Genomic DNA, 72,089 nt, shown 5'->3' on the forward strand with positions numbered 1-72,089 from the left:
AGCTATCAAGTTCTCGAAAAGTATTTAAAGAATAGTTCTCAAATATAGCATAGAAAACTCTTTAGGATACCTTCCTTACCTTCAGTATCCCTTTCAGTATATTTAGGAATACTAACGCATGTACTTTGACAATCTTAGGTATTTAAAGCATAGTACATTAAACTTCATACGACCTTAGCTTTAACCCTAACGCATGCTTCATACTTTGCAAAATAAGTTGGCTTAAATCATGTTGAACTAGCTTGTAAAACTATTAGCATGTGTTAGATATGGGAAACATACTTGGAAAACTCATACATTAGTAACATCTTGCGTTGATAAACATTCATAAGCATTAGTAATTCCAAACTATCCTTCTAGCCTAGAAGAAGATATGACTACCTTTATCCTTAGTTGAGAGTGAACTATCAGATCTAACTCTCAATGCCAACCTTAATCAGGGAGAACCCTTTTGCTCAATCCCTCGACGTCGTATTACCTACATGCACGTGGTTATAACTGAGTACCGTGATACCTTAGGTACTTGACTAGGATACCTTTTCATTGGCCTTCAGTATCCGTCATATAACTAGTCATAAACATTTAGTTGAAAGGATACCTTCTCATTATCCTTCAGTATCCGTCATATAACTAGTCATAAACATTTAGTTGAAAGGATACCTTCTCATTGTCCTTCAGTATCCGTCATATAACTAGTCATAAACATTTAGTTGAAAGGATACCTTCTCATTGTCCTTCAATATCCGTCATATAACTAGTCATATACATTTAGTTGAACACTAAAGCTTAGTGCTCAAATAATCATACTAGTTCATCATAAAAATGGAGTTACTTAAACATACTGAAAGTATTTATACAATATAACATATCTAAATCATGTCAATTCCATGGAAAACATGCTTTACTTAACATAAGAAACAGTTTCACAAATATGTTGCTAACTCAATTCTAAACATTTTTGTAGAAAGAAGTTTCTTCAAAAGAGGTCTGAATTTTGAGTTATGAATTTTTAAAGTGTAATAGAGAATCTGTGCATAAGCAGATAGCTGCTTGGGAGGAACAAGCAAACAACTCACCGTGGAGATTATAGCGAGATTTTGTGATGAGGATCTTGCTAATGAGAATTTCTGTGTTTTCCCTTTTCAGGTAGTGGTCAGTTTTCTCAAAGTTGATCCTGTTGCTGCTTGCCACCGAAAGACTCGGCTTATCAAAAGACTTAGGTTGATGATCTGTTTATGTACACATGTTTTGAGAGGGACTAGGGCTTCTATAGGAATGTTTGGGGTACCTGTGAATATATATTTTTTTATCTTATAAAAGTAGTCTTGGTTGTATGCATGTATTTATGTAACCTTTGTAGAACCTTAAGAGAGGTTAGCTGTTTGCGTATATTACTAATCAGATGAATAGGTTAGTATTTAGATTAGAAGGCTTGGGTGGTGAATGCTGGCAGTAGGGCTAGTAACTACCATGGTCATATCCTCTTCCAGAATAAAAGGGTAATCTGAGAGGGGGTTGTGACAATTATAGATTGTAGTTTTTATAGTCTGTGAGTTATGTAGTCTTTAGGTTATAATCGTCTATGTTTGAAGGGTAGACTATTTTAGTTTGGATAGGAATTAGGAAATATTGTAACAAATAGGGAAAGAGGGGATGAATAGGAAATTGTAAACACCGTAACAAAGAGAGATTTGAAATAGTAATACTCAATAGTTAATTATAGGTTATAATAGTTGGAATACCATCTATTTTAATTGGAGTCCTAAATATGGAATGAGTTGTAATAGCCCACTCCACCCAAAGTGGCCCAAACATCCCTTATATAATAAGGCCATATGTACACCGGTTGAAAAATAATCCATCAATCGTAATCTAAAAAGTGGGCCTTAATTAATTATTTTTTTTATTGTTTACTATTGAAAGTACGATTTTAACCTAGGGGTATTTTTGTAATTATCTTCAGCCCTAGGGTTCTCTATTGTCTATTTATTCGCCCTATTCTCTTGTATTTAGTGTATCAATTTAATAATAAGAAAACGTTTGTATCATGGTTTTTCTCCCTATTTTAGGGTTTTCATGTAAACTGTGTGTTGATCTCTATTTTCGTCTTGTCTCTTTTATATTTCATCATGGTATTAGAGCTTGGTGACGAAACCCTAATCATCATCGACGAGAACCAACCACAGCCATCTTCATCAGCCCCCGAAGGAACCGAAGGAGCTCCAATCGTGGACATGAAAGTTGTCATCCAAGCAGCTGTGAAAGAATATCTCCAAGCCGCCCTACCGTAGCTAATCCCAGCCGCCGTCGACAGATGAAAGATTCCAGACCAAAGCCTTCTTCGATGTTCAGAGACGTCCGATCCAGCCGTTGTAGGGAGTAACGACCTCATTCCAGACCGAGGGCTCGTTCCAAGGTCAGAAACGCGCGATCTAGTCACTGCAGGGAAAAACAATGTCGTTCCAGACTGAGAGTCGCTCGACAGACGCGGGATCGTGCCGAGCCACGTCGATGGGATGGCGCCGAACCCTTCATTTGCGCTGGTAATGCCGCACGACCCGATCCTTCATTCCTATTTTGCCCAATCGCAGCTGACCCGAGCGCCAATTCGAGATATTCAACCTCAGCGACTCAATTCGATGATCCGACCCAACCGGTTCGTGACTTCTTCCGCCGGCGGCTCGATTCCAGCATACACAACTAGTTCTTCCCACATTCAGCTGTCGGTCGAAGCTTCGTTTCCAGTCGCGTCAAATCATGGTGGTTCGGCCCAATGCCCTGATGATATCCGATGATGGTTGACATATCTCTAAATGCAGATTTCAGATTTGGAAACGACTCTTGGCACAAATCCTCAACCCATCACCACAGAGAATCCGGTAAATTCGTTCTCTATTTTTCCCAATGCAACTTACTTATCTGGCTCTATGGGAAATTCTTCAGGATTTCTGGTAGGAGAAAAATTAAATGGCTAAAATTATTTCTCTTGGTCCCAATCGATCAAAATGGCCCTAGAGGGACGACACAAATTCGGGTATTTGACAGGAGAAATTTCGAAACCTATCTCGGGTGATCCTCAAGAAAGAATCTGGAAAGGGGAGGACTCTTTATTACGCTCTGTCCTCATCAACAGTATGGAGCCACAGATTGGTCGACCTTTACTGTATGCAACAACTGCTAGAGATATCTAGAAGGTAGCACGGGACTTGTACTCAAAGCGACAGAATGCATCTCAGTTGTACACACTACACAAGCAGGTCTATGAGTGCAAACAAGGGACCATGTATGTCACATCCTACTTTAATAAACTGTTAGTGTATTGGCAAGAGATGGACCTTTGCCAAGAGATTGTATGGAACTGTGCACAAGATGAAGCTCAATACTTGAAACTTGTAAAGGTGACCGGGTGTATATTTTCCTGGCGGGATTGAACCCCAAATTTGATAGTGTTCGGAGTCACATATTGGGTCAACGACCTATACCATCCTTCAGAGAAGTTTGTTCAGAGGTACGACTGGAAGAGGATTGATCGCATGCTATAAACAATCCTGTTGTTGTTTCCACTGATGCATCAACCTTTGTTACAAAGGCATCTAGTGTCGATGGTGATAAAAAGCCCACTCTTGTGTGTGGCATTGTAAGAAGTCATGGCATAAGAAGGACCAGTGTTGGAAATTGCATAGGAGACCCCCAAACAGTAGGTGGCAACAGTCACATGACAAATCAAATTCTGGGTGTGCCCTCGTAAGTGACTCAGTTAATGAGAATACATAACATCAGCCCTTTGCCGACAATAAGAACAATTTGACTGCGGTCGGGGTGAGTGCGATTGCACAATCAAGTACTTTTCCCTCTTTTGGCCTTATTAGCATTAATGGCAAGAAACCTTGGATTATAGATTCAGGCGCCACAAATCACCTCACCAGTTCTTCAAATATGTTTATTTCATACTGTTCGAGTGTGGGGAATGAACGTATTAGAATTGCAGACGGATCATTTGCCCCGGTTGCAGGGAAAGGACATACCTACCCGTTTGATGGTTTAGTACTATGTAATACTCTACATGTGCCTAAAATTTCATATAATCTTTTATCAGTCAGTAAAATTATGAGAGATCTGAATTGCAAGGCCATTTTCTCACCAGATTTTGTTGTGTTTCAAGACCAGAAGTCGGGGATGACAATTGGCATTGTCCGACATGATAAGGAGCTCTACTACTTTCTGACGATGCTTTTTCTAGGGAGGATCATAGAACTGGTTTTAGAACTGGTTTTATGTCTTTAAATTTTTCTACATCCGAAAATGACTTTATGTTATGGCATTATCGTTTAGGACATCCAAACTTTCAATATATGAAATATTTGTTTCCGCATTTATTCTGCAATGTGAATTTAGCCTCTTTAAATTGTAATATGTGTATTCGTGCCAAACAAAGTCGTGTTACTTTTCGTTCTCAATCTTATAAGCCGTCCATTTGCTTCTCCCTAATTCATAGTGCGTCTGAGGACCCTCACCTACTACTACCTCCACTAGCAAATGTTGGTTTGTCACCTTCATAGACGACCACACCCACCTTACTTGGGTTTTCTTACTTACTGATAAGACTGAGGTTTCTTCTGTTTTTCAACCAATTTTATAAAACTGTTGAAACCCAGTTCCATGCAAGGATTGGAATTTTGAGGAGTGATAATGAGCGAGAATTCTTTAACACTTCTTTTCGAGAATTTCTTATATTTAAGGGGATTGTCTACCAGAGCTCATGTGCTTATACTCCCCAACAGAATGGAGTAGTCGAGCGTAAAAATCATCATTTGGTGGAAGTCGCCCGGTCCTTAACGTTGTCTGCCACTCTTCCGTCTTATCTGTGGGGGATGTCATTCTTACTGTCGCCCACCTCATTAATCGCATACCCTCTCGTCTCCTTGACTTTCATAATTCCTTAGACCTATTCAAAGAATCTTATCCAAACGCTTGATTTTCGATGTTCCCCTTCGGGTCTCCAGCTGCATTGTGTTTGTCCACTCCTATGGCCCAAATCGCACAAAATTCACACAATGTGCTCAGAAATGTGTCTTTGTTGGGTACCCTCTCCACCAACGTGGGTATAAATGCTATCATCCGTCTTCTCGAAAGTATTTTGTCTCCATGGATATTACCTTTCTTAAGGATCATCCATTCTTTCTCGTTAGTTCCCTTCAGGGGGAGAGCTTGAGTGAAGAGACTAATTGGTCTTCTTATGCTATTCCTTTAGAACCCACCCTGATTCCATCTCCCAGTCCTGAAAATGCCTGTCTGGTCCTTCCTACCAACCAGATTCCATGGATAACCTATTATAGGAAGAATCTTAGGAAGGAAAGAGTGCCACCTATTGAATAGCCGGCTTCGGTCCATGAATCAGACCCTGCATCAGGTCCAGATACGTATATTTCTAAAACTAATGATGTTGATATATGTATGGAGACTGACAAGTGCAGAGAGGATAAGGATGAAGGAGGTGGCAATACCGAAAATGTGACAGATAAGAAGACAACTGAGAACGATAACAGTAGAGAAAAAATACCAGCAATTAGAGAGGAAATGGAAGGTATTATTGGAATTCCTGATATACAGATGACTGATCATGCTGAGAAACCTGGAAAGTTGGGAAATCATGATACCTCTCTTGATCTTCCTATAGCATTGAGGAAAGGTACTTGTTCATGCACGAGGTATTCTATGCACAGCTACATGACATATAGTAATCTGTCTCCAGAATTTAAAGCTCTCACTACCAGCTTGAACACTATCATGATCCAAAACAGTATTCGTGAAGCAATAGAAAGTCCTGAATGGAAAATGGTTATTATGGAAGAAATGAGGGTTCTTGAGAAAAATGGAACTTGGGAACAAGTGTCTTTACCTGAAGGGCACAAGTCAGTTGGATGCAAATGGGTGTTCACCATAAAGTATAAATAAGATGGGATGATTGATCGATATAAGGCCAGACTAGTTGCTAAAGGCTTCATTCAAACCTTCAGAGTTGATTACTCTGAAACATTCTCTCCCATGACCAAACTGAACACTATTCAGGTATTGCTATCTATTGCTGTGAACAAAGATTGGCCACTTCACCAGTTGGATGTTAAGAATGCATTCCTAAACAGGGAACTTGAAGAGAAAGTCTATATGAGCCCCCCTCCTGGGTTCGAGAGTTAGTTCAAGCATAGGGTATGTAGACTGAGGAAGTCATTATATAGGTTGAAACAGTCTCCAAGGACTTGGTTTGACAAGTTCACTAAAGCACATGGATATAAACAAGGACACTCAGATCATACACTGTTTATAAAAAGGTCAGGCTCCAGGAAGATTGCAGTCCTTATAGTGTATGTTGATGATATTGTTCTGTCTGGCGATGATGAGGGTGAAATTATGAGGCTTAAAACAAAAATGGCAGAAGAGTTTGAGATTAAATACCTCGGTAAGTTGAGATATTTCCTTAGAATGGAAGTGGCCTGATCAAAAGAAGGTATTTCAGTGTTGCAATGGAAATATACATTGGACTTACGCAAAGAAACATGCATGACTAGGTGTAAACCAGCTAACACACCCGTAGAGTATAATGCAAAACTTGGTGTTACAAACAACAAAATTCCTATTAACAAGGAAAGGTATCAGAAGTTGGTTGGGAAGTTGATCTACCTGTCCCATACAAGACCAGATATTTTGTATGCAGTGAGCGACGTAAGCCAATTTATGCAAGCTCTCTATAAGGAACATATGAGCGGTTGAACGTATTCTTCGGTACTTAAAGGGGACTCCTAGTAAGGGCCTGATGTTCAGAAAGTCCAAAAAAAGGGCTATCGAAGCATATACCGATTCTGATTGGGCAGACTCTATTATTGATAGAAAGTCAACCTTCGGATACTGCACTTTTGTTTGGGGTAATCTTGTCACCTAGCGAAGTAAGAAACAGGGAGTTGTTGCCAGAAGTAGCGCTGAGGCTAAATACAGGGCAATGAGCTTAGGAATATGTGAAGAAATTTGGCTGAAGAAAGTATTGTCTGATCTTCACCAAGACAGTGAGCTTCCAATAAAATTGTTTTGTGATAATAAGCAGCAATAAGCATAGCAAACAATCCAGTCCAACATGACAGAACCAAATATGTAGAGATTGATAGACACTTCATCAAAGAGAGACTGGATAGTGGAAGCATTTGCATCCCCTATATTCCCTCAAACTAACAGGTGGTAGATGTTCTCACAAATGGGTTACTTAGACCAAACTTTGATTACTGTATCAGCAAGTTGAGTCTTATTGATATTTATGAACTAACTTGAGGGGGAATATTGAAAGCAGGGTTTTAACCTAGGGGTATTTTTGTAATTATCTTCAACCCTAGAGTTCTCTACTGTCTGTTTATTCACCATGTTCCCTTGTATTCAGTGTATCAATTTAATAATTAGAAAAAATCTGTATCGTGGTTTTTCTCCCTGATCTAGGGTCTCCACGTAAATTGTGTGTTGGTCTTTATTTTCATCTTGTCTCTTTTATATTTCATCATTTACTTGTTTTCCATAATCATATGAGATGTAAGGTCCGCCTTTAAATTTGTAATCAAATCATGTAATTTGATTGAGAAATAAAAGGTGTTTAATCTGATTGAGGTTGAAAATTATGTGGGATCCACCACCTTTATCATTACTGTTATCGTTACAGATATTGTTATTGTAAAGTATGAAAATCATGAATTTCCCACATTTAAACCTTTATTGTTACTGTTACAGTTACAGTTAGGGTCAAACAATAATGGTAACAGTAAAATATGACAGATTTATAATTTTAAGTAAGCGTGATCAAATGCAATCAATTGTGTTTGCGATTCAGGCCAATTACAATGAAATCTCATTTCGATTACACCATTTTTTATTACGGTTTGGTAAATATGGTCTAAGTGTGTTTACTCAAAGGAAGAAAAAAAAGTGTTTTTACTTAACAATATTGAATGCCAAAAGCATCTCAGACTGAAGTTTATTGGGATATGTTGATGATTATAATCGTTGATTATGCATGTGGCAGGGTATCTGGCATGGAATGTCCGTTGAAACAAAGCTACCTAGAAATGAGATTCCGAATTCATTTAGTTGTACAACAGGCTGCTCTCTCATGCTTCAATTGCCATTGGATGTGAAGAAACATGTTTTAGGGACAATTCTTTGTGTTGTTTACAGTATGAAGAATTGTAGCGGCTATTTCGATGTTCAGATTTAATGTATCGAGGGCAAACCGCCCCAATGTCACTACCAATCCCCTCTATGAAATAATATATTTTTTCATACATGGAGGGGTTTATGGGTCGGGACACAAGGGTCCTGATACTATTCAGGTGCCTCCAGCGTCGACTTGACTTCAGAAATGATAATAGACATTGACACTTCACAACTTTGAGTTCTAGATTTCGATAGGTCCTCACAATATATCTTTTATGTGGTGAATCAGATCACTTGTACATTTCATATGTTCCACAAACCTTAACATCCGACTTGGAAAAAGTATTGAGAGAAGATACAAGCTATTTTGATATCACAGTTCTTCAATTTGAATTAGAACACCATGAGGATGAACAATCATGGGTGGAAAAATTTGGAATTCAGTTCATATTTGATGACCAAATATCCTTGGGGCAGATCTATCAAGGGGTAGGAGGACACATACCCCTCAAATAGTGAGGTTTTACATTTATGTATATTGTTTTTCGTTTAAGTATAAAATATTTGTAGTCTTAATTTAAATATATTTCATTCCTTTTATGGTTTCTTGTTGCTTCAGCTATTTGAAGAGCACCTTGGTTGACAGTAGATCAACGATCCACGCAAGGGCTTTGATAACTAATACAGATTAACTAATGGGTCTTTTTAAATATAGACAATAAAATGCTCCAGCCCATCAAAAACCCAGGTGAAATTCTCATAAGCCCATGTGACCCAGTAGAAAAGAATGGCCCATGACCCAATTCTTCAAAAGATGGGCCCGATTATTATCCATTGACACGACCCAATCGAAAAGAAGGCCCAGTGCGAAACAAAAGAAAAGAAACGAGCGCTCCTTCATCTTCCCAACGTTCTTTTTCTTCTCCATTTCCATTGCCACTACTTCTTCTTCACTTTCATTTCGTTTCTTTTTCTTCTGCTGTGTTTCTTCTTCTTCTGCCGACAGATTACGGTAATATCAATTCTATTTTTTCTTTTTCCATTCATTATCCATTCTTGTTTTCTTTTCTCCTTTTATTCTTCTGATAGACAACAATAAATCTGTTAGTGGATGATACCACCCTACCACCATTTATTAACCTAAATTCTTTCAACAGATGAAAAGCAACGAAAAAAGCAACAAAAGAACTATGATAAAAGGCGAATCCTCAAGCAAAGGAAAAAAGAATAAAAACTGAAAAGAAGGAGAAGTTTAAACCAAAACCAAAGGTATAATCCTTAATCGTAAACCTGCGATAATAGACAATGATAGACCACTACCATTGTCTACCAGTGATAGTCAATAATAGTATTATATCTCTCTCTATCATTATATATATGTTTTGACTATAGATATGTTTCTATAATACCTTTTATACCTACTCGATGATATATAAAGGTTAATAAAGAGTAGTATATCAAGGTAAGGAAATGATAGTAGTCTATCACTGCTTATCATCACTAATAAACAATGATAAACAATTATCATTGTCTATAAAAAATATTTGATAGATAAATACAAATTTAGTTTTATTGTTGATAGATAGTTTTTGATATATACTTGTTATATAATGTTATTGCTAGAAAATAGTTGCTAATATATAATTGTTTATCAAGAGTGTTCTATCAAAGCAGTGTTAGAAGTTTATCACTGTTTATCAGTGATAGACATTGATAATACTATCACTATCTATCACTGATAGACAATGATAATGTTCGATCATGGTCTATTTTTGAAAGTGTGATACAGTACCATTTATACTCTATTTATATTTTTGTTGTTTTTATTGCTCAGATAGATCAGTTTCACTAGTCCGACAATGATAGACAACGTTCATAGACCAAGTGCTAGACTTCTATTACTATCTATCAGTGATAAACTACTATTAATGTCTATCAACATATAATAATTTTGTTGATAGTTTTGTTGCTAGTTGTTAATATTTTTCTTGTTTTCACAAAGATGTTAATTAAAATGATAGTAATAGACAATAGATGACCAAATGATAGACCAAGTGATAGGACATCACTAATATCACTAATAGACATGATAGAAGTGGTTTCACGATCAAAAGAAAACTACTTTGTCAATTAAAACAATTCTGACTCATTAGGTTGAGAATATATTATGGAAACAACATGAAAATAAATAAGTTTCATGGTAAGAGTTCCCTTTCTTTTTGTTTGTTTTTAGATATATAAAATTGATAGGAGAAAGATAGACACTAATAGCTATCATTGTCTATATGTGATAGACACTGATAATAGTTTACCATTGCCTATCAAAGATAGACAGTGATAGACTACGATTAGTATCTATCTTTGGAACATTTGTAAATACTGGTTTCTTTTTCCATTTTTATAAAGTTGATCCCATTAACAACGTTGAGTAAAAAGTAATGAATGGTGATAAACAATTATTCATAGTGAAGCTTAACTTGGGATTTTGCAACTATCGAGTATGAGATTTCAATGAAATTCCATGTGCTTGTTGTTCTTCAGATGCTTAACGTGGATACTTATTCTTATGTATTTGATTATTATTATTCAAGAATGTTATCATCAACATATAAGGATTTCAATGAAATTCCATGTGCTGATGTGCTTGTTGTTCTTTGGATACTTAACATGGATACTTATTCTTATGTATCTGATTATTATTATTCAAGAATGTCGTCATCAATGTATAAGGGTTGTGTTCGATGTAGTGGAGTTCATTGAGATTGGAGGGATGTAGATGATGACATTATAACATTACCTCCTATTTTTAAACGTTCGGCAGGAAGACCTAAAAAGCAAAAGATCCTATCTATAGGTGAAGCTAAAAGCAGTTCATCAAGATGTAGTCGTTGTCATCACAAAAGTCGCGATTCTAGGACTTGCAAACTTTATCAAATTAATCAATGATGTAATCACAATAGTTGCATTTTTTTCCTTGTATTGCCAAATGGATTGATATTAGAATTTAGGAAAGTTATTTTTTTCCTTGATTGGTTCTATTATTGAGGATTTTTTTAAATAATGTTATTTTAATAATTATTAAGAAAAATAGGGTTGAGTGGAAAATATTGTAAAAAATAGGTGTTGTAATCGTGAACCCGGTACACAATTACCACTGAATCGTGTACCGGGTACATGATTACCCGTGACCTGGCATGCACAGACTGCCATATGGGCAGTCATGCAGGGTTGACCAAGTAATCGTTGACGGGGTCCACGATTAGACTTAGTGATCCTTAAACCTGTCCCCTTCCTCTTCTTCCTCCCATCCGAAACGTTTTCTTCCTCCCATCTGAAATGTTTTCTTCCTCTCACTACCACTGGTCGCTATCTTGCCGCTGTCCGCCTCTCCCTCTGCCGCCACCGTGAGCCGATCTACCCTTTGTCGCCATCCGCCTTAGGTAAAACTTTTTCTTTATTTTTTTCTAATATATGAATTTTTTGTATTTGGGCTTTTATAGATTTGTTTATTTGGGTTGATTTATAGATTTATTTATATGATTTTATATAATATTTATAAATTTGTATATTTGGGCTGATTTATGTATAGATTTGTTTATATGATGTATGTATACTTTATAAATAGATTTATGTATGATTTGGACTGATTTGTTTATATGATTTGAGTTGATTTATGTATACTTTATAGATTTGAGCTGATTTAAATGTATTAGATTTGGGTTGATTATTTTTTTTTTTGTAATTAGGCGGTTGAATTTTTGTAATTGAATCGTTGAATTTTTTGTATTAGATTTAAATGTATTAGATTTGGGTGATTTAAATGTTAATAGACTGAAATTGTAATTTAATCTCTAAAAAAATTTATAATTTAATCAAACTTGATGATTTCACTTATGACCAATAACCGACAAGTGTCAAAAAAAGCCCATGCAAACACCTTGATATCATAATGAACAAATATTATATCAATCATGCAAGAGTTAATACTATTAAATTATATGTCATAAAAATAAGTGTTTGAATAACGCATTTTATTATGAGACAACATAAACAAGGTGTTTGGGTTTAGGAGGACAAAAACGTAAATGCGATGTCTAGAAAATAAGTGGGCCAAGGATTAAAGGATTAAAGCTTCTAACCTTTGTTAGAAATTTATCATATTTTTAATAGAGTGAGCTCTAATTAAATTCATGTTGATTTTGATGTTATCTTTTTAGTACAACAATTAGTAATCCGAACTAAAAGAAAATTAAAGTACAAAGGTTTTTCAATCTTTGAAAAGAAGATTTGGGCTGATTTAAATATTTGGATTTCTTTAAAAAGAAGAAACAACTTTTTTTCGTATTAACATATTTTTTTGTCAACTATAACAGCTGAAAAAAAATATGAATGAATATGCGTCTTGAAGATTTAGTTATTCTTGAACCTGGATATTGACGTTGAGATGATAGAAGTGGGGAACAAGATCTTGAATTGGTACCATCAGGTATTTTCACCTAAATAGATTGGGAAATTACTAATTCGACAGGTGAACGAGGGTCAACTTTGGAGGAAAGGAGTATATGTGTTGATAATTCTAGTTTACTATGGAATGTTATTTAATACTAAAGAAGACTTATAACTTGCTGTAAAAAAATACTATGTGACAGAACACTATGAGATTATTGTAGTGGAATCAAATCAAGATATCTGGTATGTGAGATGCAAACCGTGGAACTCATGAGATGTTCGAAATCACCAAACTTGAGGGGGAACACTCATGTTTATATTCTGGATTGACACGGGATCATTCATAGCTTGATTCAAATTTTATGAGTATCAAAATCCAAAATTTGGTTAGAGCTGATCTTGGAGTACCTGTGGCCCTACTCCAAGAAGTAATAAAAAAACATGGCTATAATATTAATTATATACGGGTGTGGCAAGCAAACAGAAAACATTGATTGTTGTTTGATGATTGGGAGAAATCGTATTCAGAACTTCCGTATTGGTTGAGTGCTCTGGTTCATTACAATCCAGGAACACGATCAGATTGGTATTTCCTTCCTACTAATGTGCCAGGTACGACTATTTTTGGTCGAGTTTTCTGGTCCTTCAATCCTGTAAGAGAAAGGTTCAAATATTGTAGACCATTAATCCAGATCATTGGAACTCATCTCTACGGAAAGTATAAGGGAAAATTATTGACCACCTTATATATTGATGCAAACGGGCATATATTTCCCCTTGCTTTTTCTATGTTGAAGGTGAAAATTTGTCTAATTGGTCATGATTTTTGTGGATATTGCGTGAATATGTTACCCAAAAAATGGTATTTGCTTGATTTCTGATAGACATAAGGACATTCTTGTTGCAATTAATAATGAGAAAATTGGTTGGAGTGAACCTAGAGTGTACCATCGATATTGTCTTCGCCATGTTGCTTGTAATTTCAATACGAAATACAAATCAAAGCAACTAAAAGATTTGGTGTATATGGCAGAAAATCAACACCAAAGACGCAAATTCATTCGGTGCATGAAAGAGTTGAAACAACTGAACCCTGAATGCCTTGAATATTTTTCTGATATTGACTTGGAAAAATGGACCCAATCACATGACAGTGGGTACCACTATGGGTGGATGACAAATGTATGAATGGTGTTTTCAAAGGTGCTAGAATGTTACCAATTATTTCTTTGGTTAGGCTAACATTCTATTGCACAATACTATATTTTGAATGTCGAAGACAAGAGACTAGTGAAGCATTCGACCGTGGGGACATGTACACAGAATATGCCATGAGAAAGCTTAAGAGGTGGGAAAAACGAGCATCTGCACACACAGTGACATCTATTGACAGGGAAACTCAAATTGGTATAAGTATGATTTCTCCTTATAAAGACAACATACATAAGTTTCGAGCTTCAAAGAAGGAATTTGTTCTTATAATAAGTGGCAGTAATTCAAGATTCCATGTTCTAATGTAATTGCAGTTTGTAATTACATGTGTTTGACATACATACCTCTTATTGATGAGTGCTACAAGTTATCCCATTTCAAGCGATGTTATGAAAGACGCTTCCATCTAATAAAACACCCAGATTATTGGCCAGAATTATCATTTATAGAAGTTCGATCGAATGCAAACTTACTAAGAGAACAGAGTAGGCCAAAAAGTACGTGCATTCATAATGAAATGGATTGGAAAGAGACAAGTCAAAAAGTTCGATGTACAATTTGCAAGGGAGAATGACATAACAAATGTACTTATCCACAACGTACATTATTCCTCTTCGAGCCATTGGATTTTTTATGTAATTGTATTTTTTTATACAATTGTAATTTATATGTACTTGTGTTTTTAACGTAATTGTATTTTTTATGTAATTATATATTTTATGTACATGTGTTTTTATGTAATTGTATTTTTAATATAATTGTATTTTTTTTATATAAATGTAATTTTTTATGAACTTGTGTTTTTAATGTAATTATATTTTTTTTATAATTGTATTTTTTATTTACTTGTGTTTTTAATTTGATTTTGTTATTTAATGTAATTTGAACTTCTTAGGTAATGGAGCCCGGTCCTTCTAATCCTGTACAACTATATCAACAAAATACCCATCGTTCACAATCAATATGGAATAGTTCTTATATGGATAGTTTTGGGCTGTCGGAGAAGGGAGATATCTACCCAACATACTATCCCATTTGATCCACGTATTATTCTCTACGTTGAACAAACTAGTTTTCTTGGGGTTGCACAGATCGGATTTATCCAACTTGATTGGCACCTCATTACTGCTTTAGTTGAGCGTTGGAGACCAGAAACCCACACATTTCACCTACCTTGTGGGGAATGTACGATTACGTTGCAAGATGTTGCCATTCAGTATAATTGGAAAACTGTTTGTGACGAGCTCTTGGGCGTTCTACCAGATGATCTGAAAGACTCAAGATTGAGTATCCTGTGGTTGGCGTCCCAGTTTCCAAAATTACCTCCCGATGCCGACGACATCAGCATACGTAGGTATGCACGAGCATACATTATGCAGCTTATTGGAGGATTTTTGTTCGCTGACAAGTCGAACACTCTGGTACGTACTCGTAGGGTGGTGCCTATCTTGTATGGCTTTATAGATAACTTTGTCGGACTACTAAAGTACAAGCGTTGGAAATAGTGGGACCGCTATACTACTACAGGTTTGGGCTTATGATAGATTTCCAATTATAGCACCACAAGTCCAATTACAGGCCCCAGACCACTTAGTGCCAAGTATTATTTCATTTATATATTTATTTCGTTATCATTTTATGTAAGAATATAAATTAACTGTATTTTTTATTATTTTAGATGGAATGGTGTATTAGCTGCCTTTGAACAGTCAGTAAATATGTTGCTAGTATAACAAAAAATATTTGACTGATGCACAATCAAGGTAACAAATGTATACAATAAATTAATATTTAAAACATTTGGTTAAATTAATTGGGTGTATAATTATCTTCTTTTTTTGCCAGATTAATTGGACGCCATACACGCAAGATATTTGGTCATTATTACCTGATTACTGCCGTGATAGTCAAGACATCTAGTTGACCGTTAGCCATCTTTTATGCTTCCATATAGTAGAGTGGAATCATCCAGATCGTGTGTTGAGACAGGTCGGTCTACGACAAACGATACATTCATTGTGTTATACACTCCCAGAACTACACCAGATTGTTTTGAGAGATAAGCATGACCAAGACTTACATCGAATTCACGGAATATATATCCTACTGGCATGCACGACATGATAGTTGTGCACTGGGAGAAATAACAAATACACCACTCGTATCAAATGACTACTTTTCCTGGTACGATTCAACCACGATGGGGTTTTATCACACCTGACGATGCTTAGATTTAGAATCAGGCATTTCCCAAATATATGATATGAATATTATTTAATATTAATTTTATCATCTTACATAATAATCTTATCAAAGAATACAACAATATTCAGTACAACACGATTTACCAGAGTTGGGTTCAATGTGTTACCAAACATTGGTCAACATAGAAACTATTATTCAACAAACAAGATGACTCAATGTTGCTGACACTGATCGAAGAGGTATTCGTCGTAGACGACAATGGCAACAGGGCGAAGCTAATTTAGAGGCATAGGAAGACAATCCATGTGGAGTAAGGGCTAGGGGGTGTGGAGTAAGGGTTAGGGGGTCGTCTTTAAATCTCATGTAAACTTCTATTTTCAAATTAAAGAACTAATTGTAAATCTTCCTTAGTATCATTAGATTTTTTTTTAAAATTTATTTGTAGAGAGATATACTACTTAGTGAAGTCACAATTTTTTTTTATTGGTTAAAATTGAGGATTAGAGAAATGAGGATTACTTAAAAATTAGAAAATAAACCGTTAAATTGATTAAAAAAAAGATTATATAATTCACAATTAAATATATAATTAATTAAATAAAAAAGTAATCGTGGACCCGGTTCACGATTATGTGAATCGTGGACCCAGTCCATGAGTACGTAGTTGACCAGTCCACCGTCTTACTGACGTGCTGACTAGATTAAACTTAATCGTGGATCGGCTACACTATTTTCCTTCCTCACCAAATCTACCTTATTTTTGTCATTACTTTTCATTCCTACCTATTTTTAAAAATTCTTTCACATATACCCCATGTTTGTCATTATTTAAAAAATCAACTATATTTTTTTAACTTTCTCCATTATTAAGTTTGTAAATGAATAAAACAATATCTTTATATCAATAAAATTCTTGAATGTCTTTGTTTAGATTTGTCTTTTAATCGAAACATATGAACCACAAGAAAAATACCACACACACTTTACAAAGGTAAAAAAGTTCGTGGGGTCCTACAAAAACTCATCATAGACTAAAAGTTGAAGACTTTGCCATGCTTTTATTCGAAAGTACAGGGTATCTTATTCTTACTTCTGTATTACAGATTACGATCAGAAGTGAACCATACATATCGTAGAAGTAAATGAATACGATAATGGTGTGTGAGTTGTGAGTTGTAGGTAAAAATCTGCAAAATTTCCCTCAAGGAGAAACGAAAGCAAAGAAAATAAGAAGACTCGAAGTCTAGTTTTGTTTTGTAGTGATTTCCGCATAGCATTTTAGTACAAGCCAAGCGATTTTGGTAGCAAAATTCTGATGGATTATTCTTCAATCCTTTCTTGGACATATGATGTGTTTCTGAGTTTCAGAGGTGAGGATACTCGCAATTCATTTACGGGTCACCTCTATGACGCTCTGGTGCGGGCTGGAATCAGTACCTTCCGGGACACAGAGGAGCTGAATAGAGGAATGGAAATTTCGCAACAACTTTGCGAAGCAATCGACGGGTCCAGGTTTTTTCTTGTGGTTTTTTCTAAAAATTATGCATCTTCTAGTTGGTGTTTAGACGAGCTTGTTCGAATTATGAGTTGTATGGAGAGCCATAAAGGGCAGATGGTTTGGCCAGTGTTCTATCATGTGGATCCTTCCCAAGTGAGAAAGCAAAAAGGTGTTTTTGGAGAAGCATTCACTTCACATGAACTAAGATTCAATCAACACTTGGAGAAGGTAGAGAAATGGAGAGAAGCTTTAACTAAAGCGGCCAACTTATCTGGATGGCATTTGGATAATAGGTAACCATAATAAAAAATTTAAGCTGATGAGTAAACGACATGACATTCTAGTAGATGAATAAATTAAATTTTAACGTTTTTAAGTTGATATTAGGAAACAACATTTTTTGTGATATTATATTCATTAAATAAGATAATGACATTTTTGTTCAATATCACTCATTTATCCCAACCAGCTTACGGTGATGGGGTATGATAAATTTAATATTGTATCAACACTCTGCAATTTTGTCACTTTGTACTATTTTGATGTAGGTGTGAGTCCACTCTTGTGAAAGAAATTGTTGAAGAGTTATGGACTAAGCTTAACCACACACTCTTAACGGTTGCCAAGAATCCAGTTGGGATTAGTTCTCATATTGAAAAACTAAAGTCCACATTAGATATAGAGTCCAATGATGTTCGGATGATTGGAATTTATGGGCTTGGTGGAATAGGAAAGACAACCATTGCAAAAGCTATTTATAATTGTATTGCACATCGCTTTGAAGCGTGCACTTTTCTTCCTAATATAAAAGAAAAATGCAAATTCTCAAGGGATGATGAGTTAACTCAATTGCAAGAATCACTCCTTGAAGACATCTTGTTGATTAAAATCCATAGGTCGATAAAATTTTCTGACTAAGGAAGTAATATGTTGAGGGATAGACTAAGAAACAAGAAGGTGCTTGTTGTTCTTGACGATGTGGATCATTCAAACCAATTAGAAAAACTTACAGGACATTTGAGTTGGTTTGGTTCGGGAAGTAGGATCATCATAACAACTAGAGATTTGCATCTTTTAAATAAACACAACATTAAGTGGACCTACAAGGTTGATGAATTAAATCATAGAGAAGCACTTGAGCTATTTTGTTGGAATGCATTTAACAATCCTGTTCCTGATGTGAGTTTTGAAGAGCTTTCAAATGTTGCCGTTAAACATGCAGATGGACTTCCTCTTGCTCTTGAGGTGGTGGGTGCTTCTCTATGCAATTGTAGTAAACTTGAATGGGAAAGCCAATTGAAGAAGTTGAAAAAGATTCCAAATCAGGATGTTCACAATAAACTTAAACTAAGTTTTGATGGACTTGGAGAACTTGAGAAGGCAATTTTTCTAGATATTGCATGCTTCTTTAGAGGGTATAGCACAGAAGATGTGAACTCTTTTTTCGATGCTTGTGATTTCTACCCTCATTATGGAGTTGGAGTGCTTATTAAGAAATCTCTTATATATATCCATGAGAATAAATTCGAAATGCATGACTTGATTCAACTAATGGGTAGAGAGATCGTTCGTCAAGAATCTCCTTCAGATCCCGGAAGACGTAGTAGATTGTGGTATTACGAGGATGTCCTTCAAGTGCTACAAGAAAATGAGGTATGATCCATTCCTAACCTCTCACTGATCTACACATAAAAAATTGGCACATGACATTACAAGAAAATATATAAGAATATATCTTTCCATCTCTTTGTATATTTTAAAATGTGTATGCTTTTCAATTATCTTTGTATGTTTTAAAAAGTGTATGCTTTTCAATTATAATAAGAGCAGTTGCAAATATAGCGGTCAAGCTCAAAGTATTGATAGTACAATATAAAAGAATTTGCGAATATAATAAAATTTAGATTTAACTTAGATCCCAAATACCTGAAGAGATTTCTAATGATGTGATGGCGTACAACGTAAAATGATCTAAAATATAATTCAAGCACAACATTTCATACAGAATAAAAAAAAAATAATGTATGACCATGAGATTTATATCTACAATTAATGAGCTTTAGCTTGTTAGATATATATTAAGTGGCTTCTTGTGTTTTCAGGGAACACAAAAAGTTGAAGGGATAGTTTTAGAAATGCCCGATGAAAAAGAAGAAGCATGGTTGCATGCTAAAGCCTTTTCAAGAATGAAAAAATTGAGGTTGCTTATAATACATAATAATGTCAATGTTATTGGGGCTCCTCGATGCCTTTCTAACGAGTTAAGATGGCTTGAATGTCGTCGTTCTTCATCTTCTCTGGTACCATCCACTTTTCATCCAAAAAAACTTGTTGTTTTGGACATCTCACGTTATCCTATTAAGCAACTGGGAGCCAAACTCAAGGTATGCCATTAGTACTTTCGTTATCTGACGATCCGAAAGATTAGAGACATCTCTATAACATTAGAGAGGTGACTCTGATATGTAATTTGATATTGTTCTCTTTAATAATAAAACTGCTATCTCTCTTTGTTTGTGGATATAGTTAACACATCGTTAGTGAATCATGTAAATCTGTGTGTTGATAATCTATTTGTTTATATCTTCTGTTAATATTTATTTGTCAATTTCTTAACAGTTACTAGACTAAAAGTTAAAAGTATTTCTAACTAGGTGGATTTGAAATAAAGCCACGATCATTTTAGAGTGGTTGGAGTCCATAACAAAAGAAAAAATGTTGGTTTTTGTTAAGGATTATTTAGTCTTATGGTTTGATTTGTTTGTTTGACAGGGTTTTGAAAGTATAAGGCAGTTAAGTTTAGAAAATTGCGAGACGTTAACCGAAGTTGGCGATATATCGTTAATGCCGAATCTTATCAGATTAGAAATCATAAACTGCTTTAACCTCGAGTGTTTTTCGAATGTCGGTCTGAAATCGAAGACTCTTCAGTTCCTTCATCTTAAATCTTGCTGCAAGCTGAAAAAGTTCCCTGATATTGTCGAAGAAATGGAATGCCTTGATACACTTAGATTAGAAGAAACAGGTGTAACAGAGCTACCTACATCAATTGAAAAACTTAGTGGTGGTCTTCGCCATCTAGACTTGGGCTTATGTGAGGACTTGGAGCACCTTCCAAGTAGTATCTATGACCTTAAAATGCTTAGTGCTCTTAAATTGAGTAACTGCCTCAAGCTACAGCCAATTCCACAACCTTCAAACGCCATTATTAATCAAAATTTGAGCAGTAGTACAATTGTTGGCAATTCTATGTGGTCTATGGATTTTGAGAATAGTAACATTTTGGAATTGGATTTCATTATGGGCTTCAACTGCTTCGACTCGTTGAACCATTTGTACTTGAGTGGGAGCAACATCAAGAGACTCCCTAGAGGGATGAACAAGTTTAAGAATCTTCGATCCATCGACTGTAGTAATTGCAAACTTCTTCAGCATATTTCAGATGTTCCACCATTTCTCAAAACATTGGATGCAACTGGGTGTGATTCCTTGGAAAAGATTGATGCTACAAGATTTTTTAACATAGATAAGCTATCTAAAAATGCTTACTACTTATGCCAAGACTGGACAGAAGTATTCTTTTATCAGGTTTGTTTTTAGTTTCTTCCATCATATACTTTTGCCCTCATTAACTATGACTTTTCAATCTCAACATTTTGTATTGTGTTATATATATCTCTATTAATACTTTGCGCGTGATTGCTATATAAAATGATGATTTCACTTAACAAGGTTAAGTCCCAGTTCTCAAAAAAAAAAAAAAAAAACATTGAGGTCCGGAAAGGATCTCAAACTGAGGTTTAATGGGTGAATAGGTTGTTGAATGCTTTATTTTGCATGTGGCAGGGCATCTGCAATGAGATGATGGTTGAAACAAAGCTACCTGGAAATGAGATTCCGAATTCATTTAGTGGTAGCAAAGGCTGCTCTGATCTCTTGCTTCAATTGCCATTAGATGTGAAGAAACATGTTGTAGGGATAATGTTTTGTGTGGTTTACAATATGAAGAATTCTAATGGCTTCTTCGAGGTTCGAATTAACTGTACGACTGTCGAAAGCATCTATCCCTTTTGTGGTGAATCAGATGAGATGTGCATAACTTATGTTCCTCGAGAAATACCATTCGAATTGGATAGGGTATTGAGAGAAGATACAAGTCATTTTGATGTTACAGTTCTTCAGTTTAGAAGAGACTATGTTGATGATGATCAACGTGAATCATGGGTGGAAAAATTTGGAATTCGTTTGATATTTGATGATCAAATATCTTTTTCTACTGCAAATGAGAGTTGGAGTTAAAGACGGCGTAAGAATGAACTGCATTATTCTTTCATGTATTCTCTTTTCTTTTCTTGGGTAAGTAATGGACTTATTCTAATAGTTCTTTGACTAAATTTTATGGTCGTCTTTATTGTTGCAAATTGAAAAAGCGGTAGGATGACTCGTCACTTGAAATAAAGATATTAAACGAAAAACACTGACAAGCTCCGCAACAACAAAATACAAACAACAAAAAAACAAGTAAAGGTACATAGAAGTTGTTAACTCAGTTCGGCGATAGACCACCTATGTGTGGGGGGTAGAGTACCCAGAAAAGATAACTCACTAATATTAAAGAGTCAAACAAACTTACCTGTAATTCAATAGTAACTCATGTAGAGCCCAACTCACAAGTCACCTAGGCTTCCCTAGATGTGAGACTCCCTGAATACTTAGGCTCCCTCTAAGTATGATAATATTAGTGTTGAATATTTTGGCTTCGGACAGTATGTGAGATACCTCTTCGCTTGATTATCTTCTTTATGACTCAGTCAACTCTCTTCAATGAGGAATCTTAGGTTCTCTCTAAGATGGAGAAATCCTTCTTGAGAATGAAGTCTTAGGTTCCCCCAAAAATCGAGAATGCCTTCTCTTCAGCAATGCCTTAGGCTTCCTTAAGATAGAAGTTATCTTCAAGTTCTTGAATTATTCAAGCAATGAATTTGCACACGGAATACAATGAGCAAAGATCAAAACACCATGTTGCATAATTCAGACACTTAGAACAAAAACACTTTCTCTAATAAACAAATGTGGCAAGCCTAAATGAAAGGCACTATTCTCCTTTTAAAAATCATGGTCAAGTAAGGAAATAATTTCCATAAATATTTCCATTTCACACGAAATAAGTTGCACAATAAATAAGGAAAATATCGGGCAATATACATCTGCTGACAATTTCTAGAGTAGGAAAGAAAAATATTCCGCATATAATTTCAAGATTAGGAAAGAAAATATTATGCAAGAAAGAATATTATTTGAGACAGATGTTAAGATTTTATTTGTGACAATAGCAAGAACCACCATGTTAACTCTCAAAAAGAGCTAATATTCCTAGCTTAATTCGGGCTCGTTAGTGGATTTTATGTGTTTATTTTCCTATTTTATAGGTATCGAGCGATCAAGAGGTAGAATTAATCATTTGGTGAAGAACGGAGTTAATTTGAAGCAATTTGGAGTTAATTTGATAATCTGGGCTTTGAAGGAGTTGAAAAGACCAAAATGCCATCGATTCCATCAAGTTTGATGCAGCCATCAAGCACCATCGAGTACCATCGAGTAACAGGCTGTTGAGTAATTAAGAAAATGCTATTGAGTGATCGAGGATCGAGTATCGAGCCGTCGAGCATCGAGTAGCGAGTTTCTGGCAATGGATGCAGCGTTGCAACGCCACTCCAAGCGTCGCGACGCTCTGAGGTTGAATCAACGCCAGTGTCCCAACGCATCTCAATGCTCTAACCTAGCACTTGTGGACATAATGCCTAGCGTTGCAACGCTACGATCTTTGACGGACATGGAGCGGAGCGCGCGTGCGAGTGAGCGTTGCAACGCCATTCCAAGCATTGTAATACTACGATAAATCCTATAAATACCTCTCTTCGGCCCTAGGCCAAAATATGCTAAATTTTAGGGGGTTTAGGCCGACTCTTGGAGCTGAATGAATGGAGGCCAAAGTTAGGCTTCCTTCTTCTTCTATTCCCTTTAATTTTTAGTGTCCATAGGTTAGATTTATTTTATTTTCAGATTACGAATATGTATTGGATTGTATGTCATTGGTTTGTCCATGAATCAATGAGGTAATCTTTCGATTAGTTCTTGGATTAAGAATTCTTTGTATTTTGCTGAATTTTAGTTCAATTTTTATGCTTTAATCTAGAATTATGTTTTTCTTAAATCTTGTTTAATTTACATTTGCTTTTACGTGTGGATTGACGCCCCTATCATGAATGCACGTCTTAGCTAGTTAAATTCAAGCTTGCACGCATCCTTGTATCGTCTATGCTTTGAATTTACCCTCGTAGTACAGACTAGATAAGCATGCTTAGGTTTTTTTATTAGGCTATCCATGAATCTTTGCATGACACGTTTAATCTAGATTTAAGGAACAAATTGATTATTTGAACACGACTTTCCTGACACTTAATCAATATAGTTGAATCCTGAACCTTAATGCATGTGTTTCTAGTTCTTTATGGCCGCTGAGGACCCAATTGCATCTAGGAGCATGTAGGTTAGTTAGGGCACGACTTTCCAGCCTCAACTATTAGGACGCTTGATCGATTCAGATTAATTGATTTTCGAGATTATAGAGATTAGTTAATTCGCATCGATTGAGTAGCTATGCATGCATAATTCGAATATATGATATGCTGGTTGAAAACAATGATTTATTTTACATTAAATGGCTACTTGATCCTAGAACTAAATGAATCCATTACCGTTTCATATATCCATCACATTTTACTTTTTTTACTTGCATGCTTAATTTCAAAACCACAAACCAAAATCCTCGTTTTTACTTTTTTCCACGGTCAAAACTAACGCAAAATAAATTAATTCTTCGGTTCTTTGTGGTTTTACCCCGCACTTACCATTGTTGCTACGTTTTAGTAGTAATAGGAGTAGTTCGAGTATTATAATTTTTTTTTGTTTCGATTCGAATGACATCGACCCCCGAGTCTGAGCACACCACAAGCTGCCTCAGGAAAAATATAGTATTAGGGGTTAATGTCCTAAATTTCATGGATTTTGTAGTTTGAAAATTATTTGTACACGAATTATTATTTAATAGGATAAAGTGTTATTTTGCATTAACCCAAATCCAATAAACTAAGATCGTAGGTTATTTAATGTAGCTTAAACATGTATATGGTGACATACAAGTAGGTCATGTTTAAGTAAAAACTTCAATGATCTATAGTATATGGATAAGTTTGGGTACCTTATCCTGGTGACACTACGAATACGACCCACTTTGTAATTGTTTCAATTGTTATAAAGTGTTATAAATGATCTGATCCTGATCTTGATCGTTCATGCGGAGACATGTGCGTGGGGGTATCATATACAAAGAGTTTGTATAAGATCGAATCACGAAATGATTAATCACTCTTTATAACATCGTTACTTGAAGAGACTTACATTTCACTAGGATGACCATAGGTAATTTGACCATAATCCTGAGTGAGTTGTGAACTCCCACCTATAAGGGCGATCTTTTGACTTGCGTGGGTGAGAGTGGCTAGATTCGTCGACTCGATATGGCTACCATTTTGGGGTTCATCCAAGTGAGGAGCTGGGAACACAACTATACAAGATGAAATTCACTTCTTCCTGGTCATAGATTAAGTAGATGAATTACTCTCTTAAGGGCTAATTTCGAGTCTTGAACAATAAGACATCTCACCCTTGTTGGGTTGTATGTCCTAAAACTTACAGTTTGTAAAATTAAATATATTCTATTTGCAATAAAGATATTATTGAGATATTATTCAATAAAATTGTTATTTAATATGTAAATTGCACTTATAAAGCCTAAATCCAATAAACTAACAAACCCCTAGCTATAGTATGAATACTTGAACCTTATGTAGAGACATAAAAGAGAATCAAGTTTGAGTAAATGGCCAAAATGGTCTATAAGTATAGGGATAGGGTTGGGTACCTTATCTTGGGAACACTATGGATGCAACACATTTTATATTTGATACAAATGATGTGATCTTGAAATCATTCATGTGAAAACATGCGAGTGGGGCCATCTTATACAAAACATGTTTGCATCAAACCGGACCATCAAATAGTCACTTTTTTTTTTAATAACGTCGTTTACTATTAAAACTGACTATTTCAATCTGATGACCTAAGGTAACTCGATCTTAGTCTTGAACAAGGGGCCCTACCCTCTCTATGACTGGGAGTGACTCATTTTATTGGTAGGACCATAAACTAATTGTTCTAGTGGATCAGTGGAGATTTAAGGAGCAAGATGTATTACACGGGTAAAACGGTAATTTTGATCCAGCTGTTAACACGAACAACCTGTGAAGGATCGACTTACTGATCATGGTTAAGTCAAGTGGACAAAAATAGAAGAGTATAGCTATGGACTTTAGTAGAGTAACCCGGTAATTAACGAATGATGATTAATTTGGTTTAAAGAGTTTATCCAATTAATCTCGGATCGTCGGAGCTCATGATTTGTAGGTTCATTAGGTCCCCTTACTAGCTCACAAACAGATTAAACCTTAGAATAACGTGATGAGAAAATTTGAAATGTTCAATTTCGAATTAATAGAATTGGTAATTATATATGATATAATTAAAATTTTAATTAACAAATTAAAAGAAATTAGAGAAATGGATAATATTTAAATATGATTTAAATATTAATTACATGAACAGAGATTCATGTATTAAGAATTGATGGTTTAGTAATCTAATATTTGATATTAAATTATTTTAATTAATTATCCAAAAATTAATTAATTATTTAAAATTAATTTTATTTACAATTACTTATTTGAATTGATTTTATATGAAATTAATATAAAGAAAATTGATTGATTTTAAATCAAATAATTAAATTTAAAGAAAATCAATTTTAAATTAGAAAATGGGAGAAAGTGGGGTTTTTCCCACTTCTTCCACTTCCTCTTCCAGCTGCCAATTCCATTATCTATGAAGGTTTTGGTGTCAATCTAGTAATGTAATTTGATTGCATGTAAAAGTGGAAGAAACGTTGGTTTTTCCAAGCTGAAGAGATAAGCCATGCAATCTGATTTTGAGAAGAGAGAAATGTTCTCTCTTGTTTTTCACCAAACACCAAAATATTCTCGTGAAATCTCACTTAATACAATCTCATTTTGGGTTTCACCACAAAATCTAAGGTTCTAGAGGATAGTAAGGAAGATCAAGTAGTGATCTACAACCAGTTAGAGTGGAGAATTCAAGCTGGAATTGAAGATTTGAAGAGATCATCAAAGGTATATTTCAGAAACCCTATTTTTTAATATGAACATGCTTGCTTGATGATTAAAATTGATGAAATTAGAGTGCTTAAGATCCAAATTACTTCCACTTCTGGATTGTCAACTCCATCAATTAGTATCAGAGTTTGATTTAAGCACTCAATTCACGTTAATTTTAGCTTTTGTGGGTGTTTTTTCATGAGTTACATGAAATGGGTTTTGAAATGGATCTATTATGGTTTTGGCATTAGATTTCTCATCAATTACGTTGTAATTTTCGTAATTGGCTTATTGTTTATGGGTCTTCATGTGTGATCAAGAGTCTATAAATTTGCTAGAGTCAATAAAGTTGCAATTAAATTGTAATTGGATAAGATCTGAAGCATCCTCAGTAGCAGAAAGCAGTAGATGAGGCTTCTGCTTCACAGCGTTGCAACGCTGTTCTTCATCCAACCCAAAAAAGGAGGGAAAACCCTGTGTATTGCAACGTTGGGGTTGAAGCGTTGCAACGCTGTTCATCCCATCCTAGAACACACATGAGCGAAAGGATCGACGGTTTATCTTGTCTGATTCAACTGATTCAAGCCGTGGAGTTTCGGTTCAGCCAGTTTTAGACTGGTTTAACCCAAATTTCTTCCTTGGAGGTCCGGTTCGGGTGATTTGGAGCCGGTTCGATTGGTTCAGGCAACTCAAGATTTGTTTTAAGTTTTTTTTTTTTTTTTGTAATAATTTTTGGTTTTTACTTGATTAGGATGCCAAAACAGTCTATTTCAGTTTATGTTTAATTATTTATGCATTTTGATGTATGTTTAATGAAATTAAATCTTGTATGTGCATAAAGTATGCCATGTAGATTTAAAATCCCACCATAGGAAGCATGTATCATGCATTGAAAGTATGTTATAAAATGTTATAATATATAGTATACATGATTTAGGGTTTCATATATTTAATATAAGTTGTTATATTAAATTGTGCAATGCTTCATGTATGTTATGATATGTCTATAGTTTTATAAAGTGTTATAAAATGAATTAGACATTTAAAATCTATAACGAAGATAAGATGCATCCTCACTTAGGGTTAACAAATGAAAACTTGTTTTAATAGTTAAAATAGGTTGTTATCTTGTAAAATCTGGTTACAAACTCAACCAGACTATAATCCTGTCTAAGGGTGGAGGTACTTAAGTTGACGGTTTACGAAACGCTTGCTACCTTGGGATTTAGCTGATTTTTAGCATTTTTAACTCGACTTTATGAGCATGCGTGAGCGATGCGAGGTAATAAAATAGATTTATTACTTAGACATCATAGGTTAAATCCAAATATAATCATTATACTTAGATATTCACCTAGACTTAGGATGTTTTAGCCGGAATATACCTAAGTAAAGAATATACCCAGAACAAACAGAACACTTCAGTGGAAAATAAACAAATATCTATGATATGTTGTTTTTTAGCTCCCACTCCTAAGAGTTCACACCGTGAGATTCATGCTCGCTTCATGTCATTAAAAGATGTGATTAGACAACTTGCTATTAAAAATATTGTTTTTGAGTAGGAGATCCGCGACCTCAAGGAGAGCTTTAGTCTTCAGACTGAGGTTGGAACTGCTCTTCAGAGTTTGAGAGACTCAGTCACTCAATCTTCTGATTCAGTTGAGAAAGGATGAGAATCCTTATTACACACATCTTATGACATCACCGAGGCAAGCAACGATGAGGTAACCTATGTCGACATTAAAGATGAGTTAGAGGATAACATGTCATGTTTAAAACCAGTTTGTGAGGACTGTGGAGAATTTGAGCCTAAACCCGTCGATTTCCAAGTGATGGAGTTAGAGTTTGAAAAATCTCACCCTGTTCTGTCGTCTGGTATATCCTATATTTTTTAGTTTTGTTCTTTTTGTTCTCAAGAGTCAGTTGAGTCAGAGTCTGTATTTTCAGTTGAGCCAGTCCTTGAATCTGTTGATTTTTCTTTTTTTTTTTTTTTCTCTTTCCAAACAAAATTAAAAATCCAAAATTTGAACTACCTAGTTCTCTTCAAAAGATGAAGAGTCTTATAGTCTTACTAGGCTATATAGACTCATCCAAGAAGGGACTAGAGAAATACGAAATTTTTCTTTGTGTCTTGACAGGGGACAGGTCACATCGAGTAATCAACGTTAAAAATTTGTCTTTCTTAGAGGGAGCCAGGTGAAAAAATTTATTGCTTTCTTTATTTGTTTTCTAGATTAGCCTTCTTTTTGTTTTTTGTTTTGTAGGGACAACCTAGAGGAGAAGAGCATCTTTTTGAGAGGTGAGCCCAACTACCACCATCTTGTGCGCAACTATGATTTCAGAGGAGGTTTCCTGTTCCCTTGATTTTTTTTAAACTATATTTGAGATATATTAGGAACAATGTATCATTTTAAAGTTGGGGGTGGGGTACCTGTTGGATTTTTTTTTTTCTTTTTTTATTTTTAGCTTGGGGTTCTTAAGCATTGTGCTTGAACTATGCTATGTGCTTTAGTTGCTTTGCCAGCTTGTTTGCTCTGTGGTTATCATGATAGTTTATGACGCTCTCTTCTAGTGATAAAATTTGCATTAAAGAACGTTAAGAAAGCATGATCATGATTTTAGCCCAATTTTAAGAATTTTTTCTTGTCTCTCATGCATCTTGAAGTCATTGTTTTGCGAAACTAAAGTCTTGCGTGCTTAGAATTAGATTATCTAGTTTGTACTTCTATTGTCACCCCGAAAGGTCCACATTTGACTTAGGAGTAATCGCACTTGTTTTAGAGCAAAACTAGACAAAGTGGATAAATTAGGGCCTACAGTGAATTAAAAAATATAATCTGTTGAAAAAATATAAAAAATACAAAAAATACAAAAAGAGGCATAAGCCAGTGTGCTTGAAAAAAAAAGTATGTGTGCATGGATAGAGGTGAAAAGAGCTACCTTCGCTGTGTCTAGTTAGGGCATGCGAGTAAAGAGTGATAGGTTCCTGGCGGTAGGGTGTGAAAGCTAGCCCTCTAGGTAAAATGAATGCCCATTATGTTTTTTTTTTTTTTTTGTGTGTGTGTGTGTTTAGGCACCCTTGTCTTAATGTTGCCCTCACTTTGCAAGTTTGGTATGTCTGGGGTTGATAATCGAGCCAGTGTAGGGAAAAAACGGGATGAGGATTTTATAAAACTTTTTCGGACCGTGAAAGTTTAACTAGCAAAACTCTAGGCTTGCTCATGCATGAATAGATTAAGAACCGTTCTTAAACTTGTGCTTCATTGATTGATCATAATTAATTTTCGTTCTTAATTTCAAATTTCATTCAAATTGGCTGTTGAGATTGGAGTAACAACCTTGCGAATTAAGTTAGCATATCTTTAATTATTTTATATTCTATTTGATTGTGTGTTTCTACCTTGCTCGGGACGAGCAAGAATTAAGTTGGGGTGTTTGATAGCTCTCAAAAAGAGCTATTATTCTTAGTATAATTTGGGCTAGTTATTGAATTTTATGTGTTTATTTTTCCATTTTGTAGATACCGAGCAATCAAGGGATAAAATTGTCGATTTGGTGAAGAACGGGGTTAATTTAGAGCAATTTGAAGTTTATTTAAGCATTCGGGCTTCAAAAGAGTCAAAAAGACCAAAATGCCCCTACTTCAGCGTTGCAATGCTCATCTTATACGAAGTCCTGACGCTCGACTGACGCTGAAAGGCAATAGCCTGGTGTGTAGGGGAACGTTGCAACGGTACTCGCTTCGAGTTGGTAGCGACGCCAACGTTGCAACGTTTTTTCCTGACGCTTGTGGCTTTTCGGTCGAGCGTTGCAACGCTGCGGAGATTTCTGTAAATACTGCCCTTTGTATTTAAATCGAAATAGGCCAAATTTTGGGGGTTGAATTGATGGAGGTCGATGTTAAGCTTCAATCTTCTTCTTTTCCCTTCAAATTTTAGTATCTTTATGTTAGTTTTTCTTTTTGTTTTGGGTTGTAATCAACAGATTGGACCTGTATCTCAGATTTATCTATGAATTAAGAGGTAAATCCTATCTAATTTCTTTGAGCAAGAGCCCTATGTTTTATTTCTTGAAGGATTTTTAGTTAATTTAACTAAATTGCTGTGAACTCTTTGGGATAATTTGATTGAATGTTAATAGAATTTTTATAAATTATCTTACAAATTAGTTTATTGAAATTCTTGTTTGCAAAATCGTCATAGCCTATGCATATATTGATTGATTTAGTTGTGCATATTAGGATCACGTGTGTAAAGTCTAGACATTTTCTGACCAAATGCATGTATGCCCTAATATAATCTTTTCCAAATAAATCATACTATAAGATATGGCTTTTCCGACTTGTAGTATATCTCAACAATTGAACCCTTTTGTAATGCAATTCAATTTTAACTTGTATGTCACTAAGAAGGAACACTTGTAAATTGAATTAGGGTTAATTTGGTTTAATATCAAATTTGGCTAATTGGACTGTTAGATTTTCTAATAGGTTGAGGGGTTGACAGATTCAGTGTAATTAATTGATGCCTAATGAAAGAAATTACATAGGAAAATCTCTCGTGCTCTAGAAATTAGATAGACTCCTATTCCATTTTACATTTACCCTTCTATTTTAATTTTACACATATATCTCTTCCACACAAAATCCCCCATTTACCGCTCTAGTTGGAAAATTAACTTAACGAAAAAAAATCATGCTTCCCTATAGATTGACTCAGACTTACCATTATTGCTATGTTTTAGTAGTAATAGGAGTAGTTTGATATTTACAAATTTTCTATTAGTCAAGTTTGAGGCTTCTTAACGACGTAGGTCTCGGGCCTGTCAATGACAAACTATTTGTATCGACAAATGCAACATTCTTAGAGGAAGACCAGATAGATAATCATCAACCCCGCAGTAAGCTAGTATTAAGTGAAATGACCACAGAAGCTACAGACAAATCAACAAGAGTTGTTGATAAAGCTGGTACGTCACATCCTTCTAAAGAGTTGAGAGTGTCTTGACGTAGTGGGAGGATTGTTCAACAACCTGATCGTTACATGGGTTTGATAGAAACTTAGGTTGTCATACGAAAAAAAGTCATGGACCTTGAAATTGTTTTGATGGTTTTGAAATTGTATATAAAAAAAGGATGAATATGACTTGAATTCAATTATGAAAAAGGGAGATTTAAATATGATCTCATGTCTAATTTTAAGGAGATATTGCCTAATATGCAAATATAATTTGAACTTAATCATTCAATGTTTAAGGTAAATCGGATTCTACACCTATGTGACCTTCTATGAAGTATCTTTATAAGGTTAAGTCATTAAACCTATATTTAAAACACAATCCTTTGATTTTATAGGTCTCGTCCTATGTCTAGGGTTTGCGAGGTCTTATATGTAGGCTCCTTTATTTGGTTCCAAACCTAATCTAATCCTTTTAGTATTAGACAAGATCCTATGTTTATGGTCGAAAGTGAGGTCTTATATGTAGGCTCCTCTCCTATATTGTTTTTATTTGTTTCAAATCTAATCTAACCCTTTTAATATTAGACAAGATTTTGAGTATATTAATTTAGGTGATCAATTTAAACTAATAATCAATCTATAAATCAATAATAGCAAACTTAGAATTGAAAAATTAAATTCTAATTAGGCTTCTAGTCCTATATTATTGGAAATCACATATTTTAATCCCCACAATTAAATTAGTTCATGATTATAACGATAAAACACAAAATTAAATTAGAGCAGATGGACACAATGTTAAATAAAAAAGGGAATTTGGACACAATGTTAAATAAAAAAAAGGGAATTTATAAGGAAGGTATTGACAATAAAATCTAAATGGAAAAATTGCAAAGAAACAATTTTAATGATACAAACTTAAAAGAAGGAAAGTATAATGAATAATTAGAAATATTAGTAAGGAAAGGGCACAAAACGTCAACCAAAACAGTAAATTAAGGTGTTGGAAATTAGTCGAAGCTAAAAAAAAAATGTTTTTTAAATATAAAAAAATATATCAAAATATTTACAAAATATACCAAAACTATTTTAATCTAAAAAGAAAATAAAGAAATAACAAAATGAAACTAAAAATATTTTATTACGATAAAATCTGTAAAATGAAATGGAATACAAACACTAAGCTAGTAGAAACATAAAATTAAAATTAAAACAAGACTTATAAGTAAAAGTTCTAGAAAACCAAATACAAGAAAGAAAGAGAGGAACATGAAGAATAAAGCTTCGGATCTAACTCAATCTTACTCGGTTCAACCATTTTCATAGGAGAATTGGGTCGGTACAAGTACAGCGGCGTAGGGCTTCAAGAAATTGACTAAAAACAGTAAAATACTCCGTACAGGTGTAGAATTTTTATGTATTTTTTTTTGGAGGAAAAATAGATGAAGGGTTGGCAAAATTCCAGTGGGGTCGATTCCCCACCCCGATCGGAATGGGAAATTCTTGGTTTAATCCCGGTCAAATCGGAAATTTTTTTCGGGGTCCCGTCCGGGGACGGGGTGGGGACAGGATGGTATCCTCGCCCCGACCCCGATTTTATATAGTTATATTTTTAATATTTTATAAATATATATTTAAAAATAATATATATATAATATTATAAAATTTATTATGTATGTTTATAATGTATATTATAGACTTATAGTGTTTGAAGCCCATATTGATTATATAAATTCAAAATTTAGCCCAAAAGTCAAGTTCAAACTTAAAAAATTAAAAGAAAAAAAATAGAAAATTCCTGAGGGATCTAATAGGGTCCGGCGGGGATATGAGTAGGGGAATCCCCGTGGGAAACAGGGAATGGGGCCCTGCGGGGACCTATTTCCCTGACGGGAATCCCCTCGGAGATGGGGGGAATTTCTCTCACGGGGTTGGGGACGGGGATCCTCCCTCGCCCCAGCCCGACCCTGTTGCCAACCCTAATTCTCATCGGGAAGAATTGATCGTTTGGAGAACTTTTGTTCCATTTTTAAATTTGACTTCAACGAAATTTCTGCAAAATACACCAAAATTGAGAATTTCTTGCCAAATTCAACTTTTTTTTTTCCAACTAAGATTAAAAATGCCATTTATGAATTATTTGTTATTTTAAACTTTATTTTTCTATGAAAAATACTAAATGTATGAAATTTATATAAAAATCCTTAGGTTTACAAGGTAATAATTCTAAAAAATGAGAATGTATATGTTTTTTCATAAATAATTATTCAACCACTAATAAAATCATTAAATGCATAATACTTACATTAAAACCACACTTGGGGCTTTGGCTTTTTCTATAAAATTCCAGCCATAGCATTCATATTTGACTGAAGGGAGAATAGGCGGCATATTGTCTTTTTTTTTTTTTATTTTTTTTTTAAAATTTTTGGTAATAAAAAAAAGTAAAAACCGGATAATTTCATTTAATTATAAAAAAGTTATCTTTAATTATAACAAGTTATTATATAATGAATAATATAATGGAGACATTTTAAATATAAAAAAATATTTAAAAATATTTACATTTCATAGCAAAAAGTTCTAAAAGTATAAAGCACTTTTGGAACTTTGGAAATTTTTTGGTATAAAATGTAAATATTTTTGGGATTTTTTCTATTTATAAGAATTTTCCTAATATCAATATAATCATAGTTAGAAAATCAAAATACTATCTCATCAGATCAAAATTTCAACATAGGGCTCATTAAGTTATTCAGAGATTGGTAGCTATTTGAACCTAGATCTTGGGATCTCTAGTCAATTTGAATGGTTCCCTCTCCGGTTAACTTTTTAAAATTTAGTCTCATTCTTCTTGATAAACTTTCAACCAACTCTTTAATTAGACATTTTGTAAGTAGATCCACAATATTATTTTTTGACATTACAAAGTCTCAATTGTGATAATTTCACTAGAAAATAATTCTCTAATTATATCATGTCTTTGTCATATATGTCGAGCCTTATTATTATTCTCTAAAAAGGTACAAGTTGTATTTGCACTGTAGGATCATCATTCAAATTTTTGTAGCCAATTTAAATATATCCCAATCTCTTTCAAAAATGTTTTTCAAAGCTTTAAAGTTGGATTGTACATTTTGGGAATAGCCATTTCTCCTAAATATCCCACAATAACATCACATTTTAAGAAGGTTTCAACCTTCCCATAATTCACAAGGAATTTTTTGTGTTTTCGTATATGAAATTCTATAGAAAAAGATAATTAACCTTCAAATGATGAGACTTGGCCTAAAAATAGACTACTTGAATTGCAAAATGCAAAAGATTAAATGGAGGGTTTGTTTGTTTTAAGAACTAGAAACTAAGTAAAAAGAAAAGAATTGATATAGAAAATTTATTGATGAGAGAAATAAGAGAGATTGTGAGATAAGATTCAATTGAAATGAAATCTTGGAGATTTTATGTAAACTAGGCAATTCTATCATTGACTTAACAAAGAATCATGCAATTAGATTATTCGATGATTCATTAAAAATAAATTTCTAATGCCCTAATTACCTAATTTCACAATTAACCATAATTTAGGTCTTAATTGCTTCCCAAAGACATTTCATAATTAATTCCTAAATTGCATTAAACTCATGGGTTTTCTTAACTATTTTAATCTTGAAATCAAAAGACTGAAAGTTCAAGATTGATTGCATAAATGTTCTGAATTAATAGATTCTTTAAAGAAAAGAGGAAAATAAGTCCACATTTTCTATCAAGACTACTAATTCTTGCAACCATAGTTACAATTTTGTTATAGAACAATGTAATTTTTGCATATAAAAATTAATTAATTTGAGTCGTCAATTTAATCTTAATCAATTTTATTTTAAATCTCATAAAAAACATTCAAAAGAAAGTAATTGCATGAAAGTAAATTCAAGGAAAAGTCTTAAGAAAATGTCAATCCATAATTCCCCAAAAAAAAGAATTACCTAATCATGGATGGCGAAATTCTTCAAGCAATCCATTGATAGTTGCATATTGATACAAAGTCTGAATACAAATAAAATGAATCTCATAGAAAATTACAAGAATCGCTCTTGAAAATTTGAAGTCTCTCTCTAAAAAGTGAGTTTTTTTTCTCCTCTTCTAAATTTCTCTCTAAAAATGATATATTCTATCTTCAAAATGATCTCTAATATGTTTTGCTGAAATACTGAATCAAAATTTATAGCAATAGCAAAGCATCGTGAGGCTCGGGGATGAATCGCATAAAAATCCAGAAAAAAGAATGAACACATCGAGTTTTTGCAGTTTAAAAAGCGAGCTTCTTGACTTATACTCGATCCTCGATGCACGATGATGCTTTACTTGATGCTGGACGTTGGATGGCCTTTACTTGATAGCTTTTACTCGATGAAAAATGAATAAGAGGAAAATCAATGATACTCGATGACTCGATACTTGATTACTTGATGATGTTCACTGGCATTTACTCGATGGTATGAAATATAGAATACTTGATGCTTGATAGCCTTTTTGGCACAATTTTCTTGCAATGATTCCTAAACGCTTCGGGGACCGTTTTACCTACAAAATTAGCATTTAAAGCAAATAATCAACACAATTTTGGAGAAATTAACATAGAAAATATACATCATTTGAAGACCTAACGACTCCATTTTTCAAATATAAATTTCATTACTATGACATACTCTATATTAGATATACCGGTTTTCTTTGACGATTCTCAAAGATTTTCACCAAATCCACCACTACAGACATTATATAGTATATTATCTATTCTATTTAAAATCTAGTTTTTGCATAAATAATTTGCATTTTTCTATGCCTTAAGCTTTTCTATGCCTAAACTTTTCTTGAAAACTCACTGTTCCATCATCTTCGAGAACTTCATGTTTTCTCTTTTGATGTTGGACAGAGAAATTGGTAAAATGAGAATGGATAAGAAAGATTTAAAGAATTGATATACTTTACCAACAATATTTCATAAATGTCCTAAACTTTGTTTATATCTGGTATATTAGTTATTTGATATACTTTATATTTAGTATATCGGTGGACTAATATACCAAAACTAATATACCAAATATAAACTATATATGTTATACAATGGATATAGCAAATTTATCATTCATAAACCATATTTATCAGTCAATAAGTGCTTGTTTGTTTACTGTTATTCGTGGAATGAATTTCAATATTCTTATTCGTCTATTATAGAATATTATATTTGTTGTACATAATAATTCACTTATAATGGTTCAATTAGTTATGTTAGTAACCATTTTGAATGAATGTTGATAAGCTATTGGTATGCCAATGTTACATTTGAAATTGAATTTTGAACATGTGCCGATATATAATTGATATACTTGAACCAATGTGTAGTTTTAAAAAGTACTGATATACAATGATGTACCAACGTTTTTTTTTAACTTGAAATGACTTCATTTCAAGTTGATGTTAATATAATACGAATGCACCAACGTTATACTTAAGATTTTAATTATAATAAATGTTGATATTGTTGAGAATGTTTTAAAACTCCCAGTTCGTAAATGTTGAAAACATATCATATTTATCAATAAAAGTATTTATTGAGTATTTTATTTAGTAAATTGTTATTGATATTGTATTCTGTTATAAAAATCCAATAAGCAAATCCATGGCTATGATATGAATACTTTAACTTTATGTGGAGACATAAAAGTGGATCAAGTTTTTAGTATATAACCAAAATAGTCTATAAGTATATGGATAAGATTGGGTACCTCATCCTGGTGACACTATTGAATGCGACCCATTTTGTATATTGATACAAATGATGTGATCCCAAAATCATTCATGTGGAGACATACGAGTGAGAACATGCAACAAGCTTTCATAAGACCGGTCCTCGAATTAGTCACTTTTCTTTATAACAATCGTTTAATGTTAAAATTGACTATTTCAAATTCAATGATTTAGGGTAACACGATCTTAATTCTGAGCTAACTACGAACTCCTGTTTATTCGAGATTATCCTTTGATCTGCATAGGTGAGAGTAGTCCAATAGCACTGCTCAATAAGCCTCCCAAGACTAGATAGACAGGTAGGGACATAGTCCTGCAAGATGGAATTCACTCCTACCCAACTTTGGGTTAGCAGATAGGTTATTCTCTTAAGTACTGATTCCTGGTCTTGAACAATGGGTGCATGCCCTCTCATGATGGAGAGTGCCATGGTTTATTAGTTGAACTATAAACCAAATTATTCAATAGAGAATCAGTGGGAGCTTAAGGAGCAAGATGTATTTATATAGGTAAAACGGTAATTTTTGACCTAGTTGTAAATACGAAAAGCATGTGAAAGATTGACTTACTAATTAAGGTTAAACTGGACATAAATATATCTATAATGAGGAGAGTGTAAGTATCGAGCTATAGTGGTGTGTCTCGGTAGTTAACGAATATCGATTAGTTTGGTCTAAAGAATTTAGCCAATTAATCTCAAATCATCGGAGCACATGATCTGTAGGTATTTAAGGTCCCTCTACTAGCTCGTAAAATTGTAGCTTGGATTAGTGAATTGAGCACTTTTGAAATGTTTAAATTCAAAATTAGAATTTTAATTAATTGTATTTAATATAATTAAAACGTTTAATTTTGTTGTAATTAAACAAAATTGGAGAGTTCAAAAATATTTAAATAATGATTTAAATATTTGATGAGGTGAAATATAAAATTTAATATTTGATATCAAATTAAATTGGTTAAATTACTTTAATTAATTATCCAATTTAATAAAATTTTGAAATTTGTGTTCAATGTTGTCTATTTGATTAATTGAAATTTTGGATTTCGTGAGAATTCAAAATTATAAAACTTAATTTTAAAATTGAATTTGAAAATCAATTTTTATATAAATTAAGTTTTATTTAATTTAATCAAATTTTAAAATATTAAAATTAAAAAGTGGAAAAATCCAAAATTTGGATTTTCCCACTCACTAATCCACCTCATACCACTTCAATTTCAATGGAAATCAAAGTGGCATCATCTTTGCAAATCTGAATTGCATGGTCTTGCACAATAAATTGAAGTAATTGATTTCAATTTGACTCTCATGCAAGCTTAAAAGTTGGAGAAATTCTGTTGGTTTTTCTACTCACAAAACCCTCTCCCTTATCAACCAATTCACGTAAATTTAAAGATTCCACCTCTCAATCCGATTTAGAGGATAATAGAGAAGGTCTTTGTGGTGGTTTGCTGTGAATTTGAAGATCCAATTTGTAGAGAGAAGCATGATTTTCAGTGATTCATCAAAGGTATTGGATTTCAGAAACCATTCTTTTGAAAATTGTTTTAATGCATGCTCTTATACTCAAATTAAATGCAATTAGAGTGTTTATTCATTCTGATTCCTTCCACTGCATGTTAGTTTACTCTATCAGATATACTACTAATGTACTAATGATATGCTTTAGATTAGTTTTTTATGAGCTTTCATACAGTATTGAAAAACTAATTTGTACTTTAAATGAATTTTTAATAAGTGTTTAACTATAACAACTAATGCACAAATAATATATATACTTGAAATTGAATTTTGAATGAGTCTTGAAATACTACTGATGCACCAATAAAAAAAAAAAAGATTAGATCATAATTGATATACTATTGATACACTGTTACAATTTAAATAAAATTTGAAGGAGTGTACATAAATTACTGATACACACCAATCACTTAATATTGCATTTCTAGCTCATTATGATATATCATTAATATACTAATGATCTTCTTGCAATTCATTTTGAATTAGTATTAATATACAATTGAAATGCCAATGTTAAACTTTAAGTATTATTCTAAATGATAAACTTCATATTTCGTATATCAACAATATCATTGATATTTTTTTCTTTCTAAATCAGGTATATCAATCATATAGTATACAAAATATGAAATATTTTGTAATACAATTGATATACAAAATTAAATATAGCTTATATAATACTAAAATCATTTAAAATTGTTGAAAATAATACAGATTAACTAATATAATTTATATTTGGTATCATCATTTGGCAAAATTAATACATTTAAGATATACCATCAACATTAAAATTGAACTAATCGAATGAAAACAACTTTATATCAACACGAAAAAAAATAAAAATATATATTTATCATAATCAAACAAACAACATTGACCATAACATAATTAAAGTCATGATATAAAATTGTATAAATATTATTCTTTAAATAAAGTATATCGATTTATTTATATGTCAAATATGATGTATATCAATTGACTGATATACCAAAACATTAAGTATATCAGATATATCTCTTGATACATAAAGGATGGTAAAATTATAAAAGTAAAAAATGGGAATCGGGTTTAATTCTTTTTTGCAGTTTAGAAAACTATTACTATATTTGTAAATATCCTTTAAGTTTTTTTTGTTACCCATTGTAATTTTCCTTATTAGAATTTTTGTATCTCCACCCTTCTACCCAAAAGGGTATGTTTTTTGTTATCAGTTTTATGAATCATGTTTTCTTATAATATCACAATTGAAAGAGTTATATCTAATACATATATGAAATATACAATTCCATAGTTTCTATTAATATACTTTAAAACGGAAGGATACATATATCATCTCATAGTCCACTTTATAATCCATCGAAAAAAACTGTTGTACACAAGAAATGAAAATATATTTAATATATTACAATGGTACATGATAACTAGTCTTATAAGTTTTAAAATACAATGGTACATGAGAATATATATTATACTTGATGTTGGATGTTTTATTATGTACTTCGTTTTATTCGACATATTTTTTTATTTATATTATCTCACTACTGGTGATGGAAATCTTCAAATGTTGAAACTTTCCTTAGTGGTTGTGTTTGAAAAGAAGCGGTTTTCGAAGAAAGAACACTTTACCACACGTGTTCTATTATTTTTTTCATATATGGTTTTTCGTACTTCCTTTTTTTGGGAAAAAAAAAGTCATTAGAATTATGCAATGGGGTAAAGGACTTTCGGCCTGATTTATATGTAATATCTCTACTGATTAAGCTATTTATGAAAGGGTTTCTACGTAGAAGACCTAAAAATAAGGGTTATATTACATTAATGTCTTGAATAATTCATTTTTTTGCAAAAACGGTTTATTGAACTTTGCATATATTCTCTTCTCCATGTATATTCCCTCTCCCCCATTCATATATTTCCTCTCCCCAATAATACATTTCATATATTCTCTTCTCCAAATGATTCACGTTCATTTCTTCCTCCTTTCTCTCTTTTCTCCTTCCCCTTCCCTTTCTTTTCTCCACCCAACGGTGTGAGTTGCAGGCAGGAGACGGACGACATGGGGCGAGTAGATACGACGATGAGAGACAACCGACGTAAGGTGAATTGACGATGCGGTATGAGATGACATGAATGGAGTGGGATGAATCGACGACGTAGAGGCACGAGGTGAAACAATGACGACGGGACACACATATACAGTCGACGAGACAAGCAAATCTGGTCCACAACGATGGTATGAGTAAATCGGATCGACGATGCGGGGAGAGAGATTCATGGCGACCATGGCTGAAGAAGAAGAGATGAAGATGGAGAGTTATGTGTTATTGAAGGAACCTTATAAAAATTGAATATATAAATAAATAAACTAAATAAACAATGGAATATATAACATTAAAACAAATAATACTCAAAATAAACAGGGATAAATATCACATAATATTAAAAAGCAAACATGAAAAATTAAGAGACACTAGAAACCGTGAAATAGAAAATAAAATAATACATTTTCTCTTTCCGTTTGAAAATGAAAAAAATTATATTAAATGTATTTTCTCTCTCCAAATAAAAATTGAAAAAAATCATATTAAATTCAGTTTCGCCTACTTAATAAATGTATTTATCTCTTCATCATTAATGAAACTTCGAAAATAAAAAAATAAAGATGGATCATTAATAAAAAAAACCACAATTAACACAATTAATAGAATAACATACGAAAGTAGGAAAAAAAAAGGAAAATGTCAAATTTGTCAAAAAAAAAAAAAAAAAAAAAAAAAACCCACTAAAGCTATTTAAAAAAATATATGGCCAAAGATGGATTTTTATATAAAAATCCCTTCTGAAATTGTGGGTTTAGGACATTCTTGTAATTGAGTCTATTTAATTAGATTATTAAGGTATAAATCATAGTAAATTGAATTATTGAAGAAGTTAAGTGATATGGGCATGATGTACAAGTGAGCTACGTGCAGATATTAGGGGTGTTTAAAAAATTCAATGATACGAAAAAACCTATCAACCCAATCCAACCTATACGGTTTGAGTTGGGTTCATTGGTTCATGGGTTCACCTAATATAACCCAAACCAACCCGAATTTATTATTAATTTTAAAATATATTATTTTGTTACTTATAACACAATTATTTATACATATATTGATTTTAATTTTATTTAATTCCAATATTTTTTTAATAATTTATTCTTCAATAACTCTTAAAAGTAGTTTCTTTGCACTTTAGAAAGAAAATTTGAACTATATAAATGGAATTGAGTAGTTAATCTTAATTCAATATATGAAAATAATTAAATTAGATTTTTACATATTTACGTTTTGCTTCTTTTTAGAACAAAATTTTAAATAAATGACTCGATTAACTCGAACCAACCTAACCCAAATATTTCTTGGATTGTGTTCATTTTTTAATAAGAGTTATTTGGATTGAAGGTTAGGTCTAAAAAGTCTTTCAACCCAACCTAACTCAACCCATGAACACCCCTAGTAGACATATTATCCTTTTATTTTATTTGGGGTTGGCTGCTGCATTTGAAATAAAAAAGCCCAACATATACAATATTATTGTCAACCGTAGCCTCATATAAAAAGAACACGTTGCAAATATAGCAATCAGATTCAAGGTGTTACTAAAAATAATATAATATAAAAAAAGTACAGATATAACAAAATTTAGATCCAGCTCTAAGTGTGATAGACCTATTGTCGGTAGGAGTGACAGACCATCTCACTTGTAGAAGTCTACCAGCGGTATAGTCTAAGACTTTGCTATATTTGCAATTTTTTAAATATTGCTATATACTTAATTATTATCTCTAAAAATGCTACTAATTACAATCACCCAATAGAAATAATTAGATACATCAATATCAATACACACCCAATTGTCAAATTAAAAATTAGTTCATGAATATGTAGATGCAAAATTCAAAGCTTCAATTTGCACATGATTTGAGTGCTGTCTTAATCATTACCAATTTCGTAGAACCTCCCCAAAACAAGAAGTCCTCTTTGAGCAATTCTTTGAAGAAGACTCGATCAAGTCTTCCACTCCTTCCTCGTTGTGATGATTTCTGGGTGCTATATATGAGCCCCGCATAGCACAAGAATTGGTGGTATTATATTGGTTGCAAAATTGTGATGGATTCTTCAATCTTTTCTTGGTCATATGATGTGTTTCTAAGTTTTAGAGGTGAGGATACTCGCAAGTCATTTACGGGTCATCTCTATGAAGCTTTGGTGCAGGTTGGAATCAATACCTTTAGAGACACCGAGGAGCTTAAGAGAGGAACAGAAATTTCACAAGAACTTTGTGAAGCAATCAAGGGGTCAAGGTTTTTTCTTGTAGTTTTTTCCGAAAATTATGCATCTTCTAGTTGGTGTTTGGATGAGGTTGTTCAAATTATGAACTGTGTGGAGAGTGGTAAAGGGCAGATGGTTTGGCCAGTGTTTTATCATGTGGATCCTTCTCAAGTTAGAAAACAAAAAGGTACTTTTGGAGAACCATTCATTTTACAGAAAGAGAGATTCAAGGAAGACTTGAAAAGGGTAGAGAGATGGAGAGAAGCTCTAACTAAAGTCGCCAATTTATCGGGGACGCATTTGGATAACAGGTAACATTATTAGATAAAATGGGATCCTCAACATGCGAATTCTTTAATATGATTTATCGTTGATAAACCTTGAGATCTAAATTTTGGTGTATTTACAAACTATTTTACATTGTGTGCTATATTTGTTAATACTTTGAGTCTGATTACTGTACTTGCAACAACCACGATAAAAATTGTGAGATCCTTTCATTTTTTTCAATAACATTGTAATTTTCTGTTCTTTATTACCCTTTTATATATCCCACTATCTATTCTGATTTTGATGTAGGTCGTCTGACGAGCCTACTATTATAAAGGAAATTGTTCAAGAGATATGGATTAAGCTTAACAAGACACTCTTAATAGTTGCCAAGAATCCAGTTGGGATTGGTTCTCATATTGAAAAACTAAAGTCCACATTAGATATAGAGTCCAATGATGTTCGGATGATTGGAATTTATGGGCTTGGTGGAATAGGAAAGACAACCATTGCAAAAGCTATTTATAATTGTATTGCACATCGCTTTGAAGCGTGCACTTTTCTTCCTAATATAAAAGAAAAATGCAAATTCTCAAGGGATGATGAGTTAACTCAATTGCAAGAATCACTCCTTGAAGACATCTTGTTGATTAAAATCCATAGGTCGATAAAATTTTCTGACAAAGGAAGTAATATGTTGAGGGATAGACTAAGAAACAAGAAGGTGCTTGTTGTTCTTGACGATGTGGATCATTCAAACCAATTAGAAAAACTTACAGGACATTTGAGTTGGTTTGGTTCGGGAAGTAGGATCATCATAACAACTAGAGATTTGCATCTTTTAAATAAACACAACATTAAGTGGACCTACAAGGTTGATGAATTAAATCATAGAGAAGCACTTGAGCTATTTTGTTGGAATGCATTTAACAATCCTGTTCCTGATGTGAGTTTTGAAGAGCTTTCAAATGTTGCCGTTAAACATGCAGATGGACTTCCTCTTGCTCTTGAGGTGGTGGGTGCTTCTCTATGCAATTGTAGTAAACTTGAATGGGAAAGCCAATTGAAGAAGTTGAAAAAGATTCCAAATCAGGATGTTCACAATAAACTTAAACTAAGTTTTGATGGACTTGGAGAACTTGAGAAGGCAATTTTTCTAGATATTGCATGCTTCTTTAGAGGGTATAGCACAGAAGATGTGAACTCTTTTTTCGATGTTTGTGATTTCTACCCTCATTATGGAATTGGAGTGCTTATTAAGAAATCTCTTATATATATTGATCGCGATACATTCGAAATGCATGACTTGATTCAACTAATGGGTAGAGAGATCGTTCGTCAAGAATCTCCTTCAGATCCTGGAAGACGTAGTAGATTGTGGTATCACCAAGATGTCCTTCAAATACTACAAGAAAATGAGGTATGATCTATTCCTAGCCTCTCACTGAGATCTATAGAAAAATTGTGACATGACATTACAGAACATTGATAAGTTTAAAAACAAAATGTGTATTAAGAATATATCTTCGCCCATCTTTTTACGAGAGTGTTTATAGTTAATAAGGTTTAGGAAATCTAAAAGATGTATGGTTGTGAAGATGAAGTTTTTTGATAAATGTGTAAAAGAGAAAAAGAAGGGAAGATGAAGTTTCTAGATAAATACGTAAAACTTCAATAGCGAACACTATTAAAATTAGTGAAGTTTAGTTATTTAACACTAATTTATAAAGTCAATGGGCGAAACACCTATGGTATGTTTAAAAAGGTCTATGCTTTCCATTTATATATAATACTATCAATAACTTCAAGTGTAAGACGCATATACGTTATCGATAATTAAAGAAGTTTTGATTCTTTAGCTATATATATATATATATATGTATATATATTGAGTGCGTTCTTTTGTGTTTTTCAGGGAACAAAAAAGGTTGAAGGGATAGTTCTAGAAATCCCCAAAGCAGAAGAAGAAGTGTGGTTGCATGCTAAAGCCTTTTCAAGAATGAAAAAATTGAGATCGCTTATAATACGTAATAATGTCAATGTTATTGGGACTCCTCGATACCTTTCTAACGAATTAAGATGGTTTGAATGTCGTCGTTCTTCATCCTCTCTGGTACCATCTACCTTTCATCCAACAAAACTTGTTTTATTGGGTACCTCACATTATCCTATTCAGCAACTCAGACATAATCTCAAGGTATGCCATTATTGCTTTCATCTCTTCATTTATGAACTGTGTAACTATATCTATATTACTCAGTAATTATCGATAATTCAGTAATTACAAAGTTAATAGTAATAAGTAACACTTTTAAGATTAATAATTAAGTATATAACAACAATTTTGAAGTATTATAAATTTAGTAAAATTTATTAGTGATAAATTCTATCGCTAAGCTAGTAGACTCTTATTAGTAATAGACTCTATCACTTATAGACTCCTATTAGAGATATGATCTATTGTTGATACACTCTGAGAGCTTAATATAAATTTTGTTATATTTGCAAATTATTTTACATTGTGCTATATTAGCTAATACTTTAGTCTGATTGCTATATTTGTAATCACCTCTAATAACAATAGCAATACTACTAAGTTTTGAGAGTTACATCATGCTATATTTGTTAATACTTTGAGTCTGATTGCTATATTTACAATCACCCCTAATAACATAGCAATACAGCTAAGTTTTGAAAGGTTTCGATAAGTGTATTAATTGGTTCAAAATGTTGGAAAAAACCTCTAGTTTTACACCATGGACAAGTAAAAAGTTAATTAAAAATTCAAAACAAAACAAAAACAAAAACGATTGGAATGCCTTAAATCCATTATCTAACTCTCTAAATGATCAAGTATGAGGTCTCCCTGATGGATCAGCAAATTGGGGTCAGGGGCAATGTCCCAAATACTTGTTTGACAGTATTTTAGAAGTATAAAGCAGTTAAAGTTTAGAAAATTGTGAAACGTTGACCGAAGTTGGCGATATATCGTTAATGCCAAATCTGATCAGATTAGAAATCATGAACTGCTTTAACCTTGAGTCTTTTTCGAATGTGGGTCTGAAATCAAAGACTCTTCAGCAGCTTCATCTTAAATCTTGCTGCAACCTGAAGAAGTTCCCTGACATTGTTGAAGAAATGGAATACCTTCGAATACTTAGTTTACAAGAAACTGGTGTAACAGAGCTACCTAAATCAATGGAAAAACTAAGTGGTCTTCGGCATCTAGACTTGAGGTTGTGTGAGGACTTAGTGCATCTTCCAAGTAGCATCTATGTGCTTAAAATGCTTTCAGCTATTACATTGACTAAGTGCTTCAAGCTACAGCAATTTCCACAGCCTTTAAACTCCATTAATTCTAGTTTATATGGAGATGATCATGGTATTCAAGATTTGAGCATTTATCTTGACCGTTTTATTTGGTCTTTCAATTTTGAGAATAGTAGCATTTTGGAATTGGATTTCATCATGGCTTTCAATTGCTTCCACTCGTTGAACCATTTGTACTTAAGTGGGAGAAACATCAAGAGACTCCCTACAGGGATGAGCAAATTTAAGCATCTTCGATCCATCCATTGTAATAATTCCAAATTTCTTGAACATATTTCAGATATTCCACCACGTATCGAAACATTAGATGCAACTGGGTGTGATTCCTTGTCAAGGTTTGATGCTAAAAGATTTTTTGACATAGACAAACTCTTTACAGATGCTTACTACTTATGCCAAAATTAGACAGAAGTATTCTTTTATCAGATTAGTTTTTAATTTCTTCCCTCACTAAACCATGACTTTTCAATCTCAACGTTTTGGTATAATATTTTATGAACATATATGCATATTGTTAAAAAAGAGAACAGGGAAGAGAAAAACAACAGGATTACGTGGAAACCCTAGTGTAGGGAGAAAAACCACGATATAAAGTCTTTTTCTTATTTGTTTTAAAACTGATACTCTAAATACACAGAGACTCATTGTATAAATAGACAGTAAGGAACCCTAGGGGTCTTACACAATTACATAAATGCCCTTAGGTTAAAAAACTTATTTCCAACACTCCCCCTCAAGTTGGTGCATAGATATCAACAAGCCCCAACTTGCTTACACAATAATTAAAAATTTTATCTCAATAACCCTTTTGTAAGTACATTAGCAACTTGTTGACTCGAAGGAATATAAGGGATGCATATGTTTCCACTGTCCAACCTCTCCTTAATATAGTGTCTATCTATCTCCACATGTTTAGTTCTGTCATGTTAAACTGGGTTGTTTGAAATACTGATGGCGGCTTTATTATTACAAAATAATTTCATTGGAAGCTCATTATCTTGCTGGAGATCTGATAATACTTTCTTCAACCAAATTTCTTCACAAATCCCTAGATTCATGGCCCGATACTCTGCCTCAGCACTACTTCTAGCAACAACTCCTTGTTTTTTACTTCTCCAGGTGACTAGATTTCCCCAGACAAACGTACAATGTCCAGACATAGATCTTCTATCAATAACAGACCCTGTCCAGTCAGAATCAGTGTAAGCTTCAACAAATTGTTTATCAGTTTTCCTGAAAATTAGGCCTTTACCAGGAGTTCCTTTCAGATACCGAAGAATACGTTCAACTGCTATCATATGATTCTCACAAGGAGCTTGCATGAACTGACTCACAACACTTACTGCATAAGAAATATCTGGTCTTGTGTGAGACAAGTATATCAACTTCCCAACTAACCGCTGACACCTTTCTTTATTGACAGGAATTCCATCATTCTTATTACTGATTTTCACAATGTATTCTACTGGCGTGTCAACAGGTTTACACCCAGTCATACCTGTTTCCTTTAGCAAGTCCAGTGTATACTTTCGTTGAGCAACTAATATACCCTCTTTTGAGCAAGCCACTTTCATTCCCAGAAAGTATCTTAGTTTCCTGAGGTCTTTAATTTCAAACTCTCTAGCCATCTCTATTTTTAGTCTTGTGACTTCTACATCATCATCCCCAGATAAAACAATATCATCAACATAGACAATAATAACACTATTTTCCCTGATGTTGATCTTCTTACAAAAAGAGTGTGATCGGAATGTCCTTGAACATATCTCTGTGCTTTACAAACGTCGTGAACCTGTCAAACCAGGTCCTTGGAGACTGTTTCAATCCGTATAGTGATTTCCTTAATCTACACACTTTATTTTTAAATTGACTCTCAAACCCAGGAGGGGAACTCATATAGACTTCCTCCTCAAGTTTCCCGTACAAAAATGCATTTTTAACATCAAGCTGGTGTAGGGGCCAATCTTTATTCACAACTATTGACAGAAGCACTCGGATCATAGGACATAAATAACTTTAAGGAACTTGTAAGATGATCAGTAGCCCCTGAATCCACAATCCAAGGTTTCTTACCATTCAAACTAATTAGGCTGAAAGAAGGAAAATTACCTGACTGTGCAATTGCACTCACCCCAACTGTTTTTACCGTCACTAGGAGATTTCTTCTGAGTTTGGTCATCTACTGAATCACTTGCCAGGGCATAATTAGATTTGTCATGAGACTGTCGTCGCCTGCTATTTGGGGGCTTCCCGTGTAATTTCCAACATTGATCCTTTGTATGCCAAAGCTTTTAACAATGTTCACAAACGGGAGGAGGTTTTTTATCACCATCAGTATTAGACGGCTTGGCAAGGAAAACGGCTGCGTCAGTAGTTGAGGTGGTATTATTCATGGCATACGACTGATCTTCTTCCAGCCGTATTTCATAACAGACTTCTCAAAGTGAACGAATCGGGCGCTGGCCCAAGATCTGACTACAAAACCCATCAAACTTTGGATTTAATCCAGCCAAAAACACATAAACACAATCTGCTTCCTCAATCTTCAAATATTAGGCCCCATCCTGTGGACAATTCCAGACAATTTCTCTACACAAGTCCATTTCTTGCCATAGCATCAACAATTTGTTAAAATAAGAGGTAACATCCATAGACCCTTGTTTGGATTCATGAACCTGTTTATGGAGTGTATATAACCGAGAAGTATTCTATCGTTTAGAATATAGATCTTGTGTCGCCTCCCAGATATCCTTTACTGTGGTAGCATATAATAGCGGTCTTCTTATCTAGGGTTCCATACTGTTCACCAAGACAGGCCGTAGCAATGAATCTTCTCCTTTCCAAATTTGTTCTTGTGGATCACCTGGGGCCGACTTTGGAATTTTCCTTGTCAAATATCCAAACTTGTGGCACCCTTCCAAGGCCATCCGGATCGATTGAGACCAAGAAAAATAGTTCTGGCCATTTAATTTTTCTCTGACGATAAATCCTGCAGTATTACCAACCAACCAGATAAGTAGGAAACGTTAGGCACAATAGGTAATGAGTTTACCGGATTTTCTGAATAAATCGGTTGAGGATTTGCACTGAACATTGTTTCCAATCAGAAATCTGCTATTGCAGGTAAGCCAACCGCTGTCTCACATCGTTTGGGTAACGAACTGAACCACAATTGAATGGAACAGGTGCTGGTTGCTCGAGACCTCGGCTGTTGGATGTCAAAAAATCATCGGGTCTGCTGTTGAAGGAAACTGGATCACCGGGTCAGGCTGGATGGGCTGAAAATGGATTAGTTGGTGCAAAAAACTGGACAGATGAGTTTTCGGGTCGGGCATGGGTTGGATTGGATCGGGTCAGGCATGGGTCGAAATTAAGGGCTAAGCTTTCGAGTCAGGTCAGGCGTGGGTCGAATCGCTGGTCGAAATTGAGGGCTCTGTTCTTGGGTCGGGCCTGACGTGGATCGGATCGGATCGGGTCGGAATTAAAATCTCCGACTGGTCTGCTTGGGTTCAACTAGAACCAGTCCGGTTTACTCCAAACCGGTACTAAACCTAATCAGATCACACTTCTGCTCTTCGCCCCTGATACTTCTCCCTCTACCCTGATCATGACCGCCGGTGATCAACCCCTCCTCGTGGCCAGTTTATGCTTCACGTCTGAGACCGCCGGTGACTCTACCATGATCGTGATAGCTCTGATCGACGGTCAACCCCTCCTCGCGGTCAGTTTGTTCTTCACGTCTGAGACCGCCGGTGACTCTACCATGATCGTGATAGCTCTGATCGACGGTCAACCCCTCCTCGCGGTCAGTTTGTTCTTCACGTCTGAGACCGTCGGCGACTCTGCCATGATCGTGATAGCTCCGATCATGAATCAATGGTTCTTCGCGGCCGGCTCTAGCTCCAATCGGATTCTGACTGGTTTCGGAATGGTGATACCCGGTTGGCTGAGGGCGATTTTCCAAGGATTGTACCTGAACGCCAGATATTTATTCCGGTAGGGCATCCTGAAAAGATTCCTTTACGGCTGCTCGGATTGCGGTTCTCATGTCAAAACTTGAAGACCCATCAATAGAGGAGGATTGAGGTCGATTCTCTTTCATAACGGCTAGGTTTTCGTCACCGTGCTCTGATACCATGTTAAAAAAGAGAATAGGGAAGAGAAAAACAACAGGATTATGTGGAAACCCTAGTGTAGGGAGAAAAACCACGATATAAAGTCTTTTTCTTATTTGTTTTAAAACTGATACTTTAAATACATAGGGACTCATTGTATAAATAGACAGTAGGGAATCCTAGGGGTCTTACACAATTACATAAATGCCCTTAGGTTAAAAACCCTATTTCCAACACATATATGTTTTTCCCCTTATATGTCCCATTTCTTATATATAACGTTGAGGATTCCATATTGAAAAAATCAAAGGGATCTCACACTCTTTAAAAGATAGATGGGTTATTCCTCACATTACCAATTGATTTTGAGATATAACTCCATATTATCTCTAGTAAATAAGGGGAATTGAGGAAGTGAGGAGAGAATCAAAATTTCCATTCTTCTTAACCTTTTTTTTAATTAAAATGATGGGGAAAATTACATTTAAACACTTGATGGGAGTGTGGTCAGTGGAAGCATGTATACATAATAAAGGAGTAGAGAATTAGACACTGAGAGGTAGATAAAAATTTTGCATCTGCAAATATTTTGGGTTTGATTATTATATATTGCAACTATTTTATATATAGTTGGTGTTTATTTTTAAAAAAAAAAATGAAAAAAGAAAAAAAAGTGTGATTTTACTTAACAATACTAAGTGCCAAAAGCATCTCAAACTGAAGTCTATTGGGTGAATGTATATGTAGTTGAATATAATCCTTGATTATGCATGTGGCAGGGTATCTACAATGGCATCTTGTTCAATTACAGCTACCTGGAAATGAGATTCCTAATTCATTTAGCGGTAGCAGAGGCGGCTCTCTCTCGCTTCAATTGCCATTGGATGTGAAGAAACATGTTGTAGGGATAATGTTTTGTGTTGTTTACAATATGAAGAACTGTAGCGGCTATTTCCGTTTTCAGATTAACTGTATCGATGTCCACGGGACATATCCTTTGTCTGGTGAATCAGATCATTTGTACATTTCTTATGTTGAGAAAATCTCAACAATGGGTGGTTTGGATAGAGTATTGAGAGAAGATACAAGTCATTTTGATGTTACAGTTCTTCAATTTAGAACAGACCATGACGATGATGATCAACGGCCATCACGGGTGGAAATATTCGAAATTCGTTTGATATTTGATGATCAAACATCTTTTTCTACTACAAATGAGTGTTTGGAACTAATGAGGGTGTAAGAAAGAACTGCATTATTCTTTCATGTCTTCTTTCTTTTTTCTTTTATTGGGTAAATAATGGACTTATTCTAATAGTTCATTGATGAAATTCTATGGTCGCCTGTATTATTTCAAATTATTGTCCACCCTGTTTGGTGTTAGATTTACTTAGTTTGTTTGGATTTTTCATATACAAAATCTCTTGTTTATCTTCTCCTAATATTCAAAAATCTTTCTTGTATATATTCTTGTGTCCACCCTTCTATAAAATGGATATTAACATTTCACATAAAACATTGAATGAAATCTTTTTGAAAATCAAAATTGCTTGAAACTTATCTTTACATAAAACATTGAATGAAATCGGATGAAAAGTAAAAGAAGAGAAAGAGAAGAGAGACACACAACAGTTTACGTGGAAAACCCTATAACAAGGAGAAAAACCTACGATATAGAGTGTTTCTTATTAATTTTTTGATACAAACAATACAGGGAGACTACACATATAAATAGAACAGTAGGAAACCTTAGGGCACTGGTAAAAGACAAAAAGCCCCTAAGAGAAACTCCCCTATTTTAAACACTCCCCTCAAGTTGGGGCATAGAATCAGTAAGACTAAACTTGCTAACACAAAAATCAAAATTTTATCTGAGAAGATCTTTTGTGAGAACATTTGTGATTTGTTGACTGGAGGGAATGTAGGTAATACAAACTTTGCCACTGTCTAACCTTTCTCTGATGAAATGTATATCAATTTCCACATGTTTTGTTCTGTCATGCTACATTGGATTGTTTGCGATGCTTATTGTGGCTTTATTGTCACAATAGAGTTTCAACAGGAGATTATTGTCTTGATTGAGATTCGTTAGAACCTTTTTCAACAAGATCTCTTCACATATTCCTAGACTTATGGCCCTGTACTATGCCTCCACACTACTTATGGAAACAACCCCTTGTTTCTTACTCCTCCAAGTAACGAGATTATCCCACATGAAGGTACAATACCTAGATGTTGACATTCTGTCCATAACAGAACTTGCCTAATCAGCGTTCGTGTAAGCCTCAATGGACCATTTATCAAACTTCCTGAACATCAATCCCTTACCGGGAGTAGTTTTCGAATATCTCAGGATGCGTTCCACAGCCTTCATATGTTCTCCTTAAGAAGCTTGCATAAACTGACTGACTGCACTGACAGCGTAAGAATGTCTGGTGTGATATGAAATAGATAGATCAATCTCCCAACAAGACGCTGATATCTTTCCTTATTATCTGGGACACTGTTATTCAAGTTATTGAGTTTAGCATTAACCTTTATAGGGGTATCAACTGGTTTACAACCCGTCATACCTGTCTCCTTAAGCAGGTCAAGAATGTATTTCCTTTGAGAAACTGAAATCCCTTCTTTCGACCGAGCCACTTCCATTCCAAGGAAATACCTCAATTTTCCAAGGTCTTTAATTTTGAATTCCTCTTTAGCCTGAAAATCTCTATGGCATCATCACCAAATACACTACTACAAAAATAGTGTTTCTTCACGTTTTTCTTTTCTTGACATTTTAAAAAATGTCAAGAAAGCCAATGTCAAGAATGTCGATTTCTTGATGTTTTAAAAACGTCAAGAAAAGTGATACTTGACATTTAAAAAATGTCAAGAAACACTGACACTTGACATGTTTGAAATGTCAAGAATATGAGCATTCTTGACAAAGAAAAAAGTCGAGAAATTTGCTTGTGATTTTTTTAAAAAAAAATGTAATGTTGACGTTTTTACCTATAATTGCTCTTGTATTTTGATCAAACAACCACATTTGATATATATATAACATACATTCACCAATCAAATAAACAATACACGCATTTTCAATCTTATATATCAACCAAATTTCCACTAATATCTCTTTATAAAAACTTCACTTTGTGAATGTTACAACTTCATAAAGTATTTCTAAGTTAAAAGAATATGGAAAACCTCATATGAACAATTCCAACATTATAATCAACCGCATATGAACAATTTCAAAAGTATAACAACTATCAATCCCCATATGAACACATTTCCTATTGTACAATCAACAACCCCATCCCCTCTAAGAACAATTAAAAAAAAAATACACCTATCAATCTCCTAGTCAAATCTCACTCACTATGCTCCTGCCTCCACAAGAATAATGTAGTCCACCTTGAACTCGTTGCTTTGAGCACCTACATCAATGAAATAATATACAAAAACTACAACATATAGATTGAAACAACTTAAAATTACTAAACTGAAGCACCACAACCTATAAAGTGCAAATGAATCACTTGCCAGGGCACAATTAGATTTGTCATGAGACTGTCGTCGCCTGCTATTTGGGGGCTTCCCGTGTAATTTCCAACATTGATCCTTTGTATGCCAAAGCTTTTTACAATGTTCACAAACGGGAGGAGGTTTTTTATCACCATCAGTATTGGACGGCTTGGCAAAGAAAGCGGCTTCATCAGTAGTTGAGGTGGTATTATTCATGGCACACGACTGATCTTCTTCCAGCCGTATTTTAGAACAGACTTCTCGAAGTGAACGAATCAGGCGCTGGCCCAAGATTCGACTACGAAACCCATCAAACTTTGGATTTAATCCAGCCAAAAACACATAAACACAATCTGCTTTCTCAATTTTCAAATATTGGGCCCTATCCTGTGGACAATTCCAGACAATTTCTCTACACAAGTCCATTTCTTGCCACAACATCAACAGTTTGTTAAAATAAGAGGTAACATCCATAGATCCTTGTTTGGATTCATGAACCTGTTTATGGAGTGTATATAACCGAGAAGTATTCTATCGTTTAGAATATAGATCTTGTGCCGCCTCCCAGATATCCTTTGTTGTGCCAGCATATAATAGTGGTCTTCCTATCTGGGGTTCCATACTGTTCACCAAGACAGGCCATAGCAATGAATCTTCTCCTTTCCAAATTCGTTCTTGTGGATCAACTGGGGCTGGCTTTGGAATTTCCCCTGTCAAATATCCAAATTTGTGAAGCCCTTCCAAAGCCATCCGAATCGATTGAGGCCAAGAAAAATAGTTCTGGCCATTTAATTTTTCTCCGACGATAAATCCTGCAGTATTACCAACCAACCAGATAAGCAGGAAATGTTAGGCACAATAGGTAATGAGTTTACCTGATTTTCTGAATAAACCGGTTGAGGATTTGCATCGAACATTGTTTCCAATCAGAAATCAAGGAGGTAAATCAAAATTTGAAATGATAATCAAGCCATATTTAAATGTGTGACTTTCTAGACAAAATGTATGCAACATACCAATAGCACATAGTGTCTTCAAATCAAATTTCTCAGCTAAATCAGCATGTCTTGCCACATGCACCATAATACAATGTCAATAACTTTGAAAGTTATAATATCACATGTAAATCAAGAATATACATGAGAGATTATGCCCTAACTTTGAAAGTTCAAGCCTCAAACTAAGAAAATCAAACCTTAATTTTGAAAGTTCATGCCTTGAACCAAGAAAATCAAGAATTAAACCTAATTTAAACTAAATTTACTTACCTCAATGAAGAATCTCTTCAAGATTGATGGAATAAAATCAAGCCCTAACTTTGAAAGTTCATACCTCAAACCAAGAACAATATGAAAGAAGAATTTATTATGAGATTCAAGAATATACATGAGAGATTAAGCCCTAACTTTGAAATTTCAAGCCTCAAACCAAAAAAATCAAGCCCAAAATTTGAAAGTTCATGCCTCAAATCAAGAAAATAAAAAATTAAACCTAATCTAAATTAAATCTACTTACCTCTATGAAGAATCTCTTCAAGATTGATGGAATAAAATCAACCTAACTTTGAAAGTTCATGCCTCAAACCAACAACTATATGAAAGAAAAATGTATTATGAGATTCAAGAATATACATGAGAGATTAAGCCTAAACTTTGAAAGTTCAAGCCTCAAACCAAAAAAAATCAAACCCTAACTTTGAAAGTTCATGCATGAAACCAAGAAAATCAAGAATCTCTTCAAGATTGATGGAATAACAAAGATGCATCAAAGGGAAGTGAAACACCAAGAAGAATTGTAGAAATTTTGCAAGGAGAAGAAAGAAAAACAAGCAGTTCGACTGGAAAAGTTCTTTTAAATTTGTCTTATAGTGTTACAATGATACTGAGAGCATTACAACGTTGCTTGCAAGGCACGCTATTTTTTCATCAAAACCCATAGCATTGCAACGTTATTGAGAGCATTGCAACGCTGTTTGCGTGAGGCACGCACATTTTTTCATTTTTTTGTCAAAATTTGTAGCATTGCAACGCTCTTCTAATTCTTCTAATTCTCCATTTAGAAAGGAATTTTTTACATCACGTTGATGAAGGGGCAAGTCTCTGTTAACTACTACTTATAGAAGGACCTAGACAGTATTTAACTTTGCCATTAGGGAGAAAGTCTTAGAGTAATCTATTCCGAAGGTTTGAGTAAAGCCTTTGGCAACCAATCTCGCCTTGTACCTATCAATCGTTCCATCAGGCTTGTACTTTATTGTAAACACCCACTTGCATCCAACTGTCTTGTGTCCTTTAGGAAGGGAGAAAGTCTTAGAGTAATCTATTCCGAAGGTTTGAGTAAAGCCTTTGGCAACCAATCTCGCCTTGTACCTATCAATCGTTCCATCAGCCTTGTACTTTATTGTAAACACCCACTTTCATCCAACTGTCTTGTGTCCTAGGAAGGGTGACCCGATCCCAAGTATTACTTTTCTTAAGTGCTTCCATGTTCTCCATAACTGTAGTTTTCCATTCAGGAATCTCCATCGTCACATGTATACTGTTTGGTATCGTAATTGTATCCAAGCTTGTAGTAAGGGCCTTAAATTCAGGGAATAGATTATCGTAAGACAGATAGCTCTGCAGCGAATACTTCATGCAGGATCTAGTACCTTTCCCTAATGCAATGGGAAGATCGAGAGAGGAATCATAACTTTTCTTCTCACCTGACTCTCCACCACATTTAGCCTTTTGCTTAAGAGTCTCATCTTTTGAGGAACCTTTTCCATATTCACTCTCAAGAGTATCATCTGCTGGAGTATTTTTTTCGAATCGCATCTTCATGCATAAGGTGTCTTTAGCACAATCATCTGTACTATTGAGGATTTCTCTTCTTTCACCCACATCATTTTCAACACAAACATCGTTATCACTAGAGGTAGGAATACCAGTACTTGGAACTGTTGCTGGGTCTAACTCATGGACCGAAGTTGGAGAAGTAACCGGCGACACTATTTCCTTTCTAGGATTCTTTTTATATTATGTTATCCATGAAATTTGTTTGGTTGGAAGGACAGTCTTGTTAATATCCATGACAGGCTCAGGAAGAAAACTCCCAGGTTCAAACTCAGGAAGAATAATTCTAGGTTCAGATAACCTTAATAAACTTGGACTCCAATTAGTCTCTTCACTAGTACTCTCCCCTTGAAGACGACTAATGGGAAAGAAAGGTTTATCTTCAAGGAAAGTAACATCCATTGAGACAAAGTATTTTCGTGAGAATAGTTGATAACATTTGTACCCACGTTGATGAAGGGGATACCCAATAAAGACACATTTCTGAGCGCGGTGAGTGAATTTAGTGCGGTTAGGACCATGGGCATGGATAAACATGATATCCCAAACACCTGAAGAGGGACATCAGGAACAAGGTAGTTATTGGGGTAAGAACTCCTTGAAACACTTCAGAGAGGTGTGAAACTTTAAGACACGGGAAGGCATTTGGTTTATCAGGTGGTCTGCCATTAAGATAGCATCCCCCCACAGTAGAATGGAAGGGAAGAAGACAACATAAGAGAGCGAGTGACTTCAACGAGATGACAATTTTTTCACTCAGCCATCCCATTTTGTTGAGGAGTATACACACACGAACTCTGATGAACAATTCCCTTAGAGGCTAAAAATTCCCGGAATGACTTATTGAAAAACTCACGACCGTTATCACTTCGAAGGATGGTGATTTTTGTATTGAATTGGATTTCCATAGTGGTATAAAACTGTTGAAATATTGATGAGACCTCAGACTTATCGGTAAGAAGGAACGCCCAGGTAAGCCGAGTGTGATCATCAATAAATGTCACAAATCAGCATTTGCAAGTAAAGGTAGTGACGGGTGAAGGACCCCAGATATCACTATGAAGAGTGAACGGTTTAGACGACTTATATGGTTGGGATCTCAACAAGACACGATGTTGTTTAGCCCAAATACACACATCACAAGTCAGAGCAAAAATATTAATATTATAAACCAAATGGGGAAATAGATATTTCATATATTAAAAACTTGGATGCCCGAGACAGAAATACCATAACATGTAATCTTTTTCTGAAGTAGAAAAACAAGATGAAAGTAAAATAGTCATATCACATGGCCTAGAAGAAGTATCTGCATTAAGGAAATATAGTCCTCTCTCATGTCGAGCTGTGCCAATCATCGTCCCCGAGCTCAGATCCTAAAACACAACAGCAACAGGTGAGAAAGTGATCTGACACCCCAGATCTCTCGCAATTTTACTAACTATAATAAATTATAAGAAATTTTGGGAACATGGAACACATATTGTAAGGTTAAACCCTTAAAAAGAGAGAGATGACCCTTTCCTGCCACAAGAGCAAAGGATCCACCTGCAATATGAAATGAATTGGTCAGAAGAGCCGGGTAAGTGAAATGAACTAGTGAGAAGATCTGATTAAGTGATTTGTAGCCCCCGAATCTAGAATCCACGGCTTGCTACCATTAACACTAATAAGACCAAAGGATTAAGTCGTACCTAACTGGACAATCACACTAACACCCACAACACTTGAGAGTCATTCAGACTAGTTCCCTGATTCTGAGAATAAGAGCTACCATTAGCTGACTCACCAACTAATGCTCGTCCAGACCTTGACTAACGTCGTCTACTATTAGGCGGACAACCATGCAACTTCCAGCACTGATCTTTCGTGTGCCAAGGTTTATTGCACTGTTCGCATACTGGGAAGGCTTACTGTTCTGTTTATCATTAACAAGACCAGATGTTTTAAATGCAACGAAATCTATTGAAGAGATCAGTAAATTATTCATGGCACTAAACCTGTCTTCCTCCAAACGAATCTCAGAACAAACTTCCATGAGGGACAATATTGGACGATGGCCCAGGATTCAACTCCGTAAGGCATTGAACTTAAAATTTAGCCTGAAGGAAATCGTAGACCTGATTATTTCTTCAGACTTGAAGTGTTGCACTCCCCACAAGGACAATCCCAAACCATCTCACGACATAGGTCCATCTCTTGCTATATTAACGACAATTTATTGAAGTAGGTTGTTACGACAAACGTTCCTTGTTAGCATTCATGAACTTCCTTGCGTAAGGTGTAGAGCCGAGAGGCATTCTGTCGTTTGGAATACAACTTCTGAACGACATCCCAAATATCTTGAGCAGTAGCAGCATATAATAGGGGTTTTCCTATCTAAGGTTCCATGCTAGCTATTAACAGAGATCTGAGTAAAGAATCCTCCCCCTTCCATATACGTTCTTAAGGGTCACTTGGTCTTGGTTTTGGTATTTTACCCATTAAGTACCCGATTTTATGATGACCCTCGAGGGCCATTTTGATAGATTGTGACCAAGAAAAGTAGTTTTGACCATTTAATTTTTCCCTAACAATAAAACCTGCAGAGCTTTCCATAGACCAAGACAATAAATGTGTTGTAAGTAAAGTAGGGAAAGAGGTTATCGGATTTTCGAAGTACATCAACATATTAGAAGGGAAATCTGACTGAATACCCGAGGCTGTCCTAAGTGCTTCTTTGAAGGCCATCTGTTATTGATAGACTCATTTTGCGATTTAAGCTAAAGTTGATGTTGGGTGAATTGTTCTTGGATCTCACTGGGTACTGTACTGCCTTGCACTATTGGGTGCATATAGTCGAGTTTTTGTCCAAGATAAGGTGATGATGACTCCCTTACTTCAAATCTACCACCAATAGGAACTTATTGACTGAGACTACCACTCATGCTCTGCTAGAATGGAAGCACAATCGGTGCAAGGTAGTAATCACAGTAGGGATTAGTGGACTTCGATTGGGATCGGGTACAGATAACAGTCGGGATCGAAGTGTTGCGGCTGGAATCGGCTGGGTCATGGCTGAAGGAGTCCATGCGCCCAACAGGGTTGGTCCAGAAGACTCTGACCAGTTGAAAGTCGGATGGGTCGAGCTGGAAATCAAAATTTCTTGAAACTTATCATGGTATCAGAGCACCAAAGACTCACGTCCTTTTCTTCCTTTATATTATAATGACTTATGTTAAGGTTGATGCCCTAAATCTCATAGGTCCTGTAGCTTATAATTGTAGTCTACAAATAATTTATTTATTTAATAAAATAAGTAGTATTTTATTTGATATTTATTAGTATTGACTCACAAAACCAATAAACTAAGATCAAATGTTGTCTTTTGTAACTTAAACATGTATGTGGAGACATTCAGATGGTTCATGTTTAAGAGATAACCTAAACAATCTATAGTAGATGGATAAGGATAGGTACCTTATCTCGATGGCACTATAAATACAAAGCTTTTGGGGATTGATCTACATGGGTGAGAGTAGACAGATCGTCAACTCAATATGCCTTCCAGTTTGAGGATTTTTCTGATTAGGGAGCTGGGAACACAACTTCACAATAAGGAATATACTCATTCTTTATAGTTAGAGAAAGTAGGGGAATTACTCCCTTAAGGGCTGATTCTGGAGCTTGAACAATGTTGCGCCACACCCTCCCCTGGCCTATGAGGCATTTGATCATAGTTGGACTATGACTTATTGTTCATTAGAGGGATCAGTGGTACGTAAGGAGTTAGATGTAACTACAGGGGGAAAATGGTAATTGTGCCCAACTAAGAGCAATTTGTGAATGCTCAACGCACTGTTGATTGGTTATATCCAATGGATACATAAATATATCTTTAGTGCGAAGAGTGCAACTGTCGATCTTTAGTAGAGTGACTGGCAGTTAATAGAAGTTGGATAATTTAATTCAAGAGTTTAATTGATATCCATGTATTATTAGAGTTTCATTCTGCAAGTCCATAAGGTTCTTTTGGTAGCTCAGCTGAGATTATTGAGAATCAAATTAATTTTAGATTAATTTGAATTATTTAAATTAATTGAGAAAATTAATTATATATGATATAATGATATAATTTAATTATGTGTGATATAATTAATATAATGTATTTGATACATTATGATATTAAGTTTTATTTGAGAGAAAACAAATATTTGAATATGATTCCAATATTAATTACATGAATTTGATTCATATAAAAACTATAGGTTAAATTTAATATGAATTTCATTTATGTTAAATACCATATAATAATGAGAGAATTTGTAGCTTATATTATATTTGATATAATAAAAACTATAGGTTATATGTTATATTAGATATAACATATAATATAATATATATTATATAGTAACGTAGTTATTATATAATTATATATTAATTAAATTAAAATTAGTTTTAACTTAATTTGACTTAATTTTTAAATTTAATCAAGGGAGAGAGTTACTTCATCCCCTTATTTTTCACAAGTTAATCGTGGGAGTGAGTGTAGTTTATTGATTCTATTATCTTTTTCCTTGTGAATACAGAAGGTCTACACTCCAAAGGAGAATACAGAGGTTTCTGCTTGGTGGTGTCCTTTTTGGGTGTTCGTTGTGTTCGTGCAATTCGTAGTAGAGGATACATGGAGAAATTTATGTCTTCAAGGGTTAGTTTTTTTCTAAAACCTATTTTTTTAAGCATGTTGTAAGTTTTTTTAATGCATAATTAGTTTCCATCATCTAAATTTACGTTTATGTGAAATATTAGAATTGGGATCTGACTACGCTTCTGCACAGCTTTTACAAACCTACAATTGGTATTAGAGCGTAGGTTTTTTAGTCTCAATTTTTAATTTTCTGGAATTAAATTCAAAGTTGTGGTGTGTTTTCTGTGTTGTGTTGAATTCATGGATGATTATTTTATTTTATTTTATTTGCAATTTTGGATGTTTCGAGAATGGTCTTTAGTTTTACTGCTTATTTTTACTAATTTGGTTTGTAAAGGCTTGGGCATATTCACTATCGACTCTGTAATTTGATTATTTGGTCATTTGTGATTTGTTTCGACAAAGATATGGAGGTTTTGGGGCTAAAAAACAAAGAAGAACGGTGCATAAACACAATGTACAAAAGTTGTTTTGTACAGTGGCGTCGCGACGCTATGCCCAAGCATCGTGGCGCTCCGATGCGATGCAACGGAAAAAGTTTCCATAGTGTCGTGGCACTGGGCACAGCATAGAGATGCTCCAACGTGCAGATCTGAAGACCATTTTTTTGGTGGGCGATTCGTGGTTCAGTGGTTTGAATCGGTGGTTCGGCTTCTCCAGCAGTCCAACAACTTCTTTTCTCATGCTTTTTTAATTATTATTTGTAATAATTATTTTTTAATTAATTATATTAATTTAATTAATTATTAGGAGTACAATCTCGGTCCAAATTAAGTCTGTTTAGATTATGCATTGAATGTATGTTTTTTTATAATATATGTAATAATGTATGCCATATAGAGAAAATTCCACCATAGGTTATGCATTATTCATGCATCATTTTTTTTTATAAATGTTATAATATAGTTGCATGATTTAATTAATAACATGCTTATGCATCATATAATATAAGAGTTATAATATATGATTTCATGCATTAATAACATTACTATACATCATTTCTATTATAATTGTTATAAAATATAGTTAGAATGTATGGATGTATGTTATTAAAATTTTTTTTATTACTTTAGTATATAAATGTTATGTATGTTAAGTAATGAAAATGAGATTGCATAAAGTATGACATTATTTTAGGTAATTTATAAATGTTACCGCTTTTCCAAAGTATGTCAATTAGATGCAATCCTAGGTTTTAGTTTATTTCATTTATTTTGTATAATAGTTTTAAATAAATGAAATTAAAAATTAAAATATATAATAATGAACTGCATTCTCACATAGGTACAAAATCATTTTTTTAATAGTTTAAAATATGATTCACTTTAGACCTATGATCACATTATTTATAATAAAATTAGAAATATATTTAATCTTTTAATCAATTTAATAGGATTAAATTGGTTAATATTAAAAGATTAAATCTGTAATAATGTATCAATGAGGGACCTTTATCTAAGGTCGATTCTGTCTGGGCTGGGGTATTTAAGATGATGAAAATGGAACACCCTTACTTGGGAATTGACCTTGAAGATGAATTAGATAGATTTGTTACAAGCATGCAATGAATGATTAAACTTTATTATAGAGTTTAATGAACAATAATCAATATTGTTTGATTATCTACTACTACAAAAATAGTGTTTCTTGACATTTTTTAAATGTCAAGAATGACTTTTCTTGACTTTTGAAAAACGTCAAGGAAGCTAGTGTCAAGAATGTTGCTTTTCTTGACGTTTTAAAAACGTCAAGAAAAGTAACACTTCACATTTAAAAAATGTCAAGAAACACAGACACTTGATATGTTTGAAATGTCAAGAATATGAGCATTCTTGACAAGAAAAAAAGGTCAAGAAATTTTGTGAGCTTGACATTTAAAAAACATAAGGAAACACAGACAATTGACACTTTTGAAATGTCAAGAATATGGACATTCTTGACAAGGAAAAACGTCAAGAAATTTGCTTGGGATTTTTTTAGAAAAATCTACAATGTTGACGTTTTTACCTATAATTGCTCTTGTATTTTGATATAACAACCACATTTGGTATATATATAACATAAATTCATCAATCAAATAAACAATATACACGCATTGACAAACTTATATATCAACAAAAAACCACCAATATGTCTTTATAAAACTGAAATTCTTTAACATTGTCAATATATACAACTTAAGGAACATAATTCTAACAGTCATGTCAAATGGACACTTCCAACATAATATAAGAAACATAATTCTAACAGCCAACCCAATATGAACAGTTTCAGAAAATACATTTCCAAAATTTCTATCAACAAAACCATCCATCTACCCATATATGTACCAATCCAAAAGTATCCCTCCCCCTCCCCCCCGCCCCCGTGCATATTTGAACAATACCAAAAGATATTTACACCTATATGGATATGAAGTAAATCCATCCAAAATGACCCCGATCACATGTAGCAACCTAAAAGTTTAGCCAACTCTATCCGTACCTCATTTTACTCGATTTGTGAGTACGGTTTCCTTGTATCAATCTATAAACATAAAATCCAAATATTATAATGGATTCTATTTTTCTCTATGCTATTTGAAATGTCGAAATAACGATAACATACCAAATCTGAGATGACAATGCTTCTTTTGGTCACAATATTCCTCATATACCTCATGACGTAGTATCCATATTCGGTGCTCCCAACTTGTAGAGGACACTACATAGAAAAAATCAGTAAATAAGAATGAAGTAATCCTTACGCACTAGATGTCTACTTAATATGATGAATAAGTAGTCATTGTTAATTTATACTTGCCTTTACTGTTCTCCATAAGGTTTACTTCAAGCATTTTTTTAATATTCTTTTGAGATTGAAACATCGCAATTGCCCTATTTATCAAGAAATAACCATAGATTATTCTAAAATAAAGCACACTATAAAACAAACACTACAAATGAAAAAGGTTAACTTACGTGGCAGTTATATATCGTATATCTACCCGTGATGTTATCCTTATTGAGTCTAGGTAGTACACAGTATCATCGTAGACATTTATAGCAAGTAGTGCCCAATGATCATTAGTTAATAAAATATAATTAGTATTTTTATTACTAATGGAAATTGATAAAAACAAAACGTGTTTTAACTCACCCAGGATTAAAAGGAGTAAGAACTAATTGGTTTGCTTATGAGACCATCAGTATATTACACAGGTTTTGAGTTTTAACTTCCTGAGAGTTATGTCCAGAGGAAATGAGAGATGGATCTACAAAAGTGCGTTGTGAACTTTCCTTTGAATCAATAAAGGATGAGTGCAAGTACCTACAAAAGATAAATATACATATAACCTACAAAAGATTTATAACATAAATATTGCACCCTTCGTATAATGGTTTTTCAGCATCATTAAGCAACTTCTCAAATCCATTCGGATCTACTGAATATTCTTCATGAGCAACTTCAACAATTTCTTTTAAACTTCCAACTTCAACCATGTCTCTTCATACATATGGGTGTCAAACTTAGAAGATTCTCCACAAAATGATGAGTTAGGAAGGCTTTTCCCATGCCAAAACCAAATTTTATAACATTCATCAATTCCATTGACATATAAATGATCTATAATATCCTTGCTACTATGCTTTTCACAATTCCAACATTTCAAACAAGATTAACGAATATAGAAGTTGTTTGTATTAGAAAATCCAAATTTTATGAAGTTTTCCACACCTAATTCATAATCTTTGGATAATCTAGTCTTGTGCATCCATGATTTATCCATGATTGTAAATCTAGTAAGAAAAGATGACAAACAATGATAAACTTCAAAAACAAGTTGTGGAAAACAAACAAGTTCCCAATGCATACAACTTGTCATTTCTAGCTCTACAAAATTCCAACCTCAAGAAAGTAAGACAAATCAGAGAACCTCAAGGCAAATTAAAGAACAAAGACAAACACATAAAAAAAATTGAACCTAAAGATTAATCGAACCTTAAAAAATTGAACCCATGATGTGCATGTGCCCTAATGTGCTAAACATATATTAATTCCAATAACTAAAAATTGAACCCAAGTTTGAAAAAGCATTACTTAGTTCATAAAGCCCTAATGAATTAGACACATTGACATATCTAACTTTGGCAAGCATTTAATTAAAGAAAAGTGGCAAGTTCTCTAAAATTAAAGCCCTAACTTTGGCCAAGTGGCAATCCCAACTTTGGCAAGTACTCTAAAATTCAATCTCATTCAAGAACAATATGAAACAAGAGTTATTATGAGATTCAAGAATATACATGAGAGATTAAATCTTAACTTTGAAAGTTCAAGCCTCAAACCAAAAAAATCAAGCGATAACTTTGAAAATTCATGCCTCAAACTAAGAAAATCAAGCCCTAACTTTGAAACTTCATGCCTCAAACCAAAAAAAATCAAGAATTAAACCTAATCTAAACAAGAAAATCAAGATTAAGCCTAATCAAACCAAGAAAATTAAAACTTAAACCTAATCTAAACAAGAAAATCAAGATTAAGCCTAATCAAACCAAGAAAATTAGAACTTAAACTTAATCTAAACAAGAAAATCAAGATGAAGCCCTATCTTTGAAAGTCCATCAATAAAGATGCATCAAAAGGAAGTGATTCGAGTGTATTTGGAATAAAATCGATTAAATCTGCTGAAACTTCTTTTAAATCTATCTGATAACGTTGCAACGCTGTTGAAGAGCGCGCAATTTTTCCATCAAAACCCGTAGCATTGCACCACTATTGAGAGCGTTGCAATGCTGCTTGCGTGAGGTGTGCACGTTTTTCGTTTTCTGTCAAAATACGTAGCGTTGCAATGCTAATTTTTAGCGTTGCAATACTACTCTGTATATTCTACAATTCTTGACGTTTTTTTAAACGTTGAAAATCCAGTAATTGAATTTGAAAATTTTAAAACGTCGTATTTTCCAAAAAAAAAAAAAAAAGCACAACCCTCACTTTTTAAAATCAATTCTTGACATTTTTCTTTAAAATCACCTATTTCTTGACATTTATTTTTTAAAAAAACGTCAAGTATTTAAAATTGCAAACGTCAAGAAAGGTGGTTTTTCTTGTAGCGATCCAAAGTAAATGTTACATTAGGCAAAGTAAACAATCACATAGTAAAAATAATTATTCATATTTTTCTAAGTTAATTAACCCTAGGTAGAACACTCAGTGGCAGAAAAATTAGGTATATGATACTTCATTTTTCCTATCATTTTCTCCCTAAAATTTCACACCGTGAGCCTTACACTTGGCCTTGAGACACCTTTGCTTGTATCCCCTATGGGTGGTGATTGTTAGGTCAATATCAAGGTAAATTGAGAGAGTGTTTATAGTAAGTAGGAGCAGGACGTGTGTCAACACATCCCACAGTCTCTTTGATTAGTTTGGAGTAAACTTTCATACCCGACCTGGAGGCACCTCTTCTTGTGTCCCCCTACGGATGGCATTTGCATGACTTTTTATTCAAACTACAGAAATGTATATGATTGCCTTAATTTTTACCCCAATTAGTTTTTTCCCATGGTTGGTGTTGGGTTTTATGTCCTAACACTCGTGGTTTGTAAACAATGACCTAGGTAAATTAACCTTAATCCTGAGCTAACTATGAACTCCTGTTTATTTGTGATTATCTTTAGATTTTTCATAGTGAGAGTTGGCTCAATAACGCTGACTCAATAAGCTTCCTATTTCAGGAGTAAGACTGGGTAGATAGCTGGGAACATAGGGTGCAGGATGGAATTCACTCCTACCCGCTTTCATGGATAGTAGAGATGTTGTTCCCTCAAGTGCTGACTTCGAGTCTTGAACAAGGGGCTCCACCCTCTCATTGGCCAGAGAGAGACTCAGTTTGATGATCGGATCACAAACCAATTGTTCATTAGAGGATCGGTGGGACTTAAAGAACAAGAGGTAATCTCGGAGGTAAAATAGCCTTTTGACCCAACCGTTATTTGAATAACCCGTGAAGGATTAACTTACTAATCATGGTTATATCGAGTGGACACAATATATCTACAGTGAGGGAAGTGTAACTACGGACTTTAGTGGAGTGACCAGTAGTTAAAAAATGAGGGTTAATTCAGTGTAAAGAGTTTAGCCAATTAATCTCGAATCATTGGAGCCCATGATCTGTAGGTCCACTAGGTCCCCCTACTAACTCATGAACGGATTAGCCTTAGAGTAGTGTGATAAGTTGATTTGAAATGTTCAAATTAGAATTAAGGGAATTAGTAATTATATATGATATAATTACCGTCTAATTTTGGAATTAAACGGAATTAAAGAATCGATTAATGTTTAAATATGATCTAGATATTAAATTCATGAACAGAGATTCATAGTAGTGGAATTGGTGTTAAATTAATTTAATATTTGATATTAAATTATTTAAAATTAATTAAATTATTTAATTATTAATTACTAATTTTATTAAGAAAATTAATTTTGAATTAATGTTGTAAAATTAATAAAGAATTTTAGTTTTAGTTATGAAATAAAAAACTGAAATCAAGTTTTTGCTTTTTAAAATCGAATTTCAAATTTAAAAAGAAAATGAGAAATAGGAAAATCCCAAATGTGGAATTTTCCCACTAAGGAAGCAAGTTTCTTAGTCATATTTGCACTTCCAAATCCACCTGAAATTGCAAGTAGGTGTTGGATCTCATGCAGCAAACGAGTTTGCATGATGATCAGGCAATATAATCTTGAAGTCTGAATGGAAATTAGGCATGCAATCAGTTGCAATTTGCTGAGAAATAATGATTGAAGAACTGTTTTTCATATTGTCAAAAACCAGAAACCTTCTCTTCTTATTCCCTTAATCCAAGCTTATTTTGAGTCTCGCAACTCAATCCAATGCACCAAGAGGATGGTAAGGAAGACCTTGTAGTGGTTCACATCCAAAGAAGAAAGAGATAGTAGCTGAAGATTGTGAATCAAAGGTACTTCAAAGGTTAGTGTTGAAACTCTGTTTTTAGTTTATGAGCATGCTTAGTTTGTAGCCAAAATCAATGAATTAGAATGCTTAAAGATCTTGTTTTGCTTCCGCTGGTTGCTTCCTGAATTTAACAATTGGCTCATTGAGACAGAACTTTAGAATTTAAAATGAGGGGTTACACTTACAAGAAAAATGTTAAGCTAATTAACAATTTTCTGGACCATGACTAATAATTATAGGAACAAGAGTTGTTCTGGTGTAATTATTGGTTGAGATAGTCTTAATTCAGTGAAGGGGCAACGATTCATCCTACGATGGCTTTTACCCTTCCCCACTAAAGCATTATTGCACAATAGATGTCACATAGGGTGAATTAAATTATTTTGCTAAATTGATATGTTGTTTAAAGTGGATAATGGTTGTGTGACTAATATAGATAAATTGTATGTTTCAACAATATTCAAAATGACATCCGCTACTTTAAACATTCTTGGTACCGATAAACTTAACAGCGATAACTATGCTACGTGAGAAAACACTATCAATAAAGTTTGAATAATTGATAGCCTACGATTTGTCTCCATTGAGGAATTGTTCTTAAGTCCCACCTGCCAATGCCACCCGAAATGTTCGGGAGGCATATGAGCGATGGGTCCAGGCAAATGAAAAGGCCCGAGTGTACATCTTGACGAACCTATCTGAGGTCCTGGCCAAGAAGCATGAACCCATGCTCACTACCTGTGAGATCATAGAATCCTTGAAGGGAATATTTGGACAATTATCCACTCAGCTCAAGCACGGTACGCTCAAGTACATCTTTAATTCTCGAATGTCAGAGGGGGCCTCTGTTCGAGAATATGTTTTGAACATTATGGTCCACTTTAATGTGACGGAGATGAATGGTCTATCACTGATGAAGCCAGTCAGGTTAGCTTCATCCTAGAAACTTTACATGAAAGTTCCTACAGTTCCGTAGCAATGTTGTTATGAACAGGATTGACAAAAACCTAACCACTATGCTTAACGAGCTACACACTCATCAATCCTTGATGAAAATCAAGGAACAGAAGGGTGAGGCAAATGTTGCCTCATCCTCAAAGAAGCTCTAAAGAGGTTCAACCTCTGCAACTAAGTCTGTACCCTCTTCTTTCGACACTAAAAAGTGGAAGAAGAAGCAGGGAGGCCAAGGGAAAGCTAACCCACCAGTTGGTTGCCCAAAAGGGCAAGAAGGCCAAGGCTGCGGATAACTTATAGAAATACAAGCTATTGTTTTCTCAAAGTTGGAATAATTAGGATCTTTAGTGATGTAACTGCACTCATTATGAAGGAAAAAATGCATGAAATCTCATGAATGTAGTAAAAACATACAAAAGTATCTTTTTAAGTAAAAATTGCTTCACTAATGCACATTAACGAAGGAATCACAGAAATCTACCAAGGGTTGCAGATCAAGCCAACGTAAGGGGTATGTATTCCAAACTACTCAATGCATGGAAGGTACATTTGGCACGTGCAATTCATGTTCAATCACAACTTGCAAGCATGAGCATCTGACTGATGGCATTTGAACAAATCAAAAATACCAGGCAGTGTCCTAGGGTATGGAAATTAATGTAGTCAAATCACCAAGTTGTTGAGATTGCCTATAAAAAGGGCAGCCATCTGCAAGAAGAGGGGTTAGACATTGTAGAGTTAGAGAGTTAGAATTTTCACAGTAACTAGTAGTTAGAAGCTCTCTACCATCTACAAGAAAAAATAGGAGGGAAGACCACTATTCACCATTGATCAAAAGGTGCTACTGGGATAAACTCGATAGAGAGATCTTTCTCAACTCCTCCACCAAGTTGGTTATAAGCAAGCACTAAAAACATGCCAAAAAGGACAAGATATTGAACTTTGCGGCTTGACTTCTCTTTTATCTTCCATTTCCATTCACTATTTTATTTTATTAAACTAAGATTGTTGTATAAAAACTTATTTATCTTTAATTCAATCTTATTTTCAACCATTCATCACTTCTACATCTGTTTACTTTCAAAATTGTCTGTATTTATTGACTTTCTGACTTGATGATAACATGAAATCAGTAGCTTATATCTTCCTATTTAGTTGATTAAAGTGATAAAGTAGTTAAATCACTCGAGAGAGAAATTTAACTATGGAATGCATCAAGTCAGGGCGTGGAGTAATTTTAGAGATAGAATTGCTCATGTCTTTCATCTGTTCTTTGTAACCAACGCATGCACCCTAGAGATAGGACTAAGTGTGGCATTTGCATCGAGACATGTTGAACTTAGTATGAGTTAAAGAAGAGAATCTTCAATGCATAGCACACACATTTGGATTGTAAACAAACATCTGCACCATCTTCATTGTGCTCACACAAGCTTGCTATTCCTACTAGGAAATCAATGCATACCACTTATACTTAAAATCACTCATCCATAAATACCTCTCTCTTTCTGAACTTCTATTTCTTCTTCTATGCGTGCTAGTAGCTTAGTGTAAATAACCAACACTTTTCAGTTAAGTAGGAACCCTCTGCATTGGATCAGAAAAGAACTCCTGCATTAGCATACACTAGATTCCCTACATTCGACCCTAGACTTACTAGGAAACTTAAGAGAAATTGTATGCAATACAAGGTGTGCACGCGTCAGATCCATCACCAACACAACATCTAACTTTTATACAAAGAGATAGATCAATTCTTCATTCATCTTCATTCATCATTATCATTCACTTCCATTTGCATTCATGATCATAAGAGCGTTTTAAAATACGCAGCGAACAAGTTTTTGGCGTCGTTGCTAGGGAATCTAGAAACAAACTAACTAGAATTTGTCTTTTGAATCTTTTGTAGAAACTTTCAATCAAGGGAGTATTACAAGTTAAGCCTAAACATGTAAATGTTTTATGAGCAAAGAG

General features: G+C 34.1%; 1 protein-coding gene and 1 pseudogene across 1 annotated transcript; both read left to right on the forward strand.

Moving 5' to 3' along the window:
* Positions 1 to 17,115: 17,115 nt before the first annotated feature.
* Positions 17,116 to 23,570, forward strand: LOC120088233 (annotated as a pseudogene).
* Positions 23,571 to 43,141: 19,571 nt separating this feature from the next.
* LOC120088231 (disease resistance protein RUN1-like) lies at positions 43,142 to 52,590 on the forward strand. The gene is made up of 4 exons (XM_039045385.1): positions 43,142 to 43,762; positions 44,031 to 45,141; positions 45,637 to 45,918; positions 51,946 to 52,590. Exons 1-4 carry the CDS (start codon positions 43,290 to 43,292, stop codon positions 52,054 to 52,056), a joined length of 1,977 nt encoding a protein of 658 aa, XP_038901313.1. The 5' UTR covers positions 43,142 to 43,289; the 3' UTR covers positions 52,057 to 52,590.
* The last annotated feature ends 19,499 nt before the right edge of the window (positions 52,591 to 72,089 follow it).

Source organism: Benincasa hispida, chromosome 10 (assembly GCF_009727055.1).
Source record: "Benincasa hispida cultivar B227 chromosome 10, ASM972705v1, whole genome shotgun sequence".
NCBI lineage: Eukaryota > Viridiplantae > Streptophyta > Magnoliopsida > Cucurbitales > Cucurbitaceae > Benincasa > Benincasa hispida.

What these genes read in the sequence shown, in the direction of transcription:
- LOC120088231 (XM_039045385.1), top strand. Translation starts at nt 43,290, where the DNA reads ATGGATTCTTCAATCTTTTCTTGGTCATATGATGTGTTTCTAAGTTTT. An exon ending in GGGACGCATTTGGATAACAG is followed by an intron (nt 43,763 to 44,030) that starts GTAACATTATTA and finishes ATTTTGATGTAG; the next exon opens with GTCGTCTGACGAGCCTACTA. An exon ending in AACTCAGACATAATCTCAAG is followed by an intron (nt 45,919 to 51,945) that starts GTATGCCATTAT and finishes TGCATGTGGCAG; the next exon opens with GGTATCTACAATGGCATCTT.